This window comes from Nicotiana tomentosiformis, chromosome 3 (genome assembly GCF_000390325.3).
Source record: "Nicotiana tomentosiformis chromosome 3, ASM39032v3, whole genome shotgun sequence".
Classification (NCBI taxonomy): domain Eukaryota; kingdom Viridiplantae; phylum Streptophyta; class Magnoliopsida; order Solanales; family Solanaceae; genus Nicotiana; species Nicotiana tomentosiformis.
The window spans coordinates 6,348,613-6,420,701 of NC_090814.1; the positions used below are offsets into that span (position 1 = coordinate 6,348,613).

At 37.8% G+C, this 72,089-nt stretch overlaps 2 protein-coding genes across 2 annotated transcripts; one reads left to right on the plus strand and one right to left on the minus strand.

Moving 5' to 3' along the window:
• Positions 1–8,696: 8,696 nt before the first annotated feature.
• LOC104090183 (transcription termination factor MTERF4, chloroplastic-like) lies at positions 8,697–11,172 on the minus strand. The gene is made up of 2 exons (XM_009595239.4): positions 10,698–11,172; positions 8,697–10,179 (listed from the first exon to the last, which is right to left on the minus strand). The coding sequence occupies exons 1-2, from the start codon at positions 10,710–10,712 to the stop codon at positions 9,016–9,018; spliced, it is 1,179 nt and encodes a 392-aa protein (XP_009593534.1). The 5' UTR covers positions 10,713–11,172; the 3' UTR covers positions 8,697–9,015.
• Positions 11,173–22,254: 11,082 nt separating this feature from the next.
• On the plus strand, positions 22,255–31,854 carry LOC104090182 (protein NRT1/ PTR FAMILY 5.10-like). The gene is made up of 4 exons (XM_009595238.4): positions 22,255–22,522; positions 22,626–22,843; positions 30,120–30,664; positions 30,979–31,854. The coding sequence occupies exons 1-4, from the start codon at positions 22,384–22,386 to the stop codon at positions 31,793–31,795; spliced, it is 1,719 nt and encodes a 572-aa protein (XP_009593533.1). The 5' UTR covers positions 22,255–22,383; the 3' UTR covers positions 31,796–31,854.
• The last annotated feature ends 40,235 nt before the right edge of the window (positions 31,855–72,089 follow it).

The window sequence follows — 72,089 nt, forward strand, 5'->3', positions numbered from 1 at the left end:
TCTGTTTCATATGTAAATACCATTTCAGCTACTTCTTCATCTCTTAAATGTGATTACAATTCTTGTACCACTACTTGTAATCATGTTTCTTCTATCAATAAAGCTGATCTTTTCTGGCGTCAAAGACTAGGGCAAATGCCATTTAATAGAATGAAATCTATTTCAGTTCTTGCTGAAAAATTGTCTTCAAAACAATTTTTTATTTGTCCTGTTTGTCTTTTAGCTAGACAACAAAGACTTCCATTCCCAGATAGCACTATCAAGTCTACTCATTCTTTTCAACTTGTACATATTAATCTATGGGGTCCTTATCATACAAGAACATATAATGGTTTTAGGTATTTCTTGACAATTGTTGATGACTTTTTAAGGGTGACCTGGACACACTTACTTTCCTGTAAAAGTAATACTTTTTCTGTTATCAAAGCTTTTGTTTCCATGGTCCAGAATCATTTTAATTCTAAAGTTCAAACAATTAGGTCTGACAATGCTTTTGAGTTAGGCTCCAGTACTCAAATTTCTTCCTATTTTGCTGATTATGGTATTCTTCATCAAACCACAATCCCCCTCACTCCTCAACAAAATGGGGTTGTTGAGAGGAAACACAAACACCTCTTAGAAACATCAAGAGCACTTTTATTCCAATCTAAACTACCTGTCTAATATTGGGGTGATTGTGTGCTTACTGTCACCTACCTAATCAACAGGTTTCCCTCTAGTGTTTTACACAATTTGTCACATTTTGAGAAACTTCATGGTCATCCTTCTACATATTCTCACCTAAGAACTTTTGGTTGTCTTTGTTATGCTACTCTGCCAAAGGTGGGTAGGGGTAAATTTTAACCTAGAGCATCTCCATGTGTATTTCTAGGTTATCCTTTAGGAAAAAAAGGGTATAAGTTGCTCAATCTTACATCTCATTCCATTCTATTCTCTAGAGATGTCATTTTTCATGAGCATATCTTCCCTTATCATTCTTCTGCGCCTCCTACTTTTCTTATTTCTCCTGATTCTTTCACAGATGTTTTACATACCCCCTCAACTTTTGCTCCTTCCCTTGTTCAAGTTCCTCACTCTATCTCACTTGTGGCTCCTTCTCCTCATATTCATCATTCCTCCTCTTCTCCTCCTTCTCCTACCCTTTCTGCTGCTCCTTCTTCTGTGCCCTTAGGAAATCTACTAGAGAATCTAACACACCTGCATATCTTCAAGACTATGTCTTCCACTCAACCATTCCTACTTTTTCTGTGAATTCCAAGGTTACCTCTACTGAGATTCACATGCATGAACCTCAGTTTTATCATCAAGCAGCAACTTACCCTGCCTGGTAGGATGCTATGATTAAAGAATTTCAAGCCTTGGAGGCAAATCAAACTTGGGACATTGTCCTTTTGCCTCCAGGAAAGAAGGCCATACCATGCAAATGGGTATATAAAATCAAATAGAGTTCTAATGGTTCAATTGAGAGATACAAGGCAAGATTAATGATTAGGGGTGATTCTCAGAAAGAGGGCATAGACTATTTTGAAACTTTCAGTCCAGTTATCAAGATCACAACTGTCAAGTGCCTTCTTACCTTGGCAGAGAAACATGGTTGGGCAGTCCACCAGTTTGATGTCAACAATGCTTTTCTACATGGAGATCTTCATGAAGAGGTGTACATGAAAATCCATTTGGGTTTGACTGTTGATCCCTCTTCTTCTGATCCTAATTTGGCCTGCAAGTTGAAGAAATCCCTATATGGTCTAAAGCATGCTTCCATACAATAGTTTGCAAAGCTCTCACAGTCTCTCCTTTCCAGGGGTTACTCTCCTAGCAAAAAATGACTCTTCTTTGTTCACCAAAATCACTGCCTCCTCCACTATTCTTTTAGTGGTATATGTAGATGATATCCTTTTAGCTGGAGACAATGATCAAGAGATGGCAGACCTGAAAGCCTTTTTAGATCAGCAGTTCAGAATCAAAGATCTTGGTTCTGTTCATTATTTCCTTGGTCTTGAGGTTTCTCTAGTATAAGGTGGTTATGTAGTCCATCAACACAAATATACAACTGACCTTCTATCTGGATTTCACTGTCTGGATGCTAAACATGTTATCACCCCTCTTGATTCCCAGACCAAGCTTCATATTGACTCTAGTGATCCTTTTTCTCATCCTTCTACTTACACAAGGTTGATTGGCAAACTGAACTTTTTGCAGCACACCAGGCATGACATCTCCTTTTCTGTTCAACATTTGAGTCAGTTCCTGGTGTCTCCTAAAGTTCCTCATATGTTGGATGTACTACATGTTCTCAGATGTCTTGCAAATGACCCTGCTCAGGGTATCTTACTCAGCAGCTCTTCTGATTTTACCCTAAAGGCTTATTCTGATTCAGATTGGGCTGCCTGCCCTATCTCCAGGAGATCTGTTACTGACTATTTTGTTCTTCTTGGTGCCTCTCATGTTTCTTGGAAATCCAAGAAGCAGCCTACTGTCTCCTTAAGCTCTGCTGAAGCTGAATATAGAGCCTTGAAACAGGTGGTTGATGAGGTCTCTTGGTTGCGTAGGCTTCTTGCTGATATGGGTTTGTCTATTACCTCTCATATTTCTATTTTTTGTGATAGTCAAGCTTGCTGTGCATATTGCCAGAAATCAAGTTTTCCATGAGCGTACTAAACACATTGAAGTGGATTGCCATTATGTTAGAGATGTTCTTTCTTCTGGGGTGATATCTCTTCAGCATGTCCACACTTCTGCTAAACTGGCTGATATGCTTACCAAGGCCTTAACAGGTGTTCCTCATCACAGACTTCTCTGCAATCTTGGTGTTCACTCACCCTCCAGCTTGAAGAGGGGTGATAGACCCTTAATGCTAAGCCCAGAACCTGGCTGAGCTTCTACAGTTTGGGCATATTCCTTACTGGGCTAGTTTTCATTTTATCATACAGGGACCCGGCCCTTGTCCGGTTAAATTGCAATTTTAGCCACTATTACTTGTACATATAAATAGAGTTAGTTGCTCTATTCTTAATACACATATCAGATTTTATTTACTCTCTCTAATGTCTTCTCTCTCACCGACTTAGGCGATTAGGGTTTACACTTAGATTCAATCCCAAATTTGTCGATCATTTTCATGGCTTAACAGAGCTTGATTATCACGATTTTATTTATAATCCAGAACTCAACCTCAACCTTGAAATCCTGGTTCTCTACATTAATTAGACTTTTCCCTAGTTGATTCTGTTAACTGTCTGCTATGCTCCTGCAATTTCACCATGGGCAGATACCTCTTATATATGCAATACATTAACTCGAGAATATACCACTATATATCCAAGGGATCGAATCCAGTAAAAAATATATCGCTGCAGAAGGTTTTGGGTTAAGCTCAGAAGGTCATTACAAGGTGGTCAGAGTATTCCAATAGAGGGTGTTTGTTCCCTGTGTAGGCTCATATCATCACAAGGATGAGGCTCAAGTTCACACTTTAGGAGGGTCAAGTTCATGGAAAAACAGCAGTGAGGCCATACGTACTTTCTGCATTGTCTACTCGTATCGTATCAAATTTGAATGGCTGCTTTCATTGGCTGGTTTTGAATGGCGAGAAATGTATTAGGCTAGAAATGGTGGAATATAATTCCTGCAAGTATATGGTAGGCTCTTTGAAGATAGAGGAATGTAAGATGCTTTGAAGACAAAGCTCTCTACACAATATCAAGATTAAGTGACACTTGTTTTCCATTTTCACGTACAAAGGAAAATGTAAATGAAGCTAAATCAGTAATAAAGTCTCACAGAGTCCCTATAAGGACAGGAATGGGACTAATTCTTTTGCTATGTATATGATTCTTAGATAACACTCCGTTTATTCTTGACAAGAGGCAATGGCCTACAACTCCTTTCAAAATTGTCAACAATAGGTACATGCCACGTGTAGTTAGTGACAAGGTTCTGTTGGCCAATGCAGCAAAGTTGGAGACAATGTGATCCCTTTGGATGTCTAATTGTTCACTGTGTAGCAGTTTTTACTGTCTTAGTGACTTGTTCTGATGAAATGGTTCTGTCATGTCTTCACAAGTGCATGTCATGTCTTTGTAACATGATGCAAATGTAATTACATTAGTTGAACTTTGCTATTTATATATATGCTCTTGTCAAGAAGGTCTTCTGATGTTTACAATTGTTTGCTGTCTACTGATGAATTTGCTTTGAAAATTGAAACCACTTACATAGAACTCATTACATTACACTGGTTACAGTCTCAAGTCATTTTCAGAAATTAGTTGACAATTTCAACGTGATGGTTTTACAAGTCTGAGCCAAGAATTATATTGATCCCAAAAACATGGCGAAATAGCCATATAGGTAGTTTGCATCAACGTCTGAACTGATATCTTAGAAGGGAAAACTCAGTCCCAATAGTTATTCAATTAAATTAAAGTACAAAAATGACTGATGGATGTATCATAACATATATACCATCAGATAATCTCGCTGAAATCCTTTAAAGATTACATATAAAACCAGTCATTAGATGCTGCACCTTGCGAGATCACCAGTAAGCCTCATTGCCAATCCGAATCAGGAACTTTGGTGGGAAAATGGCAGCAATGAGCAACCAGAGGTATATGTGTGTGTAGGCCCTGGGGTAGTATGCGGAGAATTTGATGTGACAAGATTTGTATCAGAGAGATCTAACAACAACAGAATGACAAGGGCCATGTATCAGAATGCATGGAAAATCTGGAGTTAATTGATACACCACTCACAAGGAAAGCACCCCTTTGTTGAAGGGCAATTATCGTCATATTTCCTGAAGATTGGACAGATTCCTTTCCACAACAAACTGGGTTGAAGAGTTTAGGTACATCAAGTTGTCTGCACTTCCCAGAATTGCCTCGAGTTATAATCCTAAATTACTCCAATGTGGGGAAAGGGGGTATTTATAGAGGTTGAAGGTTTTAAAGAGAAGATAAAAGATTGGTGGGACTCCTTTATGGTAGCATGTAGGCCTGATTTTACTCTTACAAAGAAACTGAAATTTTGAAAGCAAAATTGGTCAAGTGAGAATACCAACAACTTTGGCAGTCTAGAGATAAAATCAGACTTATGAATCAAATGTCTGTGTTGGATAAAAATACATGAACAAAGGCTAGATACTAAGGAGGAATTGATCCTAAAAGCTAGTGTATTTGGGAATTGAACATGTTGCTAAATATCAGGAGATATTTCTAGGGTTCTTCGGTTCAACATAAATGAATGTCCAAAAATCAGTGAAGAGGAAGACAACTGGTTACAAGGTCCTTTTGGAGGAGAGGAAGTAGCAGAGACCATCAAAATCAGTGCAAATGATAAAGCCCGGGCTCTGATAGTTACACTATGAGTTTCTATCAAACATGCTGGCCAATCATTAAGGGAGACATTATGAACGCAGTGGAGTACTCTTACGGACAAGGTAATTTTGAAAAGAGAATAAATGCCACTTACATTGCTCTTATCTCAAAAAAAGAATGGAGCCTTGGCAATGAAGGATTCTGTACCTATCAGTTCTGTAGAGGAGCATATACAAAATCATCTCTAAGCTCTTGACCGACAGATCTAAGAGGGTGCATGCACAAGTTAATTGACAAACACCAGATGGCATTCATCAAGGGGAGGCAGATCATGGATGCTGCCATAATAGAAAATGAGTCAATGGATACCAGAATAAAAAGCAAGACACCTAAAATACTTTGCAAGTTGGATATTGAAAAGACGTATGATCATGTGAATAGAGATTTCCTAATCAATGTTTTAAAAGATATGGGATTCAGTAGGAAATGGCTAAAATGGTTATTCTTCTGTATCACCATGGTCACATTTTCAATTTTGATTAATCATTCTCTTGTGGGCTTTCCTTCACAGATGGGCCTTAGGCTAGATGACCATCTATCTCCTTTTCTGTTAGTATTGGTTATGGAAGGATTTAGCAGAATGCTAAGGATAGCCAGTCATAGTTGATGGATAAGGGGCTTTAAACTGGCTAGCATCGGGTTCAATACTATGGAGATTTGCACTTTTTATATCTCGATGATCCACTAGTTTTGTTTTTATGCTAGTGTGGTGCAAATAAGGCATTCAAGGTTGATATTAACTGAATTTGAAGAATTGAAGGGTATTATGTTCTCTGTGAATCAAATGCCCAATGTCTGAATACTTGCTCGCATACTGGAAGGTCAAGTCGGTAGCTTACCAACTAGATAAGGCTCACTTTAGGTGAAAAGAACAAGTCATAAAAAACTTAGCAAGAGGTGATAGAAAGATGTGAAAAAAGATTTGCAAAATAGAACAGTCAATACCTCTCCCTGGGTGGAAGGATGGTCCTGATTAATACTGTAGACTCAATGCCAACTTATATGATAACTATTCCCGTTACCAGCTAGTGCGAAGAAAAGATTAGGTGCCCTAAGGAGAAACTTTCTCTAGCAAAGCAACAATGATAGATCTTCTCACTCAGTCAAATGGAGCTCTATATCTATTGGCCAAGGAGGAGGATCGGCTATCAGGAATCTGAGGCAGCATAATAGTAGCCTTCTGATGAAAAGGCTATGGAGATACAATTCAGAACAAGAACTATTGAGAGAAGTTATCACTTGAAATATGGCCAAGAAAAGCCCCGGTGTTCGAAATAGTCATCTTCTCCATATGGAGCAGTAGTATGGAGGAATATCGAAAATCTATGGCCCTCTTTTAGATCAAATATTGATACCGAAGTGGGTAATGGTAGGAGGGTGTCCTTTTGGAATAACAGTTGTATAGGCATGGGTCCCTTGAAAGAACAGTTTGCTGACATAATCAACCTTGTACAACAGCCATAAACTACTTTGAGCTCCTACAAAGAACATGGCTGGACCTTCAACTTTTGAAGAAGGTTGAATGACTAGGAAATAGGCAAGGGTGCAAAATTTTGAAAGCACTAGAGCATTTCTAAGGTTTTAACAACTACGAAGATAAAGTAAAGCTCACTGTAAAGGACACTTTACAGTGATGCCCTGCTATGCTATGCCTCTCTTACCTCAGATGAACAACAAGCAGTCTCTTGACCTGAAAACAGAGATGAAAGGTGGACATCACATAGAACATTGCATGTTTCTCTAGACTACTAGCCAAAGAATCTGGTCGACACATGAGAATTGTAGAAAAGAAGCTTCCAGTTTTGTTCCAAATGTAACTTATGTGAAGGAAAACCAGAGACACTAAATCATCTCTTCCTTCATTGCCCTATTATGGATAATTGGGGACAGTTGTTTATGAATATGGTGGGCGTTAAATGGGTGATTCCTAGGAGCACCATTGAACTACTCAAAGGGGTGGGGTGGGGGGGGGGGGGGAGCAAAGGAGATAAAAGAAATGGTGGAATATCATTTTTTTTAACAACCATGGTGTCACGGCCAGCTTGCGGGCACCTCGACAAATTCCATGAGGTACCTCCCACCAGCACAGGTACCAAGTAACTCTATCCACGTGGCTTGGACAACTGGAAAGAAATCACCGAGTATATTTTCCTCCGCTGGAATTTGAACATGAGACCACATGGTTCTTAACCAACTTCGTTGACTACTAGGCCACACCCTTGGGTTCCAAAATTGTATTAGGCTAGAAATGGTGGAATACCATTCCTGCAAGTATATAGTAGACTGTTTGGAGATAGAGGAATGTAAGATGCTTTGAAGACAAAGTCAACTCTCTACAGAATATCAAGATTAAGTGCAGACTTGTTTTTCACTTTTATGTAAAAAGGAAATTGTAAATGAAGCTGAACCATTGATAGAATGTAAGATGCTTTGAAGACAAAGTCAGCTCTCTACAGAATATCAAGATTAAATGCAGACTTGTTTTTCACTTTTATGTAAAAAGGAAATTGTAAATGAAGCTGAACCATTGATAGAATCTCATAGAGACCCTACAAGGACAGGAATGGGACTAAATGTTTTTGCTATGTAATGCCTGTACTTATTGCATAACCTTTGTGCTACAGCAGTAAAATAGTTATCTTTTCAACAACAACAACAAAAATTAGAGACACTGCGTAGGGTTTGTGGGACAGAGGGCCTAGCGTGCTACACAACCATGAGTGACTCGAGAGTGTACAAAGATGAGTCAAATATCTCCAATTAGGAAAAAGTGGATATCATATAGTTGATGTGTCAGCTAAGCTAGAACACTTAAAACATATATGCTGATTCCATGAAGTACTTGAGAGGATACTTTAGGTTCTCTTTTACTTGTACACCAATGAACCACCCCAATCTCCTAGGACAAGTACATTACTAATAGTCAACCAACGCCAAATTTCATACATATGAGACATGACCATGGCAAAAACAAATGAAATAAAGCTTACACTGAACTAAAATTGGTTTTCTGAAGCAACTTTCACAGAATTAATCCTAAATTAACTTGTATCTGATTCTTAGATAACACTCCGTTTATTCTTGACAACAGGCAATGGCCTACAACTCCTTTCAAAATTGTCAACAATAGGTACATGCCACATGTAGAGCATCATGCCTACTGTTGACCAAGCTTGAAAGAAGGTGCTTTTCAGAGTATAATGAAGATTGTAGACCCATTAACCTAGACAAGGCAACAATGGATAGTCCTTAAGTCAAGATTAGGTTGAGGAGCAATACTGTCCTATCACAAAGAGATATTAGATTAAGAAACTTCAGTTACAACGACAACAAATTACGGTCTTCATTGAGATACGCATTCAAACAATCAATGTCATATATATCAAGTCTGGTTTCTTTACTGCTTTCTTTCCCATTAAACAAGAAACATCAGTTGATTTGAAAATGAGACCAGCCTAAATTTCTAGTTTTCATAGCTCAGTAACTTTTTTGATAAATATATCATCAACAATGAAAGGTAAACTAGCAACATGCTTGAAAAGAGCACCAAAATGAAAGAACAAAACTATCAAGAAGTGAATAAATCTCTTAAATAAACACTGCTCTGCAGCCACTGTCTCACTGTAAAGACCTCTCTTTAGCTTGTATTTTTGATGTATAAATCATACAACTCAGGCATCTTCTCCTTGAAAGGAAGAACATATTTCTTTCGAAATCGTGATTCAGGAGATGACACGGCAGTGTAAAGACTTAGTTTCCCTTTTATCAGCTGGTTTTCTTGAAGAAACTTCAAAATTTCATTCCTTGGCTTGACCCTCTTCTCCATACTGTACTTTAAAAGTGGTGCATGAGAAGCCAGATAACTAGGTTCATACCCCAGTTCATTCATGAAAAACTTCAATGTAATATTTATCTTAGCCTCTGATGAAGTCAAACAGTAAGGAAGCTTTCGCACCATTGCGGATATATCAGAATCAGACCATCCAAAACTCCGGAAAATATCTAATTTCCTTTCTAATTTCGATTCATCAAGCGACACAAGTGCTTCAATGGCATGAAGAAACATCCGTGACTCCCGAGGTACGTTAAAATTCTTTTCTGCTTGATTTACTACTCTCTCAAGCCACTCAGGGTTATTAAGCAGATACCTAGGACGCCGATGAAAAACCGTCTCAATATCCACCCGTGAAAACCCAAGATTTTGCAACAATAATATATTGGGTGGTATTACTTTAGGGAGATTATTGGAAAGCAGCCTAGGCTCTTTCTTAACAACCCTAGCTACAGCATCATAACTGCCCAAATACTCCCGAAGATAATCAAGACTGGGTTTAATAGTAGTATGTAAACCTCTTGTCAAGAAATCGCTTTTATTGATAAAAGTAACAAGGTCAGACCCAGATAAGCCAAGTTCTTGTAAAACCTTAATTTTGGGTTTAAGGTTTTTATCAATATGAGAAAACAACACTTCAGGGGAAGAAGAAACAAGGGTTTTTATCTGGGCTTTGTTCATACCCACTTTGCGAAAGAGATCAAGTAACAAATGTGGCTCATAATTCCGGAGTCTCGAACGAGTTACCTTGGAGCTTGTAGAAATGGCTTCTTTGTTGGAGAAGCCAAGTGAGTTCACCAGAAAGTCCACCAATGTATTAGCACGGGAAGTTGCTGCAGCTGTGGAGTAAAAGAGCTGAAATCTGATGGAAAAGAGATGTTTCGTTGCGCCATTGCTACCCAGTCCAAACATCAGTGCAAGCGCAGGCGGTAGCAGGGGTATACTCCTAATACATTTTCGAACGTTTCCCTTTGTAAAGGTAGGTCAATTTTAGTACCTTAATAAGAATTCCTAAATGGGAAGTCTAAAATTTAATGTCATGGTAAATGCTCAAAAAATCCTTGTTTGTTTAATTAAGATTAAAATGTGTGAATGTGCATACACATGAATTTTTTAATATATTTTCTCTAAAATTCAACATTGTATAGTTACCATTGTTTTTTTCTAAACATTTGAAGTATATAAGTAGTAACTTATATTTAATTAAAAATATAATATTCGAATAACTTGGTAACTAATTATTATATTTATAGAATATTTAAGAAAATTTGATTTTACATGGTGTTATAAAAAAAAATTCAGAGCACACTCTGATTTGCCATCGTCTGAATCAGAGTTTATCTCCGTTGCATCTAAAAGTTCTCCAGTGACTATAGAAAGAATCTCGAATTGTTCAATCTCTTTAGGCATGAAATAATCTTGTCCAATAAGAGAAACTAATTGAGCTTCATCCTTTGAAAATTGAGAATGCATATCAGGTTCATTACCTTGGGGATTTTCATCAAGCACCTCGTCTACGACAATTGCATACTTGTCTCTATCAACTAGACGAGCTTTGGGTTCATGAATTTCGGGGATTTGAGTAATGCAGACACATAGGTCGATGGTCGAACCAATGTAGGGAAATTGACGTAATCAACAAAAGCTTGTGCAGTATCTGTCATTCTCGACGAAATAGTGAAGGTCCGTTTTTGAAAATGCAGAAAAATTTCTCCTTGAAATGGTTCCAATCATAGAATTGGAACCAATTGAACCACGCGAGGGCATCGCCTTCAAGATAGAAGGAAGGAAGAGGCAGCCAGTCCTTCTTGGAGAAGTCAAGGTATGTGAAGTACAACTCAGCCAGAAAAATCCATCTCTCCGAGTTGCCGTCGCCACTGAATCTAGGTAGAAACATGTCGTTGTTGAAGTCCGATAGATAAAAGCACCAATGTAACAATACTGAAAGTCCTCACTATATTAATAACGACTGGAACACTGATTACAACTTTGAGATAACAATTGCAACTCTCAAACTACTGAAGTAACAAGTAACTAAGGATAGAGATAAGAAGGGGATGAGAAGCTAGACTCAGAATTGGGGATGAGAGGATTCTGACATTTTTTTCAACAATATTCGCATAAACCCAAATCACAGACCATTGCCCCTTATAATATAGAAGCATTCTTACGCCTATTACTCAACCTGGATCCCAAATTAACCTGGCCCTATTGTTTGTACTTGGCCCAATAGTTCTTTTTAATCCAATAACTACTTGTGTGAGATTGTGCTGGTGTTGGTTCATAACATACTCTTTCCCGAAGTACTTGCTCTTTTATCAAAGTTAATTAGTGATATACTATATTGTTTAATAGAGAATATACCATAATATGTTTAATAGGTACCTGTGCTTTTGGAGATAGCATGTGTCCAATAGAATTAGTTGAGATGCGCGCAAAGACACCGCTATCATAACAAAAAAAAAGTAGTCATTAGAATGGGTATTGTAGTGTCTTTGTCCAACTTTGAATGGATTGTCTAGAAGTCCATAACAATGACTTACTCTTCTACTTTTATTTCCACTCGTTGAAGCAATAAACCCCAAAATACTATTATCACAAACGTAGAATAAATTGAATCCTATGCTTTCTTTTCTAATTTCTAGTTGTGTCCATTGAGTAGTTATACAAACACTCACTTTGCACAAGATTTACTGCAAATTTTATTTTCTCCCTAAAAGCGTCCCTTTTTGATGGTCTAGATTAGGTAACACAGATAGGAAAGACGGGATGGGGAAGGATGGGGTAACAGGTTACTGGAACAACATATAGTAATAAGAAAGGTAAACGGAAAAGGAATGATTTGCAATAGAAAATTCCAAATTTATGAAAAGCCTGGTTGTTTAGAAGCATTTCTCTTAGCTGTTCTCCCAAAAAAGGTTCCAATTTTAGGGCCCGCGAAGTTAACTTAAGCGGAGTATCTTATCAGTTGGTTAACTATCTAAATTTTCACCTTTTTGGTGAGCGTTTGATTTTCCGCCTTGTAATTATCCCCTCCCTTTAAATAAATATATAAAAAAGATGGTTAACTTGTGCATTTTGCTTGTATTCCTTGTCTATGAAACTTGTGCAGTCAGACTGAACCCCTGTTTAATTTGGAGGACATGTGCTTGTGTTCTGTGTTAATGGACGAGGTAGTTATCCGTGTACTGTGCAATGATAGTTAATTTGTCAAAGAGCACACACAGTTTACAACATTTCATAAAATTTATCATTATGCTGAGAATTTTATCCTTGGATTTGACTCCACTTAAAAGGCGATATAGTCTTGGTTTTGAGCCATTAATTAACTATAGCAGCAAGTAGCGTAGCTATTTCTTATTTTATTTGTAACAGGTAGAGAGGGCAGAGAAAAGGAATGTAGAATAGCAGCATAAACTTTTGGGAGTGCTCTTAATATAAGTTAATAGTTTTCAAAACACAATAATTGTTCCTCCTGATATGATGCACACTAACTAATGTTTTTCCTATTTGACTGGGAGCGAGAAATGATCCATAGTTCCTAACAACAATACTTCTGAGTGGAAGAAGCTCTAAAATGACATTTATTGATCTACTAGTTGCTTCACAAACCTGATGGTTCTGAGGATAATGATAATGTTTGTAGCTTCAATGAGGTTGAAGAGGCTAAGTCAATTCTTAGATTGAGAGAAAAAGCCCAAAACCATGCATTATCTTTAGCTTTAGACTCAAAGTCATACATATTCTTTCACATGAAGCACTAATAGTCCATTTACTTTAACAAAGTAGTGCACTTTTAGTCATAACACTGAGAAAAAAACCCAAAACCATACATTATCTTTGGCTTTAGACTCAAAGTCATACATATTCTTCCACATGGAGCACTAATAGTCCATTTACTTTAACAAAGTGGTGCATTTTTAGTCATAACACTAAACATATTTTTATTTTTAACAAAAATCTAAGATCTGACAAAATATATGTTCCATTTATTTTTTTGTTTACCGAAAAAAAAAAAGATGGCAGATTTATCTAGATAGTAAATAACAAATATACATAAAATTTACTTACTATTTAAATATTTACTATTTACTTACTATACGTAAAATGTACATTTACTAAGAAATGTTAAACACCGTTAATTTTTATTTGCAATGATTGTTATCTAGATAACCTCAAATGTTATCTAGATTTCTTTATTATATACATAAAATTTATTTTTATTTTATGTATATTTACTATACGTTGACTCCATTAAAATAAAAAAATCAAATAAATATTTATTTATTTTATGTCAACATATAGTAAATTTTATGTATATAATAAAAAAATCTAGATAACATTTGAGGTTATCTAGATAACAATCATGGCAAATAAAAATTAACGGTGTTTAACATTTCTTAGTAAATGTATATTTTACGTATAGTAAATAAATAATAAATAGATAAATAGTAAGTAAATTTTATTTATATTTATTATTTACTATCTAGATAAATCTGTCATCTTTCTTTCTTTCGGTAAACAAGAAAATAAATTGAACATATATTTTGTCAGATCTTAGATTTCTGTTAAAAATTAAAATATATTTAGTGTTATGACTAAAAGTGCACCACTTTGTTAAAGTAAATGGACTATTAGTGCTCCATGTGGAAGAATATGTATGACTTTGAGTCTAGAGCCAAAGATAATGTATGGTTTTGGACTTTTTCTCAGTGTTATGACTAAAAGTGCACCACTTTGTTAAAGTAAATGGACTATTAGTGCTTCATGTGAAAGAATATGTATGACTTTGAGTCTAAAGCCAAAGATAATGTATGGTTTTAGGCTTTTTCTCCTTAGATTGATCCCAATTTGAAGTACATGTTTGGTGTATGCCATTGTGTCTTTGCAGACATCTTTGTTTGTACGCCCCTTACCGTTCTCGCTCAGTCGGTCTATTGGTTCAAACTTTAAGATATCACCTGCTTCTTTGCAACATTTTATTGCCATCTCTATAGTTCCTTATTCCTATATATGACTATTTTGGTTCCTCTAGCAAGAGTTGTGACTAGGAAACCTTCGGGCATCACAATGCTTCAAAGAATTGGAATGGGAATTTGCGTGTCTATATTGTTGGGAAGCGTATCGAACTAAATGAAGGATATAATAATTTCAAGAAAAAAATAATAAAAACTTGCAAAACAAGACAAGAAGAGATTTATGTGGTTCAATAATTTTTGCCTACTTCATGGCCACACAGAGAATATTTTATTACTCTGAAGAGAAAAAAGAAATTTGAGGGATGATTTACAATTGAGGAAAGGGATGCCTATTTACAGATAAATATCATAATATGAACACTGTTTCTTTTCTTGCATTCACACATTTTCTTCTTTCCTCACATCGTGGATTTTGCTGTTGTTGACTTTTGATGCAGCATACATTTCCTTCTTTGCCTTTTGCATATTGTTCTCTTTCTTCATTAAGTATTTCTTTAACTTTTTTTTTCTTTCTTTCACTATTTATTTTACATCTAGGTTTGTTCCTTTCAATCTCCCCACAAACTCATATACATCAAAAGAAATATTACATGTCTCTGTGTGGCGCCTTCACATTATTAATTTTTAAGGCCAACTGAGGCAATACATAGATCAACACAAACATGTCTGACGGGTTCTTCGATCCTGGTATCTTCATCAGGGACAGAGTTCTATCTTCTATCAACAATTGGATATGATGATACCTCAGCTGGATGTGTTTTGATCTTGTATAAAACACTAGATTTTTGTTAAAATAAATTTCACTTTGGCTGTCACTGAAGAGTTCACAATCGTCCTGCTTCTTGCCTAACTTTCGGCTTGAATTAGCGAAAGTTAGAAAGTTGAAGGTTTGGAAGGTTGGAAAGTTTTACCGGGCATTGACTTTATTGATATCAGGGTCAGATTCTGATTCTAAAAGTTGGAATAGGTCCGTCATGTCATTTATTACATGTGTGCAAAATTTAAAGTTAATCGGAGTTGTTTTGGTATGAATCGACATTAATTTTGGAATTCAAAAGTTCATACTTTCAATAGGCTTGGGTTGGGTTGCGATTTGTAGAATCGATGTTGTTTGATGTGATTTTTAGACTCGAGTAGGTCCGTTATGTGTTTTGAAACTTGTTGGTATATTCGGACAGGGTCCTGGGGACCCCGGGTGTGATGCAGATTGAATTCGGAACAAATTTGGACTTAGTCCTTTTTGATGAAGTTCCAGCCCTTCTGGTGTCATCGACGCGGGCCCGAGTTGACTTTTTGAGTTAAATTTTTTGCTTCTTTGTAAAGATCATAACTTTATTGTTCGAAATAGTTCCCTATAGTTTATATTTATGGTATGAAGTTGTTTTGGCTAGATTCGAGTCGTTCGGAGTTGGATAATCGAGGAAAAGGCTTACTAGTGGATTGAGTTAGCGTGTTTTGAGGTAAGTGTCTTGCCTAACTTTGTGTGGGAAAATTACCCCTTAGGATTGGTATTGGTTTGCATTAATTGTGATATGTGAAAGCCGTGTACGCAAGGTGACGAGTGTGTACACGGGCTAAATATAGAAATTTATCGGCTTTAGCTATGTAGATTCCTTTCATGCCTTAATTGAGTTATCTTAACATGTTATAATCATTATCATTAGTCTATCTTCACATGTTCTACTTGTCTTATCTCTTACTTGTTAATTGCTTTTACATATTTAGTTAAAGTATTGTTTCCTCTATTCCCTATTCATTATTTAACCGTTGAGTTCTTTACTTAAAGTTGTTATTTTTGGAATATCTTATTGTAGAAATTGGTATTGAGTTATAAAGGTCGTGATTTACGTTGAGGAAAAGTTGAAAAGTTGTAAAGTTGTGAAATACTATTCTTGTTGAGTTATTCACTCCCGGTTATTATTGTGAGACTCTTGTACATATTATGATTGAGCCATGGGATATTTGTTGTGAAAACACTATTGTTGTTGGTGTCTTGGAAAATTGTAATATTGGTCCCTTGAGGTACGATTTGTGATACATTGTGATATTGATACGCATGCGGTGGTATAAGGTTTTGGGGTTGAAACGCATGTGGTGAGATAAGGCGGGCTTGATACGCGTGTTGCTAGTAGAGGAACTACTTGAAGCCACGTGGTGTGATAAGGTGGGCTAAAATGCGGGAAGCTATTTTGGAAAAAATGATTTTCAAAACTAAATGTAAGGCTCCCGCGGTGATATAAGGAAAGATTGTGAATTATTTTATGATTTGAGACTATGAGGTGGTACATCGGTAGTGATTTTTGTTGATACTTTTCTATTACTTCACTTGTGTTCTGTTACTTTGTTCCGCGTCATAGCATTCCTTATTTTCTTCTGTGATGCATTATTTGCCTTAGTTCAGTGTAGCTATTCTCGGTGTATTTCTTTATTGTCTCATTTCTATTGTTATCATTATTACACTGTTATATACCTTTTCAGTTTCTTATTTTTTCAGTAGGGCCTTGATCTGACCTCGTCACTACTCTATCGATGTTAGACTTGGCACTTACTAGGTACCATTGTGGTGTACTCATGCTACGCTTCTGCACAACTTTTGTGCAGGATCCAGGTACCTCATACTAGTCTGGGCACCAGTGAGACGAGCTAGTTTTGGAGACTTCAAGGTATTACTGCCGGCATCCGTAGGCCTCGGAGTCACCCTCTATCTAGTCTATTTCATTTTCTTATCCTTTTATAGACATTAATGTATAAGGATGTTTAGTACCATCTTATAGAGCTTGTGACTTGTATTCGCCGGATTTTCAGAAGTTGTATTCTGTTGAGTTATAGAGTTTCTTTATATGATAGTGGTTGAGTTATTTGAAGGTAGTTTATAAATTTTTATTTATATTCCACATGTATGTTAGGCTTACCTAGTCTTAGAGACTAGGTGCCATCACGATATCCTACAGAGGGAAATTGAGGTCGTGACATGAAGCATATGGTACCTTCGACATATACCGCCTATCTTCATCTGTCTTTGGTGATTGCTCCTTAGACAAACTGAGGTGGCTTCCTAGTGGAGTGTTTCTGGTCTTCGCATCATGAAGACTGAACCTGCTTAGTACCTTGTGTATGTACTTCTCTTGAGACAGATTTAAGGTTCCTTCAGACCTGTCTCTACTAATTCTCATCCCCAGCATTTGCTTAGATGGTCCTAGGTCTTTCATCTCAAACTCCTCCACTAATTGTTGCTTAACCCTGCTAATATCATTTATGCTAGATCCTGCAATTATCATATCATCAACGGACAATAGTAAAATGATATAGGATTCAACAAACTTTTTGACATAACAGCAACGGTCTATTTCAAATCGTGTGAAACCATTGTTATGCATGAATCCATCAAATTTTTTGTAACATTGTCGGGGAGCTTGTTTCAAACCATACAAACTCTTCTTCAACTTACACACAAGGTTTTCTTTACCAAAAACTTGAAAACCTTCAGGTTGCTTTATATAGATATTTTCTTCAAGGTCACCATGCAAGAAAGTAGTTTTAACATCTAGCTGGTCCAAATGTAATTTTTCTGTAGCTACGATACTTAGCACAAACCTGATAGTAGTTAATTTGACTACAGGAGAGAAGATCTCGGTATAGCCAATCCCTTCCTTCTTCTGAAATCCTTTTACTACTAATCGTGCTTTGTATCTCTTCTTACTGTCATGCTCTTCCTTGACCCTGTACACCCACTTATTCTGCAATGCCTTCTTTCCTTTTGGAGCTCTGTAAGTATCCATGTTTTATTCTTTTGAAGAGAATTCATCTCTTCTTTCATGGCTAGATTTCACTTATTAGAGTTTATCATCTGCATTGCTTCAATAAAATGCTATGGTTCTCCAGCATCAGTCAGAAGTAAATAGTGGGGAGAGAGAGAGAGAGAGAGAGAGAGAGAGAGAGAGAGAGAGAGAGAGAGAGAGAGAGAGAGAGAGAGTTAACCTATCTGGAGCATTTGTGACTCTTTTAGATCTCCTTAATGTTGGTTCAGGAATAACTGACCCCGAATTTGATTCAAGTCCTGGCTCCAGATGTGGTTCTCCGTCTGATTCTACCTCTGGTTCTGCTTCTGGTTCTGATTCTGATTCTGGTTCTGATCCAGATTCAGCTTCTGGTTATACATCTTCAATTTCAGAATAAGTTGTAATCTCTCTAGCCACTTCATTTTCTAAGATTTCTTCTAACTCAACTATTTCAGATGTCTATTTGCTGGTGTTGGTTGGTTCTACTCCAAGCTTGTCCTTGTACATCACATTTTCATTGAATGTGACATTCCTGTGTCTTAAGATCTTTCCATTCTGATCATCCCAAAATCGACAACCAAAATTATCATCACCATAGCCAATAAAGAAATATTTCTTGGATTTAGGATCAAGCTTTTCTCTATCATTGGAGTTTATATCCATATAAGCAACACAACTAAAGATTTTAAGATGTGAGAGAGTTACCTCCTTTCGTATTCATACCTCCTTAAGAATTTCAAAATTTAGCGGTACAGAGGGTCCCCTGTTTATGGGGTAAGTCACCATGTGAACAGCCTCAACCCAAAAATACTTCGGCAACCGAAAATATATTCTCATACTTTGGGCTCGTTCATTCAGGGTTTTGTTCATCCTCTCACCAATGCCATTTTGTTCAGGTGTTCTAGGAACCGTCTTGATCATTCTGATCCATTCTCAGAGCATGATGCTTGAAACTCTTGACTATCATATTCTCCTCTATTGTCAAACTTTAGACATTTTAACTTAGGCTTGTCTCATTTTCAACTTCAGCTTTCCATCTTTTAAAGGTAACAAACACATCAGATTTATTTTTTAAAAAATAAACCCATACCTTTCTCGTGGAATCGTCAATGAAGGTGATATAATAGCGTGAGCCTCCCAGAGAAGTTACAGGATCTGGTCCCCATATATTCGTATGCACTAGTTCTAGTTTCTCTTTCTTTAGTGTCCTTCCCGCCTTTGAGAAACTAACTCTTTTTTGTTTCTCGTAAATGCAATCTTCGCACAAACCTAATTAAACATGTTTGAGGTTTGGCAACCTTTCTTTAGATACCAACAACTTCATTCCCTTCTCACTCATATGCCCAAGTCTCTGGTGCCACAATATTGTGTCACGACCATGGTTAACTACTGCTATAGTATCTCTTTGTATTGCGGTTGCATACAATGTTCCTTTCTTGAAGCCTCGTGCCACAACCAAATTTCCTTTGGTTCCACGATCCGTTACTGAATACTGTTGTGTATCCTTCACTATCAATCTGACCCATGGATATTAGATTTTTCTTGAGGCCAGAAATATGTCGGACATTTTGCAATTTCCATAGTATCCCTTGTGAAGTCTTTATATGAACTTCACCTTTTCCGACAATATCCAAAGGTTCGCCGTCTGATAGATAAACCTTTCCGAATCTTTTAGCAATATAAATATGCAATAATTCTTTACATGAGGTAGAGTGAAAGGATGCACCTGAGTCCAGAATTCAAGATTTGACTGGACTGTCTGCGCAACAAATTAGTGCATCACCAACATGTTCAGCAATTACATTTGCTGAATTTTCATCCTTCTTCTTCTTTAGTTCTCTACACTGACTACTGTAGTGACCCTTTTTATTGCAATTCCAAGAAGTAATGTCTTTGCGATTCTTGGATTGCCCTCTTCTCCTTGATATTGATCTGCCACGACCATGACTTTGTCCTCTTTGGCTGCTTCTCCCCCTACTTTCGATATTAAAAGCAGATCCTGGGGAACCATTTGATTCTCTCCGGCGAATATCTTTGCTAATTAGAATCAAGTCTCTAATATCATCCAATTTGAGTTTGGTACTTCCAGATGAATTACTAACTGTAGTTACTGTTGCAGACCAACTCTCCGTTAGAGATGATAGTAGAATCAACGCCCTGACTTCGTCATCAAATGTTATATTAACAGAACTCAATTGAGTTAATATTATATTAAACTCATTGATATATTTTGTAACAGATCCACCTTTTGGCATCTCCAAGTTGAACAATCAACGCATCAAATAGACTTTATTTGAAGCAGATGTCTTCTCGTACATATTTGATAATGCCTTTATCAGGCCTGCAATGGTCTTTTCATTAATGATGTCGAACGCTACATTTCGTGTCAGCGTCAAACGAATCACACCAAGAGCTTGGCGATCTAATATCCCAATCCACTTTGGCCATATTATCTGATTTTACCCTGTCAGAGGTAAGTGTAATTTTTTTTAGTACAAATAATTCTCTATTTGTATTTTTCAGAATCCTAAATCTTTGCCATTGAACTTGTCAATCTTAACCTTTCCTTCTTCCAATGCCATTTTTCATAATTTTTTATGTGAATAGTAACCGCAAAAATACTACTCTATGTAAGAAAAAGGTCTCAATCGTATAAGGTAGACAACAATCACTATTGGTGAACAATACTATCACTATTAATGAATAGTATTTCACTATTGTGAATAGTGTTAGTATTGATGATCAATAATGTCGCACTATTTTTGTAAATAGTACCTATACCAATACCGTATTTTTCTACCAGAATTACACTATCTATGCTCTGATACCAGTTATTGGAAAGCGTGTCGGACTAAATAAAGGATATAATAATTTTAAGAGAAAAATAATAAAAACTCGTAAAACAAGACAAGACAAGATTTACGTGGTTCGGTAATTTTTGTCTATTCCACGGCCACACAGAGAATATTTTATTACTCTGAAGAAATTTGAGGGATGATTTACAATTGAGGAAAGGGATGCCTAATTATAGAAAAATATCAGAATATGAACATTGCTTCTTTTCTTGCATGCGCCGATATTAACTCACACATTTTCTTCTTTCCTCACACTGTGAATTTTGTTGCTGCTAACTTTTGGTGCAACATACATTTCCTTCTTTGCCTTTTGCATATTGTTCTCTTTCTTCATTAAGTATTTTTTTTTCATTTTACAGCTAGGTTTGTTCCTTTCATATAGTTGCCATTGTAACTGCAACCATAGGTGAGCGATATCGTCTACAAACTGCTCTAGAGTATGGGCTGGTCGACAATCATATGGCAACTGTTCCCATGAGCATCTGGTGGTTAGTACCTCAATATCTACTCTATGGTATATCTGTATTCCCATGAGCATCCGGTGTTTCTCGTAGCAATTGCACAAGGAGGCCACAACCCCTCTTTGTTTGGAGGAAGGAAAAATCTATAGGTTAAGGACCATGGTATATAAATTCTGCCCTTGTGGCCCAAAAATGAATGTCTTGATATTTTTTAAGAAAAAGATTAATTTTAGGATAGTTGTAGTCTATATCGAGAAAAAATCTTATGTATGATCAACACAATAGTATATGACAGATCAAAGAATGAGATGGGTAGATCTACCAAATCTTGCGAATATAAGATTTTGAAAACTTGTACTATCCGTTCACTTTTACTTGACACATTTTGACTTTTCACAACCGTTAAGAAATAATAAATGAAGTGCATAATTTACCATGATACCCATATTAATTGATGCATATTTTATTGGATTTGAGAAAATTATTTGAAATGAGTAATAAATACTGTGGGTATAACAGGAATTTTTTTTATCTTCTCTTGATATGCGTAAAGTGATAAGTAAAAATGAAAATCTATTTTTAGTATACATGCAAAGTAAAAGTGAAAGGAGGGAGTAATATAAAAAGTTTTTCATTAAGGTAAAATGAGAAATTTAACTTAATTATTTTCTAAATTTAGAAAGTTGCTTTTCTTTTAATACAGACTAAAAAAGAACTGTTGTCATATAAATTGAAAAGGATAGAGTAACATTTATAACTTGTTGACTACTTAACTATTGCGGCACCAATCATGAATGAGAATGCACTACAAAAACATTGCAAAAAAATAAGAGAAATTAATCTCCTGTGACCATTTATAACTTGAATAGAAGAAACATTTTCTCTTGTGTGTTATTTTAAAAAATTTTATGTGTAAAAATGAACTATTTTTTTTATATTTATAAAAGACATAATAATAAAGAACTACCATAAGAGAAAATTTAATAATTTTTCCACTAAAAAGAGTGGAACAAAAAAGACAAGTTAAAAAAAAATAGCGCTGTTACGTCACCCAACAGTGAAGCAGTAGTTGGAATTCAGCTACTGTCGTGGTCACCTCATGGCCAACGGAGCCAACATCTCCGACGCCGAAACACCATTTCTTGGCGGCGAAGTGGTTGAAGGCTTCATCGACTACAAGGGTCGTCAGGTGACCCGATCCAAATCCGGTGGATGGAATTCCGCATACTTCATCATTGGTAAACTCACTTTATCAAAATTTCCTGCAACTTAACCATCTCTGTCTTTTAAAGCAGCAAATAATTCTTTAACATTTTTAAAACAACAAATAACTATTGTTAGGTGTGGAAGTGGCGGAGAGATTTGCATATTACGGGATAAGTTCGAATTTGATAAACTACTTGACGGGCCCAATTGGCCAGTCAACGGCGACGGCGGCGGCCAATGTGAACGCCTGGTCTGGAACGGCGTTCCTTTTGCCGCTACTGGGTGCGTTTATCGCAGATTCCTTCTTGGGTCGGTACCGTACAATTATCATCGCCTCTGTGCTCTATGTCCTGGTTGGTACTCCTTACTCTGCTTTTTTGCTTTGACATGGTTGTACTCTGTGTTTGATTTGTAATACTTTATTTTGTGGCGCTGGTTTGCTGATTTATTATTACTAGACTAGATAGGATGTTTATGGCAGAGGACTTATTTTGAATGGATCCTGTATTACTTTTAATGCGAAGCCAATCTACAAAATCTAAATTCCCTCCCTCTCATTTTATAGGACACTATTTCATTTTTCTTCCGTCACCAAAAAGTTGACACCTTTTATATTTGAAAGAATAAGTGCCATTTAATTATAACAAATGTAAAACAAAAAAATAACTACTCCATTTGGTCCACTTTAATTGATTTTTTGGCCTTTTTTTATGGTCCACAATATTTGATTTTTTTCAGGTATCGAGAAAGAATTAACCTTTTTTATTCCCCAAAGTTGCCCTTGGAGTAAAGAACCTTGAAGTATTTGTTATATTTTCAATGAACAAATTAAGGTTAATACGGTCAATTTCATTATTAATTAATGCTAAAAGGTGTATTCCTTAATATGTGTGAAAACAACTAAAAATCAATTTAAGTGGACCGGAGGGAGTAGTTACCAGTGTCGGCCTGAGGGTAAGGCAAATAAAGCAAGGGCTTACGCCTCAAAATTTTGGGCCTTATTTTTCACTAGTAGTAGATTTATGATTATTATTTTTGGAAATAATGAGAATTTTAAAGTAAAATAAATAAATCTTCGAAATGGATGTGACAATTCTAAGCGTGTGAAAATAGTTTTGATTTTCTATTTGGTGATAACAATTTGAGATGACTAGGTGATAAGAATCTTGAAAATATTGCCTTAATCTCAAAAAATTCTTAAAACATAATAGTCACTCAATAATGATGGTTTAAATTTATTTGCCAACTTAAATGTGTTAAGCAAAATAGTACAAGTAGAAGAAAATACTCTAATCACTGTATTCAACCAGATAAAAAACTTAATTCTTTTCCAAATGCCTATATTGCTTATATAGTAATGTTAATAGTTCCTGTAAAAACTGTAAATGCGGAATGACGTTTTTCAAAATTAAAGTTGATAAAATCTTACCTAAGATCAATAGTATATCGAGGGAGATTAAATTGATTAATTATATATACTATCAATGAAAAAAATTGTTAGAAGAAATCGATTACAAAAGAATTACTTATAACTTTGCATCTCAAAAAGTTAGGAAGATAGACTTCAAATAAAAACATGTATGAAATTTTAAAAAAAAGTTTAAGGCCTTTTATTAAGGTTTCACTTTAAGCCACCAACTTTGTTGAGCCGGCCTTGATTGTTACATTTGATGGTGTTCTATGTTTATAAAAGCTTGTGCAATCAGGCTGGACTCCCGTTGCACTTGATGTTTAATTTGGAGGCATATAGTAATTCTTGCAAGTATGTGTGCTCACTTGTCTACCGTGTCTATGAATGATGTATTTTCCCAAGCGCTATCCACTGATGGTTAACTAGTCAAAGGGCACACACGTTTATAACATTTTATAACATGTCATTATGCTGTGGATTTCATTCTCGAATTTATCTACACTTAAAACGATATAAGTCTCGAGTTTAGTCATTCAGTACTGCAGCTTGTAGCATAGTTGTTGACTTATTGCTCATATTATTCATAATGAGTAGAGAAACAAGAGAAAAAATTGACTACTTTTTGGCTCAAGAAGCGCAAAGTAGAATAGCATGCAGCAATAGCAACATACACTTTTAGAGTTCTCTTACCTTCTAACATGATGCACACTAACAAACACATTGGCTAACGTGCGCTTCTGGACCGAAAATGGGGAGAGGCAGACCTAAGAGGAACTCGAACAGGGTTTCGATTTCAGAGCCGAGGGGTGACGGATGGTTATCAGGGAAAGCTTCTACCAGTTCTCCGAAAGGAGTAGTGATTGCTGGATCCGGCACGAAATCACCACCAGCACCAACGATGAAGGTGATGACACCGACCAGCGAGGCGTCTGGGTCGGGGAAGGGAAAATTGGTTCCGATTGAGTCCATCTCCAGCCCCGATAGTGGAATGTCAACAGGGAATACCAGTCCAGCTAGGAGGAACAATGAAGAAGAAGTGACAGTAAGTAATGGTAAGGACAAGCAAACTGAATCACAGGGGGAATTTGAGCATAATCAACCGGCTATGGGTTCACAGACTTGGGCTGGAGTTGTTGCGGGTAACAAACTGGCCTCGAAGGGTATGAATTTACAATTCATAGCCCCGATGATTCACAAGGGTGAAAAAATTGTTCAATTGGATCCAGAAGACACAGAAGAAGGGAACATGAAATGGAAAACACCGATAATAGTGTACGTTATTGGAGTTTCCCCATCGATTGGAGCTATGGAAAGGTTTCTTAATACTCACTGGAGGTTTGTAGATAAACCACAGATATTTTACCACAATGACGATTACTTCGTGATCAAATTCAGCAATATGGATGAACGAAATGAGGTATTCTATTCTGGCCCCCACACGATTAATAGTAGATCTGTGATAATGAAACCATGGGCTCCGGATTTCAACTTGTATGAGGAAGTATTGAGCACTGTTCCATTGTGGATCATGCTACCAAATTTGCCTTTGAACTGCTGGACAATGAAATGTTTAAGCAAAGTTGGCAGTGCACTAGGAAACCCCCTCTATGCAGATGATTGCACAACATTGTCCGCTAGAATCTCATATGCTAGGTTGCTTGTCAAGATTGATGTTACCAGACCTTTGCCTAGGAGTGTCAAAGTGCAGGACCTTAGTGGAAGAGTATTTGAACAGGTAATGAATATGAATGGGAGCCCGAGTATTGCACAATATGCCTTCAAGTTGGCCATAATTGTAACCATGTACCAGCTCAAAAACGACCAATTCAACCAGCTCCAAGAAGGACTACAAGGCCTAAGCAAATCTGGAGGAGCAGCGAAAATACATGTGCATTAAATATTCCCAAAGGAATTATTGTCCAACCTACAACCAAAGAGGTCGAACTTAAAACAGGTGAAGGCAACAACAAAGTACTAACAAATGAGTATCAGAAGGAAGATGGATGACAAGTAGTAAGAGGCAAATCAGCAACTAAGAATCCCAGGGAGGAGAGTTGCTTAGATACAACCAATGGGTTTAAACCTCTAAGCGAGCAAATGAGCAGTAATGCAGAGCCAGTGCTTACAGAGCAAATCCATAGTTATGCTTGTATGTAAGCAAGATGTGGTAACAAAGGGAACGAGGCGGCCAAAATCTCTCAACCTAACCAAGCATGAATATAGTTACTTGGAATGTGAGAGGCCTTAATAAGGCATATAAGCAGAAGGAGTTAAAAGTAGTTATAAAGGAAAATAAAATAGGGCTATTAGCCATACTGGAGCATAGAGTAGTAGAAAAGTTGGAAACCAAAATAATCCAGAAGATAGCTCAAGGTTGGAGATGGATTTCCAATGCTAGCTCTAATAATAAAGGGCGAACATGGATAATCTGGGATCCAAGACGTATAGATTTTGTTCTGCTCACTAAAGAGATACAGTATATACATGGGGTGACTAAGATATATGATCTGAACCTGAGTTTCCACTTCACAGCTGTTTATGGTCTTCACTCAATTCAGGATAGGAAAAGCATGTGGATAAGTCTACGAAGCATAACACAAATACAACAGGGTCCATGGATCATTATGGGGGACTTCAACACTCTCTTACATCAAGAAGACAGAATGCATGGTTCACCTGTACAAGAATATGAGACAAGAGACTTCAGGGAATTCTTAATGAATACAGGATTCTGTGAGGTTAAAACATTTGGAAGGGAGTATACATGGAAAAATAGCCACACATATAGCAAAATCGATAGAGCCATTGCAAATGCAGATTGGATATCAAATGACCACACAAGTAGTTCATATTTTGGAGCCTCACTTTTCTGATCACTCACCGTTGAGTATCAGTTTCACCGAATCACCTAGAAGAGGAGGAAAGCCTTTTAAATTCTTCAATTGCATAGCTGAACATACACAATTCCGACAGGCAGTTGAGGAGGGATGGAGCATACATACGAATAGGAAGAACATGGGAGCAGTATGGGACAAACTAATGGGGGTTAAACAGAATCTGAAAAGACTCAATACTGAGCAGTTCATTGGTGTAGATAAGAAGATTAAGGAGGTCAGACTACATCTACAAGAGGTGCAAGAGAAGTTAAGTGCCGACTACCTGAACACCATGCTAATGGAGGAAGAAAGGGAATTAAAATGTCAATTGGAGAAATGGGGTGGTATCGAGGAAAGCATATACAAGCAAAAGTCTAGAATTCAGTGGCTAAAAGAAGGTGATTCTAATACTGCCTACTTCTTTGCCTCCATGAAGCAAAAGTATTCACAGAATCACATCAGGAATCTTAAAAATGATCAGGGGGAGAGACTCCATACTGAAGCTGAGATAATAAAGGAAATAACTGGATATTATGAGAAATTACTTGGCACATCAACATATACCCTGCCTGCCATTGATCCTTCTGTACTTAAGGAAGGACCACTGCTAACTATGGAACAACAAAGAGGGTTGATTCAGCCAATATCAAGGGTTGAAGTGTACCAAGCTTTGATGGATATTGATGATAGAAAAGCACCAGGATGTGATGGCTTGAATGCTGTTTTTTTCAAAAAAGCATGGCCTGTGATTGGGGAGGAGATTACAGAAGCTATCCTTCAGTTCTTCAACACCGCCAACATGCTCAAAACTATTAACTGCACTTTAGTGACACTCATACATAAAGTACCGAATCCTGAATCTATAAAGGAATTCAGACCCATATCATGTTGCACCATCCTTTACAAGATCATTTCAAAAGTACTAACCAAGAGACTACAAGGGGTGATGGATACTTTGGTTGATAAATGTCAATCTGCATTTGTCCCTGGTAGGCTGACAACATTGTCCTAAGCCATGAGTTGATTAAAGGCTACGGAAGAAAAGGGTTATCACCAAGATGTGTGATGAAATTGGACATGCAAAAAGCCTATGACTCGCTTGAGTGGGTATTTCTGGAGCAAGTTATGGTAGGTTTGGGTTTCCCTGATGTATTTGTGAAGTGGATTATGGGTTGTGTTACCACTGTAACATATTCCATTTTACTTAACGGAAGACCTACGCAACCATTTGTGGCCAGGAGAGGACTAAGGCAAGGGGACCCTCTATCCCCCTTCCTGTTTGTAATAGCAATGGAGTTTCTGACAAGAAAATTGAAGACCCTGAGGCTGATACCAGATTTTAACTACCATCCCAGATGTGAGAAATTGCAGATTGTACAGCTAGGTTTTGCTGACGACCTACTTTTGTTTTGCAGGGGTGATATAAGATCTGTGCAGTTATTATATGAATGTTTTCTCCGGTTCTCCCACTGCTCAGGACTTGTAGTGAATAAACACAAAAGTTCAATCTTCTGTGGAGGAGTACCTGAGGATATTCAACAAGCTATTCTGAACATATTGGGAATTTCTAAAGGTGCACTACCAGTAAAGTACTTAGGTGTACCACTGAGTTCCAAAAGACTATCAGTCTCACAATGCCAACCTTTAGTGGACAGATTAGTGGGAAAAGTTGCAACATGGGCAGCAAAGTTCTTGTCCTATGCAGGGAGACTTCTGCTTATTAAAAGTATCCCGTTCTCAATGCAAACCTTCTGGTGCCAGACATTTATTGTGCCTAAAAAGATACTTAATGTGATTGAATCTATATGTAGAAGGTATCTTTGGACGGGAGACAATGAGATGACAAAGAAGGCATCACTATCATGGGATAATGTGTGCTATCCTAAGTCAGCGGGAGGGTTCAATGTCATTGATATATGCCTATGGAATAAAGCTGCAATATGCAAGCATTTCTGGAACCTGTGCCAAAAGAAGGATAGACTTTGGATACAATGGGTTCATAGCTACTATGTGAAGGGTAAACATATTTGGGGGTGTGACCCTCCACAAGCGTCCTGGATGGTTAAAAAGGTGATAAGGCAAAAGATACCTTGGAGAAAGCAGGATACTTATATGAAGACATCTTGAAGACCAGTCACCTCTCAATCAAGAAGATATACAACAAACTTAGAGGAGATTATCCAAAGGTGAGTTGGAGGAGACTAATATGCAACAATTCAGGATATCCTAAATGGATATTCACACTACAATTGGCAGCACTGGGGAGGCTATATACTAGAGATAGATTAGCAAAGTGGGGTGCGACGACTGAGCTAATTTGTCCAGTGTGACAATGACGATGAATCCATTGAGCACCTATTTTTTAAGTGCAACTTCTCTGCTACCCTATGGGGAAAAATGCTCACATGGATGAAAATAAACAGAGGACCAATGGGAAGGAATCAAGAACTGGCATGGACAGTTACAAATGCAAATGGAAAGGATACTAAAGCTGGAATCTACAGATTAACAATGACAGGATGTGTGTACTACTTATAGCAAGAGCGGAACATAAGAATCTTCCAAAAGAAGTCGAGAAGTGTTGAAGTTCTAAGAAGATTAATAACACAAGATGTTCACTGCAGGGGATAGTGGGATCGAAAACTTGCGGGGCAATTGAGAAGGATGAATTTCTTTCCTTAGTTAAATTCTGTCTATTTTTGTAACTAAGGGGATAGGGAGGAAGAGAAGATGAATGTAAAAAGTTGGGGATGTCCAACTTTATGGGTTTTGTTTTGCTTGTACATATATTTTCCCTTGGTAAATAAAATTACTTAATTACAAGGAAAAAAAAAAAACAAACACATTGGCTATTTGGCTTCGACTGTGAAAAGACCGACACTTCCAAACAGCAATACTTCTTGGTGGAAGGATCTCTAAAATTGCATTTATTGGCCTACTAGTGACTACTTGAAGTCTTGAACCACTCAACATGTTAGAGTTTCTTCGGTGAGTGGGCTGAGGCCTATCCATTTTCTCCCTTACTGTCCTTGCCAAGTAGCACTACGCCTTCCTCACTTTCCCAGTTTCAAGCTCGTTCTTCAACCGTGATAAGAGTGATGAAAGAAATGATCATACTACGATACCACTTGAATGAGTGAAGGAAGCATTTAGTAAAAGGTATAGAGAAAGCTTTAGCTTTGGTATGATATTGTATGATCATGGACTCGTGTTGACTAAAAATTCCTGACATGTATGTGGAATCTGCTATTATCCATTTGCAAAAGAATTTTATTTGGGAGTGCTTTTCACTGGAAATGGTAACAGTATATTGATTTGGGTCCTGGTACTCATTAACTGCAGGGACTTTGCTTCTTGACTGTTTTAGCTGTTTTTCCTTTCAACTCTTCTGATTGCCAAAATCCGGATACTATCAAGGCATGTTCACCCCCTGAGTTCCAAGCTGTATTGTTCTTCTTTGCTCTGTATCTGGTAGCATTTGCACAGGGAGGTCACAAGCCTTGTGTACAAGCTTTTGGAGCAGACCAGTTTGATACACAAGACCCAGAAGAATGTAAAGCCAAAAGTTCGTTTTTTAATTGGTGGAACTTTGGATTATCTGCAGGTGCCCTGGTGGCAATATTAATTTTGAGTTACATCCAAGACAATCTTAGCTGGGCTCTTGGATTTGGAATTCCCTGTATTGTAATGGTTCTTGCACTTACTGTTTTCTTATTTGGTACATTCACTTACCGTATCCGTCAAAATTGTGATGAAAAGAAGGCATTTGTCAGAATAGGTGGGGTGTTTATAAATGCAGCTAGGAACTGGCGAAGAACTACATCAGCAGTGTCCATGCAACTACAAGTGCATGGTATTATACCACATGAAGGTTCTCAACAACTAAAGTAAGTTGATCTCCTGTTGTCGTCTTGTTTGAACAAATTAAAGCTCTTGATTTTACATTCATCGCTCATTTTGGAAATTAAGTAGACAATAACTTTCAGACTTGTCACACACATTAGGATGGTTGATTATTTTGATGTGGCTACTCTAGTAGGTTTGACATGATTACTACTCTATTGAGTTTGGTATTGACAGTGAAGTCCAGTGCTGTAGTTGATACCATACTGAAGTATTTGCATACTCTTTCCTTTCAACTGAAAGATTTTTATCTACTGCAAGAGACATCTTCAAATTGACGCATTTTTATTCATCACAGGTTCCTTCACAAAGCATTGCTTACACCGGAGGGTTCCAAGGACAACAATAGTGTTTGTAGCTTCAATGAGGTTGAAGAGGCTAAATCAGTTGTTAGATTGATCCCAATTTGGAGTACATGTTTGGTGTATGCCATTGTGTCTTCACAGACATCTACTTTGTTCACCAAACAAGGTGTTACGATGGACAGATCTATTGGTTCAAACTTTAAAATCCCAGCTGCTTCTTTGCAGTGTTTTCTTGGCATCTCTACAGTTTTCCTCATTCCTATATATGACTGTATTTTGATTCCGCTAGCAAGATCTATAACTAGGAAACCTTCGGGCATCACAATGCTTCAAAGGATTGGAACAGGAATTTTCGTATCTATACTTGCCATAGTAACTGCAGCAATTGTTGAAAAGATTCGTCTACAAACTGCTCTGGAGTATGGGCTGCTTGATAATCCAAAAGCAACTATTCCCATGAGCATCTGGTGGTTAATACCTCAGTATCTACTCTATGGAATATCTGAGATATTCACCTTGGTTGGTCTGCAGGAGTTCTTCTATGATCAGGTGCCGGTAGAGCTGAGAAGTGTTGGTCTTGCTCTGTATCTCAGCTTAGCTGGTGTAGGAAACTTCTTGAGCAGTTTTCTCATCTCTTTTATTGCGAAAGCCACTGCCAAAAACGGTCAGGATAGTTGGTTTTCAGACAACTTGAACCGAGCACATCTTGATTACTTTTATTGGCTTCTTTCTGGACTTAGTGTTTTGTCTTTCACTTTATACTTGTACTTTGCTAGGTCTTATATCTACAAAAATGGAAGTGCTATATGAAAGATGTACTGTGGGATAACTTTGTTCATGGAGAATTTAAAGTGAAAATGTTGTACTGACTTGGTCGTGTTTTCGGTAGTCGGCCTAATGATTGTTTAGCACAGTGCACTGCATCTAGGAATTACACTAGGAGGTTACAACCCTTGTTTCTTTGAAGGAGTGATAAGAGTCCAATTTCTCTTTTTTCTTTTCAAAACCGAGAATACCCTGTGAGTTAGCTGGCCTAGCTCTAATGTGCTTACAGGTTCGGAACTCGGACGGTTATGGGCTTGTCTCTCTATCTTGCTCCCACTTAAATACCAAGTTTCAATCATTTAAAGGGTTTGAACTCGTGATATATGTCTAACCTTCATTTTAAGCACTACGTCCTTATCTTTTTTTTCCTTTAGTGGGGCTGGTTGTTAGGGTGGGGTGGGGTGGGGGGTGGGGGTGTTTGGTGCTCAAACGAGGAAGCGAAAAGTGTGAAGGGAAGAATCACTAGCGGGAGATAGTAGATATTCAATGGAATAGAGTTGAAGTTTAAAGTATAGAATTACAAAGCCAATAAGTTGCAAAGGCCTTCATTAAGTGCAAAGGCAAGAATGAACTATTATTTATACAAAATATGAAACTGACAAGCAAATACCAAAACTAACTACAACGTGTGTATATGAATACTATTTACAATAATATCTTGTCACCTTCCCTCAATCTGAAGGGGAGGAACGAACATGAAGATTGTTAAGAAACTCCTTGAATTTTTTAGCAGAGACAGCTTTGGTGAAGACATCCGCAAGCTGTTGTGAGGTTGGAACATGAGAAAAAGTAAGGTCACCCTGGCTAATCTTCTCACGAATAAAATGATAGTCCAAAGCGATATGTTTTGATCTGGAGTGAAACACTGGATTATGTGTAAGCTGTATGGCGCCAATATTATCACATTTTGCAAGAATAGGAGTACGAAGATAAATACCCAAGTCACGTAAGATGAATTGTATCCATGTAGCATCAGCAGTAGTAACAGCCAAAGCACGATATTCAGCTTCTGTGCTTGAACGTGAAACAGTTGGTTGTTTCTTTGTAGACAAAGAGATCAAATTGTTCCCAAGAAAGATACAAAATCCAGATGTTGATCGACGAGTTGATGTGCAGCCCGCCCAGTCCGAATCTGAAAAATATTGTTAAAGAGATGGAAGACTGTTTGTAGAGCAGCAAACCATGAGCATGAGTTCCTTTAAGATAACGGAAAATCCGCTTAACAACTTGAAGATGAACTAGTCGAGGTTGGTGCAAAAATTGTGAAGCCATATTCACATCAAATTGTATATCAGATCGTGTAAAGGATAAATATTTAAGGCTTCCAACCATCTGGTGATATAGAGAAGGATCATCAAGGAGTGGTGTAGTTATAGAGTGCCAATCAAGTTTGCTGTAAAGAGGAGTCTGTACAGGCTTAACTTCATCCAAATTGAACCGATGTAAAAGGTCCGATATATACTTCCTTTTCAACAAAAGAACCCCATCACGATTGTGAACTATCTCCACGCCTAGAAAATATCGAAGCGGACCGAGATCTTTCATTGCAAATTCAGATTTCATGGACGCTATAAATTCAGAAACAAGCAGCTTGGAGGATTCAAAAATAGCAACGTCATCAACATAAATTAGGAGAATCAAGATAGCACTCTCTCTGCGAAAGATGAACATACTGTGATCTGAGGCAGACTGCTCAAAACCAAGGTCCAAAAGATATGTTGCAAGCCGAGTAAACCACGCCCTAGGAGATTGTCTCAACCCATAAAGGGCACGCCTTAGCTTGCATACATAGTGTGGATAATCTGGATGTTCGAAGTCTCTGAGTTGCCGCATATAAACAACTTCATTTAGTTCACCATGAAAAAAGGTATTAGAGACATCCAACTGATGCATACACCAATGATTAAGAAGAGCCAAAGATAGCACTAGACGGACAATGCTTAATTTGATCACAGGGGCAAAGGTATCTGTATAATCTAAACTGAGTTGTTGAGAGAAGCCTTGCGCAACCAAACGAGCTTTGAAGCGGTCGATAGAACCATTAGCGCCGCACTTAATCCGATAAACCCATTTATTTCCTACAATATTCACATTGGGAGGTAGTGGAACTAATGTCCATGTATGGTTTTGTAGGAGAGCATTAAACTCTTCGCTCATTGCATTAAGCCACCTAGGATCATTTGCTGCTTGTGTGAAGGATGTTGGTTCAGAAGGTGGACTAGAAGGAGAGACAGTAAGTGAAGGGAGAACACGTGGTTTTAGAGACCCTGCCATAGAACGAGTAACCATGACATGGGCACGAGTATCTGGTTGTTTGGAGGCTAACGATTGAGATGCATTTAAATTAGAAGGAAATAAGGACGGAACTGTCACACCCAAAATTCCACCACAGGCGTGGTGATGGCACTTAGTCTCTAAGACTAGGTAAGCCGATTACAATTACAATTCAAGTCATTTTGTTTATTCTTAAATAGATAATTTAATACAAGTGTCGAAACTAACAACGAAAATGATTATAACAACCTCCCAAGACTGGTAATACAGAGTCACAAACTCTAGCTAAATACATGCAATGATCTCAAGGATCGAATATAAAATACTGTTCGAATAAGAGTTGACAGTACAATAAAATGGAAAGACTCCAAGGGACTGCGACGACCAAACAACTCTACCTTGAATCCTTGCGATCACACTCTAACTCTGTCCGAATCCGATATCTCTAGTACTTGGCTATGCACAAAAATGTGCAGAAGTGTAGTATGAGTAAACAACAGTCGATACCCAGTAAGTATCAAGACTAACCTCGGTGGAGTAGTGACGAGGTACAGTCAAGACACTCACTAGTCAAACAACCTGTGCAATATAGCAGTATATAATAGTACTGGAAAACAACTAGCAATAATAGCAACAAAAATCAACCAGTGATATAAACAACAAGGCAACAAGAACACCATAATTATTGCTCAATCGAATAAGGAACAAAAGTACAACCAATTAATCAAGTCCTTCAAATATAAATCTTTCACATATAATTCTTTCGAATAAATACCTTTAGAATATACTTCTTTTAAATAAATATCTTTCGAATATAGTTCTTTCAAATAAATATCTTTCGAATATACTTCTTTTAAATAAATATCTTTTGAATATAATTCTTTCAAATAAATATCTTTCGAATATACTTCTTTCAAATAAATATCTTTTGAATATAATTCTTTCAAATAAATATCTTTCGAATATAATTCTTTCGAATAAATATCTTTCGAATATAAATTATTTTAAATAAATATCTTTCGAATATAATTTCTTTCAAAATAAATATCTTTCGAATATACTTTTTTCGAATAAATATCTTTCGAATATAAATTCTTTCAAATAAAAGTCACTCTGTGACACCTCATTTCATAATCATAAAATACGGGTCTCAGCCCACTTTCATATTTTCGTAACACGAGTCTTAGCCCACTTTCATATTTCCACGGCACCTCGTGCCCATATTTCTATCAAAACCGCACAGACAACTCACGTGCCTATAATAAAAATCATTATATTTCCCCGGCACCTCGTGCCCATATTTCTATTAAAACCGTACGGACAACTCACGTGCCAATAATAAAAATTATTATATTTTTCCGGCACCTCGTGCCCGCATTTCATATCACATCTGCACGGACAGTTCACATGTCAATAACATAATCATTATATTTTCCTGGCACCTCGTGCCCACATTTCATATCACGTCTGCACGGACAGTTCATGTGCCAATAACATAATCTGCCCGACAATAGCCACATGCTCACAATTTCAATACGGATCAGACTATTATCAAGTTTACCGAAACAACAAGACCAGTTGCTCAAGATATAAAAATAAACACAAGGAGAATCACAACATTACACAAAAATCATCAACACAATAATACCACATCATCACATAAAAATCATCAACATAATAACCCCACATCATCACATATCATCCCTGACAATAGCCACCCTTATCTCTCCTATAGCCACCCGTATCACTCCATATATTAGCCACCCTTATCCCTCCGCTCTGACAATATCAATAGCCACTCTTATTGCTCTTATAGCTACCCTTATCGCTCATATATCCACCCTTCTCTCTCTCCTATAATAGCCTCCTTATCTCTCCATATAATAGCCTCCCTTATCTCTCCTCCCAGACAATACCCCAACACAGATAACAACAACAAAATGCCACCCTTATGTCCGCATACTATCAACAGTAGGATGCCACCCTTATGTCCTCATAATAATAACTCAAATCACACAACAATTTACACGAAATATTATCACAACAACACAACACAATCAATTCATATCACAAATTGCCCATAGGCCACAACCATTTCCAAAGGTACAACGAAATCAAATAATTTCATAGCAAATAGCCCATGGCTCCACACAACGTATATAAAAAGTCTCAAAACAACATCAAGGATGGAAAAGTAACTCACCATAGGACAACACCTTCTTTAATCTAAATTTTAGATAAATATATTAATGCCTCTTTTTGAACTTATTTAATTAATTATTTGCATATGAATAATCAATAATGAAATTATCTCTAGGAAATGTCAACTCAACAAAAATACGGGATTCACATAAAAATCAAAGTGGAAATCACACTAAATTATCATATAAAAATAAATTCTACAAACAAGAAATGAAGCACGATAAATAAAGGATTCAATAAGTGTCAACAATTTCCAATTGAATACATAAAAATGTCTAAGCCTTTAAACCAATAAAATTTGTATATATAAGCCCGAGTACGTACTTGTCACCTTGCATACACGGCTTTCACATTTTATAAAATGGCACATAGGACTCAATGCCTAAAGGGTAATTTTCCCACTCAAGGTTAGACAAGATACTTACCTTTTTGAAGTTAGGCTGATATTCCAGAATAGCCTTCTTGCGTGAAATGACCTCCGAACGGCTCAAATCTAGCCAAATTAATTACATAACTTCATTAAAATTCATCGAAAATAATTCTGGATAATAAAACGTCGACTTAAATTTTTATTCTAAAAAGTCAACCCAAAAGTCAACGCGAGGCCCGTCTCTCGGAACCCGACAGAATTTTCACAAAATCCGAACATTATTCCGATACGAGTTCTACCATACCAATTTTATCAAATTTCGATAACGAATCGACCTCCAAATTCTCAATTTAAGGTATAGAAAATTTCTACCATTTTCAACCAAATTCACTAATTTCATGATAAAAACAACAATAGATTCATGTATTTTAACCAAAATCGAGTTAGGAATTCTTACCCCAATATTTTCCTTGAAAAACTCTCGAAAAATCGCCTCACCCGAGCTTTCTTCAACCAAAAATGGAAGAATGAGATGACGTCTCATTTTTTGACTTTATTCTGTTGCCCATGGGTTTGTTCTTCGAGTTCGCGACCCTCCCCTCGCGTTTGCGATGAACAAATTCCTCAACAACTATTTTCAAACTCTTCCCAGATAGCCTCTATTATAATGGTCATAACCTTTTGTACAAAACTCCAAATGACAAATGGTTTGACTTTCTGAAAACTAGACATCAAGGGCTACAACTTTTGTTTTTGGATCATTGCCAAATTCCCTATATATTTCAAGATATAAACTTCCAATATCAGACGATGTACAACATGAATTCCTTCTTCGCGAATGCGAGAGTCTCTTCGCAAACGCGAAGAACAAAATCCCAGAAGCCAAATCATTCTTCGCGAACACAAGAGGCTCCTCGCGAACGTGAAGAACAAAATCAGACATCAGAAAACCAGCATCCAAAGTAGCCCAAAATGATCCGATAACACCCGAAACACACCCGAAACACACCCGAGGCTCCTGAGACCTCAACCAAATATACCAACAAGTCCTAAAACACGATACGAACTTAGTCGAGGCCTCAAATCACATCAAACAATACCGAAACTACGAATTGCACCTCGATTCAAACTTATGAGTTTATGAAATTTTCAAATTTATATAACTTGTGCCGAAACATATCAAATCAATCCGGAATGACCCCAAATTTTGCACACGAGTCATAAATGACATAACAAAACTATTCAAATTTTTGGAATCGAAACCCGAGCCCGATATCAACCAAGTCAACTAGCTTTCAGACTTATGAATATTTCAAAACTTTAACTTTTTGATTTTTTGCCGAAATACTTCAAATTATTCTACGGACTTCAAAATCCAAATCCGGACATACGCCTAAGTCCGAAATTACCATACGAAGCTATTGGAATTATCAAAATTCTATTCCGGAGTCGTTTTCTTAAAAGTCAAACTCCGATCAATTCTTTTCGTTTAAGCTTCAAAAATAAGAATTGTTCTTTCAATTTAATCCCGAATCATCCAAAAACCAAACTTGACCACACACGCAAGTCATAATATACATCACAAAGCTGTTCGGGACCTTAAGTCACTGAACGAGATGCTAATTCACAAAACGACAAGTCGGGTCGTTACAAGAACATTTTGAGAGGGAATAGGTGCAAGTACATCTGGACAAGAGAGATCCGTAGAGCAAGGTTGGTTTGAAGTTGATTGCATAGAGCTAGAAGTAGGCATTACTGGATCTGGTGTGGAGGGAGTTGTAGAAATAGGTTGCTGATTTTGTGGAGATAAGGAAAGAGATGAGCCAACTGATCATTATTTGAACGTGAGTAAGAAAGAGTCCTAGGAGAAGTTATAGACATGTTTTGAGGAGTTAAAGAGATAGATGAGGAAGAAGTCTTATCTGATGTGGAAACAAAATCAAAATTGGAGAAAATAGTTGGTGAAGCACACGTTTTATGCAAATTAATTAGAGAAAAACTAGGAGAAGGTGGTGTGGATTTTTGTGAGGAAGGAAAATTAAGATTTGAAAGTGTATTAGACTGTGCTGGAAACATAGAAGCACAGGGAAACGAGGATTCTATAAAATGTACATGATGTGAAATAATTATCCGATTAGTAGATGGATTCAAACATTTGAACCCTTTGTGTTGAGGAGACACTCCAAGAAATAAGCATGGTAGTGAACGGGGCTGAAACTTGTGAGCAAAAGAATTTGCAACATAAGGATAGCATAAACACCCAAATACCTTAATTAAATTGTAATATGGTGGTTTACCAAATAACTTTTAATAAGGAGAAATAAAATTAAGACCGGGAAGAGGAGTGATATTAATTAAATGAACCCCAAAGAGAGAGGCACCCGCCCAAAAAGAAAATGGCATTGAAGCTTGAAAAAGAAGACATCGTATCATACTATTAACATGTCGATGCTTTCTTTCCGCACGGCCATTTTGAGGGGAGGTATATGGACAAGAGAATCGATGAATAATTCCATGCTCACTACCAAAGGAACGAAAATGAGAATTGTTGTATTCCTTACCGCCATCAGATTGAAAATAAGCAACAGAAGAATGAAAAACATTTGAGACCATTTTATAGAACTCTTTGAATTTATCAAAAGCCTCTGACTTGTTTCGCATTAGATAAATCCAAAAGTAGTTTATGTACTCATCAAGAAATAAAATATAATAATGGAAACCGAAATTGTAACTAAATGGAGCTTGCCACACATCTGAATGAATTAAAAGAAAAAGAGCATTTGCAACATTATGAGAAGAAGAAAATTGTAACTGAGCCTGTTTGCCAAGGTGACAAATATTACAACCATAATTTTTAAAAGTTGAATTACAACGAATAAAACCCCTACGAACTAAATTAACAAGAGAGCGTTGTCCTGGATGCCCTAAACGCTGGTGCCAAAGGGAGGAAGGCGAGACAACAACTGAAAAAGCAACAGGAGAGGAGGGACTAGAGATAGTGCGAAGAGGATAAAGAGAGCCATTGTTCTCAGAGTGGAGTAACACTTGCTTGGTCTTCTTGTCCTTAACAAAAAAATCAGAGTTAGTAAACTCAGTGAGACAATTATTATCGGCACACCAATGGTGAACAAACATTAGATTCTTCTTAAGAGAAGGAACATATAAAATATTTTTTAATTGAAGAGGCTTCGAAGATGTAATAATAGGCGAAGATCCAGTAGATAAAATGGGAAGAATATTACCATTTCCAACCATCACTTGTGACGAACCGGTGTTAGTAGAGGGAGAGGATAAAAGAGATTGATCGTTCGTCATATGTGCAGAAGCACCAGAATCAGGATACCATACAAATGGTTAGACCTCCTCCAAATTCATAGCAGCAAATGACTTTGGTAGTAAGTTAGGAGCATAAGAATGATTAAAATGATTCCTACATTCTAGAGCAGTGTGATTAAAGTGAAAACAAATTTGGCACTGTTTAGTAGATGTGAAAGGGGGTTGTCCAAGAACTCCATCACCTGGATAGGCATGACGAAACTTTTGTCGAAAATCAGCCCATTGATTTGAGAAATTAGAGTGATGAGAGTATTGACTTTGGCCTATGCCTTTGTTCAACTTACCACGACCACGTCCATTGTATGATCTTTTTGGATATGGATTAGCATGAGATAAAGTGGAAGAATGAGGTTGAGAAACTGATTGTGCCGGAGAGGAAGCATCTAAGGCAGTGTGAGAAGTGGAGTCGTCATTGTTTGCTGCATTGATATGTGCTTCTTCAGTGAGAAGTAATGGACGCAGTGCTAGAAAAGAGGGAAGTGTTCCTGTGGCATTCAATCCAGAGACGAAGGTACGATAGGAAGGTGGAAGTCCTTGCAATGCTTCGAAAACTGGTTTGCCAACTGCTCTAAGTGAACAAGCAAGAGAGTGTAGTTGTTGGAGATAATCCTCCATGGAAAGCGAGCCTTTCTTAAAATTCTGAAATTTTGATTTCAGATGAATTGATGAAGATGAAACTTGATCAAGTTATAGGGAAACAAGAACATCCCATGCCTCTTTGGATGTTTCGCAAGCGTAGTTAAGAAGGGAATCAAGAACTGGAGGTGAGAGGGTGGTGTTTGCAACAAATTATTTGTGATACAAAAATAAATTGCAACCACAATATAAATATAAAGAAACATAATTTTATTGATAAATTGATGCGGGTACAATTCTGTTTGTTCCCTTGATTCTTCTCTCTAGATCGTTCTCCGTGATTCGAGGGCTTAACCAATGTATTTCTTGAATGTAGGATGATGCGAACTTCCTTGGGATGTATTTGATCTCCTTGAAAAGGAAGAATCACTTCGGCGGCTTTGAGAAAGACAATATTTGATGTCTTTTGATCTCTTTGTGAATATTCCATGAATTTCTATGGAATCTCGAGATGCCCCTTCAAGGGAATATGTATCCCTTTATATGGCATGAGTTAGGGTTTATGGTAGAGTAGCCTCCAAGCAACCCTAATAGACTCCTAAGATTTCAAGAGTCTTGCAATATCTTGAATATAAGATTTAGCTTGATCCGTCAAAATTTCGATGTCATAAATTCATGGAATATACACAAAGAGATCAAAGACATCAAATATTATCTTTTTCAAAGTAGTCGAAGTGATCAACGGATGTTCTTCCTTTTCATGGAGATCAAATACTTCCTAAGGAAGTTCGCACCATCCTACGTTCGAGAAATACGCTGGTTAAACCCTCGAATTACGGAGAACGATCTAGAGAGAAGAATCAAGGGAATAAACAGAATTGTATCCGCATCATTTTATCAATAAAATTATATTTTTTCATATTTATATTGTGGTTGCAATTTATTTTGTATCACAAATAATTTGTTGCAAACAAATTGGCACGCCTAGTGGGACCAAATCTGCCCTTCATCTCTTCTCTCACGGTGAAAAGAATATGGTGTCTTCTTTGCTGGTACTTCAAGCCTCGTCTACGACGATCTTGTAAATCTATGCCCCGACAAGCCTTGAAGTAGGGGGCATTTGTAGACATCAAAATTTATCGGATCAAATCCATATGAAATTTGGGCAAAATCCTAAATTTAAGATGCTACAAGTAGAGTCCATCGAGGTTTTCTTTGAGGCTACTCTATCTGAAACCCTAACTTGGAGGCTACTCTACCTGAAACCCTAGCTTGGAGGGTACTCTACCCAAAACCATAGCTACACCTATAAAAAGGGACCACATATTCCCTTTGAAAGCATTTCGAAATTTAATAAATTCATGGAATATTCACAAAGAGATCAAAGACATCAAATATTGTCTTTTTCAAAGCCGCTGAAGTGATCAACGGATGTTCTTCCTTTTCATGGAGATCAATTACATCCTAAGGAAGTTCGAATCATCCTATGTTCGAGAAATATGATGGTTAAGCCCTCGAATTACGGAGAATGATCTAGGGAGAAAAATCAAAGGAACAAACAGAATTGTACTCACAATTGATTAGTAATTCCATCCGATTTGTTATCCTTAATTCGAGGGCTTAAGCGGCGTATTTCTCGAATGTAGGATGATGCAGACCTCCTGGGGATGTATTTGATCTCCAGCTTCTTGAACTATTTGATTGTCAAGTTGCGATGAGAGGTAGAGATTGTCCCACTGGGTATGCCAATTTGTTTGCAACAAATTATTTGTGATACAAAAATTAATTACAACCACAATACAAATATGAAGAAACATAATTTTATTGATAAAATGATGCGGGTACAATTCTGTTTGTTCCCTTGATTCTTTTCTCTAGATCGTTCTCCGTGATTCGAGGGCTTAATCGTATTTATCGAACGTATGATGATGCGAACTTCCCTGGGGATGTATTTGATCTCCATAAAAAGGATGAATCACTTCGGCGGCTTTGAGAAAGACAATATTTTATGTCTTTTGCTCTCTTTGTGAATATTCCATAAATTTCTATGGAATTTCGAGATGCCTCTTTAAGGAAATATGTATCCCTTTATATGGCGTGAGTTAGGGTTTAGGGTAGAGTAGCCTCCAAGCAACCCTAATAGACTCCTAAGATTTCAAGAGTCTTGTAATATCTTGAATTTAAAATTTAGCTTGATCCGTCAAAATTTTGATGTCTACAGGTGGCATTGATCCAACTGAGAGTTATAGTATCACATTGAATCCATAAGCGATATTCATCATGTGTTGATGGTGGACATGGAATAGAGCCATCAACCAAAGGAAGAAGGTTGTGACTTTTTAGAACAGTAAGAAAAACCTTTTTTCATGTAAGGTAATTAAGATATGTTAATTCAATGGGTATAAAACCTTTAATATTTGAAATAGTTGGAGGAGGATTCGGAAGACCCAAGGAGGACTGAGAGGAACTGATTTGATTTGCAGAAGAAGTTAGAGTGGAAGAAGAAATTTGGGAAGTCATTGGTGCTCTGATACCAAGTTGGAGTTTTAGAGTATAGAATTACAAAGCCAATAAGTTGCAAAGGCCTTCATTAAGTGCAAAGGCCAGAATGAACTATTATTTATACAAAATACAAAATATGAAACTGACGAGCAAATACCAAAACTAACTACATCGTGTGTATGTGAATACTATTTATAATAATATCCTTATCAGTCAAATATGTACATACCGTTTTTATTTCTTATTTGGTTGACTATATTTACTCGGTGTTTGTCTTTATTTCCAGCAGGAAATGTCCAATTGTAAACATCAACATAACTATTTACGCCAATAAGATACAAGGTACCTTATTTTATTTTTCAAAGGGATATACATTTGGTAAGTGAAATTGTTTTTTTTTTAAAACATGGGGTAGCAAAAATATTAAAATTATTGATTGAAAATGTCTCTCAATTATTTTGTTAACCAAGAGGGATTTAAATAGCCAATTTTAAAATAGAATCTGCAGAAAATCTGGAGAACAAATATTCAAATTCAAAAACCTAAGCTATCTCAACTAAGTTATCCTATTAAATTTAAATTTAAACAAAGACTCCTTCTTCGACTAAACTACTTATTATTCTGGTAAACAAATATCAGCAGTAACAAATGCAAAATTCAAAAGAAATAAAGCAATCATGTTGCTTGTATATATGTAGAGTCTGCAGAGATGTATCATATCGGTACATGCAGGAGTCTTAGACGGATTGATAGGGCATATTACATAACAAGGAGGATTAAGGAAGTGGTTTCGATTTTAACAACTATGGCGTTTTTGTAACCGGACAAACCTTCACTCTTTCCCTCATCCCTTTTGGTTTGGGGACGACAAGTACTTCATCTCGAGTAGGACTCCGGGGTGAGGTAAGGAGTAGTATAAGAGTGGTTCGATGGGGTCATTGATAAGCCTCTCCTTATTCATTTTATAGGATGAGGTTGTGGACCAACAATCTAGCGCACACTACTTAGACGGGTTCTAGAAAGACATATAGGAAGGAATGGATTTGGAATGAAAAAATTGAATATGAAAAAAAAGACAAAGAAAAGAGAGATAGCATATTCTATTTCTTTTGGATCTGAGCAGAATCTTCTCTTTTTCAACTCCCCTAGATTCGGATTTGACTTTTGAACCTTTCAACAATTAACCAATTTAACCTTTCGAATATGTATTATGTATTTAAATTCATTTGAACATAGGGAAAAAGAGAGGAGATAGAATCTGATTCTTTTAGATATTTTATCTAAGAAACTCTACCCATCTAGAACATAGATGGGGTGTATCTCGCCAAAATAGATTAAGCTATTGTTCTAATCTAGACTCTAAAAGAATATGCATGTTGTGAGCACCTAATTTTTGCCCTAATATAAAATTACTCCTAAAAAATCGAAAAAATAGCTTTAAATTATTTTTCTATATTTTTACTTAGTTTGCTTTGTACGTATTCATGTTTGATGCATTTTTAAGTTTCATTTTAAATCCTAAAGAAAATACAAAAATATTTTTAATTTTTACATTTTTTAGATTTTAATTGCATAATTAATTGCATTTGTAAAACACTAAAATACCAAAAAATATATTAGTCTACATGCATTTGTTAGCTAATTGAATTAGTTAATTGTAGAAAAATAGGTCATTAGGTTAATTTTGCAAATTAGTTGGAATTAGAAGTGTTAAATAAATTGATTAGTCTTGCAAAATACAAAGAAAGAAAAGAGAAGGCTATGAGGTCTCATTACAGCTTTGGGCCAGGTGCTTCAAGTGGCCCATTTTCCTTCCATTCGCCCAAGTCCGCTATCCGCCGGCCCAATATCCCCCTTCATCTCTAAAACAGACCCCCCTCCCCCAAAAGAGGGACTCCTCTTCTACACTCAAAAAACCTGAGCCGTCCCCTTAATCTCATCCCTCACCTCGCGATTCATAGACCTCACTCCCACATTCTCCTCTCCTCTCATACACAGAAACTCACAATCAAAAATAGCTGAAAATTTTTGGTTTCAAACTTTGGATTTCAGATCTGGAAAAATACAAAAAAAGAAAAAAGGAAACAGATTAGAAAGGGAAATTATGAAGTTCTTATTTCTGTCAAACTTCAGTTCATCTACTTGTTAGTTTTGGGGTTCTTGAGTTTAAGCTGTTGAAGGTTGATTTTGCCGTGGACTGCTTCCGTTGCTGTTGCTGTCTTGTTGATCTTCATTTGGCCCTTTTGTCTAGCCTTTACCAATTCCTAAGCGATTAGGTACACATCTCCAACTTGTACTTCTTCCTTGATTTGCAATGAAATTTTGGCTGTCTTCTCCTAAATTCTCTTGTCGTGAATGATTGAATCTGTTGTCAATTTTGGTTTTAATATAAGTGGAACGTGTGTGAACTTATTTGAAGTGCTAGATCTAGCTAATACTTAAATATGCTATAGATTCAAGTGACATGGCAGAATGGTTAGGAAAATCATTTATGTGCTTTATGTGAATGATTCGTGGCTTAAGATGATTATTAGCATGAATTGAGGTATACTGTTTTCACATGTTTAGCCTAGACTCAATCGAGACTTTTGTGTTTAGCATAATGATCGAGTATATGATTTGGGATGTTATTATTTAAGAACTGATTTTAACATTGAGTAATTAATCTGTGCTTGTCCAAAGATTTTGTAAGCTATGAAGTGTGACTAGACTTGTTTGAGTAGGAATTTGTGGATTTAGCTTTTCCCAGTATGGGCCTATTAATTGGCCTAACGAGGCTGCATGCCCAATTTGGGGCCTAATGGTTTCCACACTATATTATCATTTGGGCTCAATTGTAAGCCCACAAACGTTTACAACAGACCTGGTTAAGGTTTAAATGTGAGTCTTTCCTCATGCATAACTCACGATTTTGTGAAAACCAACTACCAACCATATTATTAATAAGGTAAATTCATCGAAGGCATTTGAACTCAAGACCTTCACATAATCCCAAAATATAGGAAGAAATAATCATAAATGCGCTAGTTGCTTTAGGCGCGATTAATAAATCATCGTAGCTATGGGTACAGTTCCCGTGGCATAGTTACGATACGTAATCTCCAAGTTGAGTGTGCGTTTCACGTGACTCGACCATAAATTCAAATAATAATAAAAATTAACATGTTGTAAATTGCGGGAGCGTTTCACGTGGCGCGATTCGCAATATGTACAAAAAACAAACGAGCGCGTGACATCGCGACTTGTTCAAACAAATTCCATAAACATTAAAAGCGGTTAAAAAGTTAAAAATGTACAATAGGTTTCAAATATGTATTAAATTAGATAATTATGCCAATTATTAATAGTTGAACGACCGTGCTAAAATCACGGAACTCGGGAGTGCCTCACACCTTCTCCCGGGTTAACAGAATTTTTTACCCGGTCTTCTGTGTTCGCGGACCATAAATAGAGTCAATTTCCTCGATTTGGGATTTTAAAATAAACCGGTGACTTGAAACACCATAAATATTTCAAGTGGCGACTCTGATTAAATAAATAATCCCATTTCGATTAATGTCACTTTAATTGGAAAAACTCCCTTATCCCTATTCCCCTCGAAAAAAAAAAGGTGTGACAGCTCTGGCGACTCTGCTGGGGATAAGAACCCAGAATCTCTGGTTCAGGGTTCAGAATTCGAGCTTAGAATAGCTGTTATGATTGGCTTTCATGATTGTCTAATTTTTACGTGTTTGAGCCTAATGTGCTAAATGTCACTTTTTTTTTTACCTCTTTGATATTGTGTGAATTGTATATAAACTGCTACGAAACCCTTCTTCTCTCTGAGTCTTCTAAATCTTCTGGGAAGCGTGCGCTTCGCGTGGCTTCTTTTCTGTTAGAGTCATATCCTAATTTTAGAATGAGGTTCGGACAAGTTGCAAAGCCGGTGAAACTTCTGTATTCCCGGTACGCTGTCCCCCCTCCCCCGGCTCGAGTTGTCCGCTCGGGTAAGCCAGGTCTAGAACAATACACCCAGGATTTAAACTTAGAATAACATAGCCTCATGTCGGATCCCTAGTAGGAACGTTTGTTTGCATCACGTGCATTTGACTTTGGGACTCAACACATGGGTTGGGTCCGTCCTGGACAGGTGTACCCAAATTAAAAGACCATCCTGATGCATTACGTGCTACTTGTGTATTCACTTGCTTCGGGTTGTATGTTGACCGACTTCTAAAATAGGGAAAGAAAATCAAGAAGAAAAAAACAACAAGAGTGAGGTAGGTATTTGAAACATTTCGAAACTCTGCCGAAATTTTGAAAAAAAAGGAAAGAAAATAAGCCAATATTTTCAAAATTCATATTTTCCCTGTTCCGTCAAAACTGGCAGAACTACGCGGGTCTGATTCTCACCGGATATGAGATACGTAGGCAAACCTCATCGGTTCCGGCCCACAATTTTTAAAAAAATCCAAAAATTTTTCTTTACCTCCTCTTTAGAAAGTCTTTATTTTAGACCACAATTTTCAAAAAATTCAAAAATATTTTCATTTACTTCCTTCTTTAGAAAGTCTTTCTTTTAGACCCCAATTATAAAAAAAATACAAAAATATTTTGTTTTTAATTTCTTCTCAAAATCTAAAAATATTTTCATTCTTCTTTCGAAAATTGAAAAGAAAATTCAAGATTCAAGTTTTTTTTTAAGAAGTCTTTCTTTTAAATTTAAAATAAAAGTTCAAAAATTCAAAATATTTCCTTTCTTCTTTAGAAGTTTTTCTTGTGCATTCCAAAAAAAAAAAGTCAAAATTCAAAAAAAATATTTTCTTTCTTCTTAGAAGTCTTTCTTTCTTTGTAAGTGTTTCATTCGGAAATTAAAAAAAAATTCCAAAATTCAAAAAGAGTTAGTTTATTTACTTTATTTCTGATCTTCCCGAACTATGCACGATCTGATTCATGTTCCCACATGATACGTAGGCAACCCACATCAGGTTCGATCGACCAAAAAAAAATGAAAAATGAAATAAAAATGAAAAAATAAAATAAAATAAAAAATGATGATGATAATAAGGACTGACTGAGTCCATTCTTACGTGTCTCTTATTTTGAATCATAGAAGAAAGTTTGAGGTGGTCGGTTTGTGGCAAGCTGGCAACACAAAATCCAAAGAAAAAATGTCATTGACAACTGACATTGAAGCTGTTACGAGTGGTCAAGAGACTCGGGGTCAAAGGGTTCAACAAGAGTCTATTGTGGTTGAGAAAAATAGAATACCGAAACAGCAAATGAGTGAAATGTGTCAAGCATCGGCCAATGGTCAAGGACCACCCATTTCTCATGTTTTCCCAAAATTCACACCCATCTCGACTATTACCACTCCTGTCTCATTGTCTGATCGATCTTATCCATTTGGGTTCAGTCTTTATTCCAACTGTACGACTACAACTGGAACTTCTATTGCGCGCTCCCAAAGTGTGCCATTGACAACCAATCAGACAATCATTGCTGTTATGCCTGTTTTCACAATCCCACAGCCAACAGTGGAACAAAAGAAAAGTCATGAGTCACAATTTGCTACCCATCATGAACAATACCATTCTCCTGAGTATCACTCGTACCTATTTGATCTTCCTTCAAAGATTGAGAAGCCTACCCGAAAGATGGCACAAGAAGAAATGACCCAAAGAGTGAAAAACTTAGAACAAAATTTGAAAAACATACAAGGGTCGGCAGGTCAGAAGAGTATTGCCTTCAAGGATTTATGTATGTTCCCCGGTGTTCGTTTGCCACTTGGTTTCAAGACTCCCAAATTTGAAAAGTATGATAGACACGGAGACCCCATAGCCCACCTGAAAAGGTATTGCAATCAACTAAGAGGTGTGGAGGGAAAATAAGAACTAGTAATGGCTTATTTCGGGGAAAGCCTGACAGGGGTAGCCTCTAAATGGTTTATGGATCAAGAAACCTCTCACTGGCATGTCTGGGATGACATGGCCCAGGCCTTTGTCAAACAGTTCCAATACAACATCGATATCGCCCAGACCGTAATTCCCTTTCAAACCTGAAGAAGAAACCAACTGAAAGTTTCAGGGAATATGCCATTAAATGGAGAGAGCAAGCGGCTAGAGTTAAGCCACCCATGGATGACCACGAGCTAATCACTGTCTTCCTTCAGGATCAAGAGGCAGATTATTTTCAAAACATGATATCCTCAGTGGGCAAATCCTTCTCGGAAGCAATCAAAATTGGGGAAATGGTTGAGAATAGCCTTAAGACAGGCAAAATTATAAGTCTAGCAGTTCTCAAAGCTGCAACTCAGGCTATCCAGATTGAATCTAATAATTTTAGTGACATGAATGAGAAGGATGAAGAAACCATGATGACAATAAGGTCGAGGAGAGGTCCTAGGAGAACATCTCGAGGGAATGAGTAGCCTCATCAGGTTTCCGATGATTCACCTGAGCACTACTATCCACCTCAGAACCCACAATACTCTATTGCTCCACTTCAGTATGTTGTCCAGCCACCAAGACACCCAGAAGACGAGCACCAGCACCGCAAAATCTCCACCATCCTTCACAAATTTTTCAAGTGCCCTATAACCACATCCAAGCAGGGGTATAGAGGGGAACAAATGTTGAAAGATAATTTTATACCAATAGGAGAGTCCTATGCAAGTGTGTTTGAGAAATTAAAGCATTATGACATGATTGCACCTATTCCTCCAAATCATGTGGACCCACGTGCAAGAAGTTTTGACCCTTCTAAAAGGAGTGAATACCATTCCAATGCCCAGGGGCAACAATGTTGAAAGTTGTCGGGATTTGAAAAGAGAAATAAAAAGGATAATCCAGGAAAAACTGATTGTGATCCAAGATAATGACACCCAGAATATCACGCAGAATCCTTTACATGCACATGATGATGCACACTTTTTGGGGATGATGTGTGGTGACATGGAGTATGAGAATCCTCTCGGGAACTTGCCAACTGAAATTGGAGAAGGCCATGGTGATTCTGATGAGCAAATTTGTGGCTAAATGTCAAGCTTAGCAATTGAAAAGTCATTCCCTCCTCACTAGGAAGGAATCTTGGTAGCTTGTTTTGATGTTTTTTCTATTATCTGGGTTATTCCTGGGTGTGATCCAGATTTTATTTATTTTATTGAGCCAAACCCTTCTATCCCTTTATTTTGTTTGTGTGAGTCTTGTCTGTCCGTTTTGTTGCTATTTTCATTAGCCGGTTATTTTAGGGTTGTAACTCGGATTTTAGGTTGTTTGTCTTGTTGTTTACTCAATGAAATACAGTTTGTCCTTTTGTGTCAATCCATGCTTAGTTCTTTCCCGCTAGTTTTAATGATATGACATGCATGCAGAATTTTTGGCCAGATCTTAGAAAACTAATTTAAGCTTGAATTGGATAAATGAGAAAAAGGAACTTTTGAGGACGAATAAAGAGTTGAAACACTTTGGAATTAAGCTCGAATAAAATGACCCATAGAGGTTAATGCACTTTACCTTCAAATCATTGTGAAGGTCGGGTTTGAGGAAGAATCAATTGAAGTTTATTGAAAAGTTTGACATTAATAGATGAAAAGTGTCTTCCGACCACGACACACCAAGAAAACAAACATGTTCATCAATATTGTGTCACGAAAGGAAACCATGATTGGCACTCTAGAGGCTAGGAGGCCCTTGTTCTGCTACCCAAACAAGTTGAGTGTGCGTTTCACGTGACTCGACCATCACTTCAAATAATAATAAAAATTAACATGTTGTAAATCGCGGGTGCGTTTCACGTGGCGCGATTCGCAATATGTACAAAAAAATAAACGAGCGCGCGACATCGCGACTTGTTCAAACAAATTTCATAAACATTAAAAGCGGTTAAAAAGTTAAAAATGCACAATAGGTTTCAAATATGTATTAAATCAGATAATTAGGCCAATTATTAATAGTTGAGCGACCGTGCTAAAATCACGAAACTCGGGAGTGCCTCACACCTTCTCCCGGGTTAACAGAATTTCTTACCCGGTCTTCTATGTTCGCGGACCATAAATAGAGTCAATTTTCTCGATTTGGGATTTTAAAATAAACCGGTGACTTGGAACACCATAAATATTCCAAGTGGCGACTCTGATTAAATAAATAATTCTATTTCGATTAATGTCACTTTAATTGAAAAAACTCCCTTATCCCCATTCCCCTCGAAAAAAAGGAGGTGTGACACATGTTGATTCATATCAATTAATTAAAAATTAATTTGAGGAAAGAGAGACCCATGCAAATTAATCGTGTGCCAGGAACAAGATTTGAAATGGTCACACGAGGATTTCAGTCCTCCGCTCTACCAACTGATCTATCCTGTCTATTCCTGATGTAGTATCCTTGTTTTATTAGAGAAATGGGGTGTATGTCAATTAAAGGGCAAAACTAGATTAATCTTTTTTATCAAAGCCGGAAAATTACTTTGATCTTCAAAAAGTAAGTTTCAGTATGACTAATAATAATGATTGGGAATCATTCAATTAGGGATTCCTTACTCAAAGATGTTCATTTATATGTGTATTATATGTATCACAAGACTTAGTGATAAGAGAAAGCCATTTACGCTCAAATCCATTTCTAAAAGAATAAAGTGAATGAGAAAGATAAGGAATTTGAACCGCTAAAGAAAGGGGGTCGGATAAATAGTTGGGTAGTGAGATAGCGTTTTTGGGGATAGAGAGGGACTTGAACTCTCAGGATTTTTAAAGTCGACGGATTTTCCTCTCACTATAAATTTTATTGTTGCCAGTATTAACATGTGGAACGACACTCTATCTTTATGCTCGTCCGATTAATTAGTCCTTCAAAAGATCTATCAGATGACTGTGCTATGGTTGGCTTTCTATAACTGCTCGATGTAAAACGTCATCGTTCCACAGGGTTGGGATTCTGTGTCCGAGACAAATATTCATGTATCACACCTTAACAAACAACTAAATTGCAAAACCATTGATGGCCGAGAGAGTACTATGCTAGATTAGTGTCACACCTTACCAAACAATTTAGATGCTCTAAAGTAAAGTCACTCACGTATGTTCTCCTTCTCATGTTTTCCACTTCCAAGATACCTTAAAGCTGCTGTTTTGACGAAAAGAACAATCTTTTCATTAATTATAAGGAGAAACAAGCTAATGAATGGTGCTGGAAGATAGTTGAATTAGAACTTTTAAATAAAGATTCAGACAAATGTAAGTTGATTATTCAGCTAAACATGAGGGTAAGATCAATGAGTTTAATAATGACAAAGGTGAAAGCTGAGACAACTAAAAGTGCACTCCTTATCTAATGGCGAGGCGTAGGATTTTTTTTATCAAACAAAGATAGCATAAAAATAGTGGAGTATATAAAATAGAAAAAAATAGAATGAATTGAGCAAAGCTGAAGAGCGAGAGCATTATCAAGCAGTTTTATGAGCAAAACAATGCTTTCTTTGTTCCAATTAATATAACATGTTTCCAATTTTGGATTCCTTCAAAACACTACCACAATTCTATTTACAATTTTTTTTTGGTTCATTCAAAACTTTAAACTTTTACCGTCACTTAATTATACAAAGAGTTTTTAGACATATATTAATAATATTCACTAATTACTTCATATGTTTGTTAAATTAGTGACTAAGATTCATTAGCCTGTTTACGTTCCTTTAGCTTGATTATTAACTACGATCAAGTGTATTTGTTACATTCAAGTTTCACTAAAGAATAGGTCGCCTTTTTTCACTCTATTCTCATTGAACATTCGATCCCATTATAATTAATCGATAGTCGTACAACTTTTATCTGCCTTCTGGAATTAAAAGATAGGGTCAGGTAGGGACATGGATAGTGTATTTGGGTTAAAAAGTCACAAACACCAAATACTTAGAATTAGCTTATAGTAGTATAAAGAAAGATAGAGTTCGAATTAAGTAGAATGATGAGTTTCTAAATGGTTGTTTGGTGCCTTATATATATATATATATATATATATATATATATATATATATATATATATATATATATATATGTATGTATTTAATTAGTATTTTTAATAAGGCTATTATGAATATATTCACTACTAGAAATTCGGAAAAATCCGTCCACAAAAACCGACCAAAGTAGGTCGGTAATGGCCAATAACCGTCCAAAATACGATCATTAACGTGTGGTCGGTATTTTGAATATATATATATATATATATATATATATATATATATATATATATATATATATATATATATGTATTTAATTAGTATTTTTAATAAGGCTATTATGAATATATTCACTACTAGAAATTCGGGAAAATCCGTCCACAAAAACCGACAAAAGTAGGTCGGTAATGGCCAATAACCGTCCAAAACGCGACCATTAACGTGTGGTCGGTATTTTGAAGGTCGGAAGGGCATACCGACCAAAGTCGGTCGGAAATTACTGACCAGCATTGGTCGGTATGCTCTACACGACCATCTAACAATTTAATTGACTTACCGACCAACATTGGTCGGAATGTTATTTTAATAATTTAATTTTACCGACCAAACTTGATCGGAGTATTAAATTTATTAATTTTGCTTACTGACCAATTTTGGTCGGTATTGGAATTTTTTTATTTATTTTATAAATAATTAAAATTTAAAAATACCGACCAACGTTGGTCGGTAAACTGGACAGGGCATGCAACTACCGACCAACTTTGGTCGGTAATGTTGAATTTCTGAAAAATAAATGTGCAGTAACCGACCAACATTGGTCGGTAATTTATAATTTTAATTTTTTTTATTAGATACCGACAAAGGTTGGTCGGTTTTCTAGGATTAATTTTGGCAGAAAATGCCTGTTTTGGTAGCTACACCACCTGCCAAATAAAAATAGCATACCAATACCCCCAATTAACATCTAATAACTACCAATTCACCACAGTTGGAGGAGGATTCGGAGACCCAAGGAGGACTGAGAGGAACTGATTTGATTTGCAGAAGAAGTTTGCGTGGAAGAAGAAGTTTGGGAAGCTATTTATGCTCTAATACGAAGTTGAAGTTTTAGAGTATAGAATTACAAAACCAATAAGTTGCAAAGGCATTCATTAAGTGCAAAGGCCAGAATGAACTATTATTTATACAAAATATAAAATATGAAACTGACGAGCAAATACCAAAACTAACTACTTCGTATGTATATGAATACTATTTACAATAATATCCTTATCAGTCAAATATGTACACTTATTAAAAAGGCGGAAACGGAGAAAATTTGTTTGTTAATAGTATATTAACTTTGCCCTTATGAACAAAAAATAAGTGTTTGATAGATCGGTAAGAAAAAAAAGATTAATTTTAGTATAGTTTTAACCTATCTGTGTTTAAACAAATCTTATGCGTACTCTTCACGGAGTAACCCTTGTAAAGTTGTAATACAGTAGTTGAAAATTCCATATGGTATGTATATACAGATTAACCCAATATTGTTATGTAAACATTTCTTTTGGGGACAAAAATCACGAAATTTCTCCAAGACAATATTTAAAGTATGAGATTTCTTAAGGGATTGAAGTAATCTCTTGTTGCAAACTATGAATCCACTCTGCACATGTAATTGAAAATTGAAATTCATTAAGCAATTAAGCATCTTTGGCCAAATATTGCTATAACAATTTAGTTGGGTAAAATATAAAATTGACCGATCGGCCGAAATTAATTGCATTCGCTAGCCAAAAAGTGTATAAAATATCTATATTATATGTATATAATACACATATATTTAAAAAAAATACATTTCGTTTGCTATTATTTTTAGAAGTGGCTAAAAATATATATTCTCAGTTTATTAGTTGGCCCTATTTGTCTGCCAGCATATTAAATTGAGACATTTACCGAAACATACCAAAAAATAAAAATGTTTACGGGCCACTTAGCCATAGGATACCATTTAGTACTATTTTTGTCCAATAAAAGGTTAACAATCATATACAATATTCAAAAGACCTAAAAAAAAAAATTCAATGGGAATAAATTAAATTAATTAACTAACACTTGTTGCCCATATAATTCCCAACGTAGATTGAGAAACTTCCCATAAGTATTCATGGGAAAGAAAATTACCATATTGTTGCATTGGGCGAAAGAAAATAATATTAACCAATGAAACCTACTTGTTGCACACTTAATTTCCTAAATGGAGACGGAGAAACTTCCCATATATATTTGTAAAAAAGAAAGTTAATTACCATATTATTGCTTTTGGGCGGAAGAAACATAATTAACTAACGGAAACTTCTTGTTGTGATTGTAAAAGAAAACTTTTCCATAATTAATTTCCACGATCAAAAAGTTTCCATAAGTTGTTACTTTGGGTTAAAGAAACAATTAACGAATGTAAGCCCTACTTGCTGCCTAAGAAACAATTTCCTAAATGGAGGTACAAATATCTATATATTCAGTGTAATACTCTCAGACCTCATTCGCTCTCTACCCAGTTTAATTTTCTTTCATTGTCATTTAAAGGTAAAATATTCAGAACAAAGTTACGACAGCTTGGTGAAGAGGGTTTCCGTTTCCGTCCCACCGATTCAAAAGGACTTATGTTCTTGTAGAGATTCGTCGCTGGACAAGAGATGCATGATTCTGGATTTATTACCACTAACGTAGATGTCTATGGCAAACAAGAACCCTGGGAAATATATGAACATGGAGTACCCTGTGGTGATAATGATGACAACAGTAGTTATCGCTACTTTATCACAAAGTTGAAGAAGAAAAGCAACGCGAGGTATCATCGTTCTGTCGGAAACAAGGGCACTTGGAAAGAGGACAACAAGGGCAAACCAGTTCACTACATAAATACATCTTCAGTAGTTAATATTGGATCCAAGACAAATTTGTCTTACAAGAATAAAGTGTTTTACCCTGAAGATCAGAAAGATGGACATTGGCTCATGAAGGAGTACGAGCTTTCTAAGGTTATTCTTCACAAGTTCGACTAAGACTGTAGAGATTATGTTCTCTGCGCCATCAAGAAGTTGAAGCACGTTAACAGTTCATCCGAAGTTTCCACAATCACGACGTTGAATAATGATTCCGATGGAACTGATGAGGTAACGAGTTCTGTTGATGACTTGTTGGCTACTAATAAGTGCAAGGGTTATAATATGTGCAAGAATTTGGAACACTCTGAAACGATGGCTTTTCAAGAATCAATGGTGATGAATAATAGTGTTGTTGAACCATTGCAAGTAGATGTGCCTGATGACTTGTATCAATGGGATGGAAAGGAATTGGAAGAATTAAATAAGATATTAGATGGTGTACCCAAGGTTGATGTACCGTTAGCAGCAGTAGAACCAGAGGCGACTTATACTTGTGGGCAACATTCTGTTGAAGCCACGGCCAGATATGAGCCTTCGATGCCAGATATTAGCAGCAATTCAGCGCATATTGAATATTCAGAAGTGGCTGGTTATCAGCCAATTTTGCAATATGGTGACAATTTCAACAGCGAACCCTGTGATGTCACTTTTTGAATCACATGATTTTGCAAGTCTACTGTCAAGGGCATACTTTGTGAATCACAAAATATGCGCTTTTCTCATAGAACCCAGGGTTCGCTTGACAGTTTCAACAACGAACCCTGTGATGATTATCAGCTCAATTTTGCAATTTGGTGATAATTTCTCTTCTATAAAGAAAAGAAATATGGGGAATGAGGACAAAGTATAGTCACAATCATCATCAAAGCAGTAAGTGACAATGGTGGTGCTTTTCTTCAACATAATAATAAACCCATTACTATGGCTCAATCCTTTACGTTTGGTATATAAGAGCCAAATCAGGTACCTAAGTCGGCAAATTTAATGTGTTTGTCAGCAAAACATATTTTCGAGAACTGGTGACCTGATCGGTGGCTGGCCACAACTGTCGATCCCTTGTGGAAGCTTCACTTTCCACACTTCTCTTTCTCTTTCTTATCATTTTGGGGAAGACCAAAATATCAATTCTTACCATCCCATCCACCAATAACTATGCTTTGGATTCTCATATTTTTTTCCTCCTTTCATATTCTTAACATCGGATCTCCCAAAATGAAAAAGAAAAAAAAAACAAATTAGTATTTCCTCATTTTTAAAAAGATTGTCTTAGTTTGATCTGACACAAATCTTAATAAAAAAGAGAAGACTTTTGAGATATATGATCTTAAATAAGGTATAATATTTGTGTGGCTGTAAGACTTTTGAAACTTATAATCGAAAACCTATCATATCATTTGTGTGACTATAAATGCTTTTTATTAAGGAAATATTAAAAGGTATCAATTTTTTTAAAACGGACTAATAAAAAAAATAGTGTCAATCTTTTTGAAACAGCGAGAGTAGATTGGATAATGGGACAGTCTATTGAAATAGAGGGAGTACATGCAAATCAATGAAATAACAGTAAAAAGTTTCAGAAGAAGGAATTGTACATGCAAATCCATGAAATAACAGTAATCCCATGGGAGATTCAAACCACAGGGAAAATGAATGGAATGTTTCGGACAGATTTAACAAAGGAATAACATGGAAAGAGGAAACACCAAAATTCAGAAATCATATCCCCAAACACGTCAAAGTATTTTCAATTCACAAGATATACTCCCTCTGTTTAATTAGTAGCATTCAATCAGAAGTTGTAAAGAAAGAAGGGGAAAATGAGAGGCAGCACACAGACATTCATAGACATTCTTTTGGCAATCATCTTGCCTCCTCTTGGTGTTTTCCTCAAGTTTGGCTGCGAGGTACACACTCCCTTCTTTCTCCTCTTGTTAACTTAATATACTAGTTCTCTTTTTTTTTTTTTTTTACTTTGGAAATTCAGTATTCAAATTCACTAGTCCATTTAATACAAATCCAAAAGCCCACTGAATAAAACTCTTTCTTCTGGTTAACTTACTACTACTGTAGACACAAATTTCTGTGTATTGCCTGTAAAAACATGGCATCATTCCCCTTCTCTACCAGCCATTGTAGATGCTTAGAAAGAAAACAAGGGACTACCTTTTTCTCCTTTTTTCTTTTGTCTTTTTTTGTAACGATCCGGCCGGTCGTTTTGAGTATTACAACCCCGTTCCTGCATTTACTGCTCAATTTATGCTTTACAGTTGTTATGTGACTTGCCGGGGTGGTTGGTTCGGGTCCGGTGAGGTTTTGGAATGAATTGGAACACCTAGTTTCAAGGTTTAAAGTTTAAGTTAAAATAGTGACCGGATATCGACTTATATGTAAACGACCCCAGAATAAAGTTTTGATGATTTCAATAGCTCCGTATGGTGATTTTGGATATAAGAACGTGTCCGAAAAATTATTTGAAAGCCCGTAGCTAAATTAGGATTGAAATGGCTAAAATAAAAATTTAAGTTTGGAAGTTTGACCGGGGAGTTGACTTTTTGATATCGGAGTCGGAATCTAGTTCTGAAAATTTTTATAGCCCTGTTATGTCATTTATGACTTGTGTGCCAAATTTGAGGTCAATCGGAATTGAATTGATAGGTTTCAGCATCGAATGTAGAAGTTGGAATTCGTTAGTTTTCGTTAAACTTGAATTGGGGTGTGATTTGTGATTTTAGTGTTGTTCGATGTGATTTGAGGTTTCGACTAAGTTCGTATGATGTTTTAGGACTTATTGGTATATTTGGTTGAGGCTCCGGGGGCCTCGGGTGAGTTTTGGATGGCTAATAGACTAAATTTTGGACTTTGAAGAAATTTGGAAATTCTTGCCTTCTGATGCAATCGCACCTGTGGAATTTGGCTCACAGGTATGAGCTCGCAGAAGCGAGCCTGGCATTACAGAAGCGGGAAGTTCGCAGGAGCGGACAGAATCTCGCAGAAGCGAGTCCGCAGCAGCGACACCAAGGTCGCAGATGCGGAGGCAAGGGAGGCTGGGCAAAACCGCACAAGCGGACGCTTCTTCGCAGAAGCGCACCTGCGAGACCACAAAAGCGGCTAAGTGAGTCGCAGGTGCAGAACCCCTGGACAATATACATTTCGAAGGGGCGATTTTCTGAGAATTCATGGAAAACTTGAGGTAAATCACTTGTGATCTTTTCTACTCCATAATATTGAATTATCATCGAATAATCCGACTAGATCTCATATTTTTAAGGTGTAAATCGGGAATTTGGGCTTAGGGATTTGGAAATAAGATTTGATGATTTGGAGGTCGAGTTGATGTCGGAATTTGGTAAAATTTATATGGTTAGACTTGTGGTTGAATGGGCATTCATATTTTGTAACTTTTGTCGGGTTTCGGGACATGGGCCCCACATGCAATTTTTGAGTTAAATTTCGGATTTTGTTGGAAAATTAGTATTTTCATATGGAATTAATTCCAATAATTTGTATTGACTGAATCGAATTAATTATGACTAGATTTGAGGCTTTCAGAGACCAATTCGTGAGGCAAAGACATAGCAGAGTAAGAAATTACACGTTTTGAGGTAAGTAACGCTTCTAAACTTGGTTCTGAGGGTATGAATCCCCGAATTTGGTGTTATATAAATTATTTGAAGGTGACATACATACTATGTGACGAGCGTGTAGGCGTGCACCATAGAAATTGTGACTTAAATAAATTCTGTGGAGTTGTAAAAATTGAAGAATCATGTTATTATCCGCATATCCTGTACGTATTAAAGATCATGATTAGGCTATGTGAGGATATTTTGGGCCCACAGGGTCATGTTGCTATTAAATTTAATTATTTTAAAAATGTATATTTCATACTCAGTCATGTTCATCCATTGTAAGGATATTTATGGGATCGGGGTTGCCCACCTGCAGCAGGCAATATCAGCTTTATATATATTATTATTATATGGAACGGGGCTGCCCGCCTGTAGCAGGCCTTATAGGCTTTATCATTATATGGATCGGGGCTGCCCGCCTACAGCAGGCCATATCGGCTTTATATCACGCTTAGACTGAAGGAGCCTCTCCGGAGTCTGTACACTCCCCCAGTGAGCGTAGATGATTATATATTCGGGATGGACTTCCCAGGGCATGGACTTGCCTTACTTATTTATATTGTGATGAATTTTCCTGGACATGGATCTTGTCCGTATCATTTACATTTGGGGATAAATTACCCTAGGGCTGGATTGACCTTATACGGTACTGAGTGACTGATTGTCAGTCGTTGTGTATATATATACGGGATGGAATATCCCTGGGCTGGATTGGCCATAAACAGTACCGAGTGATCGAATGATTAGTGACCAGTAGTACATGAGGTCTTTCCACCGAGATGTCCCAATCCTCATATCATGCAGTATTGATCTATTTTGCTTGTACTGAGTTTAACTGTTGAACTTGAAAGCATGCCTACATTTCTATACCATCATTTATGTATTGGACTGTACCTACGGAGCTCGTCACTACTTTCAGCCCAGAGATTAGTCTTGTTACTTATTGAGTTGGTTGTAATCATACTACAATCTGCACCTTGTGTGCAGATCCAGGTGCTTCCGGACACGACGATTGTTAGACCTCAGTGTGTTACTAGTTGGAGACTATCAAGGTAGCTGCTCGGCATCCGCTGACCTTGTCTCTCTTTTCTTCAGTTATTATGTTGTTCTATACTTTCAGACAGTGTTCTATCAGTCAGAATTTGTATTCATATTAGATATGCATGTACTCAATGACACTAGGTTTTGGGAGTATATTTATATACGTATTTGTGAGATTTTTCCACTAGATTTAAATATTTTGTTTTCAAACTTAAGAGAAATTGTAGTTCATTGAGGTTGTCAGATTGCATAGTATTGATATAGGCGCCATCACGACATGTGAGATTTTGGGTCATGACAAGTTGGTATCAAAGCCTAGGTTACATAAGTTTCACGAGTCATGAGCAGGTTTAGTAGAGTCTTGCGGATCGGTAGGGAGATGTCTGTACTTATCTTTGAGAGGCTGTCGAACCCTTAGGAAAATTTCACTTTCTTTGCACTAGCCTTGCTCAGGTGGTTTCAGCTCAAGCCGCACCTGCCACTTCTCAGGCCGAGGGAGATACTCATACCCCTGTTGCCCGTACTCCAGAGCAGGTAGTGCAGGGACTTCAGATACCGGGGGCACTACCAGCCCAGCCAGTTGCAGCTGTTCAGGCCCCGGTAGTCCTCGTTATGGCAGATGATGAGCATAGGAGACTTGAGAGATTTGGAAGGCTTCGACCTCCATCATTTAGTGGTGCTGAGTCAGAGGATGCTCATGGATTTCTAGATAAGTGCCTGTGGATGCTTCGGACAGCGGGTATTCTGAAGACCAGTGGGGTCTCGTTCACTACTTTTCAGTTTTCTAGGGCTGCCTTCAGATGGTGGGAGGCTTATGAGAGGTGCAGGCCGGTCGGTGCAGTACCACTTACATGGCATGAGTTCCTCGTTCTCTTTTTGGAGAAGTTTGTGTTGTAGTATCACAAAGAGGAGCTGCGTAGACAGTTTGAGCAGTTACGTCAGGAAGGCATGTCTGTGACCCAGTACGAGATGAGGTTTTCTGAGTTGGCTCGTCATTCAGTTTGGTTGGTTCCCACTAATAAGGAGAGGATAAGAAGGTTCATTGATGGCCTCACATACCAGTTGTGGTTGCTTATGACTAGGAAGAGGGTATCTGGTGACACTTTTGACTAGGTGGTTGACATTGCTCGGGAGATAGAGGTGGTCCGTACCCAGGAACGTGGTGAGAGAGAGGTCAAGAGGCCTCGAGGTTCTGGCAGTTCTGGTGGGGTACCTTCTAGAGAGCAGTCCTATCACAGTAGGGGTCGTCCTTATAGGCTCACTCAGATGGCTCATTTAGCTCATCGTGGTGCATTACCTAGCCATGGTTCATACAGTGCTCGACAGAGTCAGTCTTGTCTTGGTGCACTTCTAGTTCAGAGTTCATCTCGTGCACCATCAGTTCAGGGTTTATCTGTACCAGGTTCTTCTGGTAGTTATTCTGGTTCTCGAGGTCTGCCTCAAAACTCGCCACCATTTTTCGAGAGGGATTGCTATGAGTGTGAAGAGTTGGGTCATGTGTGGAAATATTGTGCCCGCCTTACGTGAGGTCCAGTTCAGCAGAGGAGTCGGGATATTACTTTTGTACCAGTTGCTCTACCATCCGCCCAGCCAGCTCGGGGTGGGGCTCAGTCAGCTAGGGGTCGCCCAAGGCCGATCATGTGGCGGTCAGGTCCGATTCTATGTTTTTTATTGCCAGGCCAGATGTTGTTGCTTCAGATGCAGTGATCACAGGTATTGTCTCAGTGTGCCACGGGGAAGCTTCTATATTATTTGACCCTGGTTCCACATATTCGTATATTTCATCATATTTTGTTCATTATCTGGATATGCCCCTTGAGTCCTTAGTTTTCCATGTTTGTGTATCTATGTCGGTGGGCAATACTATTATTGTGGACCGTGTATATCAGTTGTGTGTGATAACTATTGGGGGACTGGAGACCAGAGTTGATCTCTTATTGCTCAGTATGGTTGATATGTAATCCTAGGTATGGATTGGTTGTCTCCATGTCATGCTATTCTGGACTGTCACATAAAAACAGTGACGTTGGCGATACCGAGATTGCCAAATGTCGAGTAGAAAGATTCTCTAAATTATGTTCCGAGCAGGATAATTTCTTATTTGAAGGCCCAACGTATGGTTGGTAAGGGGTGTTTGTCATATTTGTCCTTGGTGAGAGATGTTGAGGCAAATACTCCTACTATTGATTCGGTACCGGTAGTGCGGGATTTTCCAGATGTATTTCCTGCAGACCTGCCGGGTATACCACCCGACAAGGATATTGATTTTGGTATCGACTTGGTGCCGGGCACTCAGCCCATTTCTATTCCTCCGTATCATATGGCACCAGCTGAATTGAAAGAGCAACTTTAGGAACTCCTTGATGAGGGATTTATTAGGCCTAGTGTGTCACCTTGGGTGCAACAGTTCTATTTGTGAAAAGGAAAAATTGTACTATACGAATATGCATCGACTATAGGCAATTGAACAAAGTTACAATCAAGAATAAATATCCTTTGTCGCGTATTGATGATTTATTTGACCAGCTTTAGGGAGTGAGTGTATTCTCAAAAATTGATTTGAGGTCTGGGTATCACCAGTTAAAAATTCGCGATTTGGATATTCTAAAGACGACATTCAGGACTCGTTATGGTCACTATGAATTTATCGTGATGTCTTTGGGGCTGACCAATGCCCCAACAGCATTTATGCACTTAATGAATAGTGTAGTCCAGCCATATCTTAACTCATTTGTCGTAGTATTTATTGATTATATCCTGGTGTACTCATGTAGCCAGGAGGAGCATGCATAACACTTGAGTATTGTACTACATAGGCTGAGAGAGGAGAAACTTTATGCCAAATTCTCTAAGTGTGAGTTCTGGCTTAGCTCGGTGGCATTCTTGGGACACATAGTGTCCAGTGAAGGAATTAAGGTGGATCCGAAGAAAATAGAGGCAGCTCAGAGTTGGCACAGGCCATCTTCAGCTACTGAGATTCGAAGTTTTCTTAGCTTGGCTGGCTATTATCGTCGCTTTATGGGAGGATTCTCATCTATTGCATCGCCCTTGACTAAATTGACCCAGAAAGGTGCTCCATTAAGGTGGTCGGATGAGTGTGAAGAGAGCTTCTAGAAGCTCAAGACTGCCTTGACCACAACTCCAGTTCTAGTTTTGCCGTCAGCTTCAAGCTCATATACAGTGTATTGTGATGCTTCTCGGATTGGTATTGGATATGTTTTAATGCAGGAGGATAAAGTGATTGCTTATGCTTCGCGCCAGTTGAAGCCACATGAAAAGAACTACCTTGTCCATGATTTAGAATTGGCAGCCATTGTTCATGCATTGAAAATTTGGAGGCACTATCTCTATGGTGTGTTTTGTGAGGTATTTACAGATCATCGGAGTCTTCAACACTTATTCAAATAGAAGGATCTAAATTTGAGGCAGCAGAGATGGTTGGAGCTACTAAAAGACTATGATATCACTATTTTGTATCATCTTGGGAAGGCCAATGTGGTGGCCGATGCCTTTAGTAGAAAGGCGGTGAGTATGGGTAGCCTTGCATTCATTTATGTTGGTAAAAGGCCTTTTGCAGTTTATGTTCAGAACTTGGCTAATCAGTTTGTGAGGTTAGATGTTTCAGACCCCAGTCGAGTTCTAGCCTGTGTGATTTCACGGTCTTCCTTATATGACAACATCAGAGAGCGACAGTATGATGATCCCCATTTGCTTGTCCTGAAGGACATAGTTCAGCACGGAGATGCCAAAGATGTTACTATTGGAGATGATGGGATGTTGAGGATGCAGGGTCGGATTTCTGTGCCAAATGTAGATGGGCAGCGTGAATTGATTCTTGAAGAAGCCCGTAGTTCACGGTATTCCATTCATCCGGGTAACGCAAAGATGTATCAGGACTTGAGACAGCACTATTGGTGGAGAAAAATGAAGAAAGATATAGTCGGGTTTGTAGCTCGGTATTTAAATTGTCAACAGGTGAAGTACGAGCATCAGAGACCGGGAGGATTGCTTCAGAGACTTGAAATTCTAGCATGGACTTCGTAGTTGGGCTCCCACAGACTTTGAGGAAGTTTGATGTTGTTTGGGTGATTGTAGATCGGTTGACCAAGTCCGCCCATTTTATTCCAGTCGGTACTAATTATTCTTCGAAGCGATTGGCTGAGATTTATATCCGCGAGATTGTTCACCTTCACGGTGTGCCAGTGTCCATCATTTCGGATTGGGGCATACAATTTACATCACAGTTTTGGAGAGTAGTGCAGAGAGAGTTAGGCACACAGGTTCAGTTCAGTACAACATTTCACCCTCAGACGGACGGGAAGTCCGAGCGCACTATTCAGATATTGGAAGATATGCTACATCCTTGTGTTATAGATTTTGGGGGTTCTTGGGATCAGTTTCAGCCACTAACGGAGTTTGTTTATAATAACAGCTACCAATCGAGCATTCAGATGGCTCCGTATGAGGCTTTATATAGGAGACGGTGTCGGTCTCCGGTGGGTTGGTTTGAGCCGGGTGAGTCTAGGCTATTGGGTACTGATTTGGTGCAGGATGCTTTGGAAAAGGTTAAATTGATTCAGGAACGACTTCGCACGACGCAGTCTAGACAGAAGAGTCATGCTGACCGGAAGGTCCGCGATGTTGCTTACATCTTAGTAGAGAAGGTACTACTCCGAGTTTCGCCTATAAAGTGTGTTATGAGGTTCGGGAAGAAGGGCAAGTTGAGCCCTAGGTATATTAGACCTTTTGAAATACTTAAGAAGATTGGAGAGGTGGTTTATGAACTTGCATTGCCGCTTAATCTATCGGGTGTTCATCCAGTGATTCATGAATCTATGCTCCGGAAGTATGTCGGAGATCCGTCTCATGTTTTAGACTTTAGCACAGTGCAGTTAGATGGTAATTTGACTTATGATGTGGAGCCGATGGACATTTTAGACCGGCAAGTTCAAAAGTTGAGATCAAAGAACATAGCTTCAGTGAAAGTACAATGGAGAGGCCAGCCAATCGTAGAAGCTACATGGGAGACTGAGCGGGAGATGCAGAGCAAATATCCACACCTATTTGAGACTCCAGGTATAATTCTAAACCCGTTCGAGGACAAACCTTTGTTTAAGAGGGGGAGAATGTAACGACCTGGCCGATCATTTTGAGTATTACAACCCTGTTCCCCCATTTACTGCTCAATTTATGCTTTACAGTTGTTATGTGACTTGTTGGGGTGGTTGGTTTGGGTCCAGTGAGATTTTGGAATGAATTGGAACACTTAGTTTCAAGGTTTAAAGCATAAGTTAAAATAGTGACCGAATGTCGACTTATGTGTAAACGACCCCAGAATAAAGTTTTGATGATTCCAATAGCCTCGTATGGTGATTTCAAACTAAGGAACGTGTCCTAAAAATTATTTGGAAGCCCATAGCTAAATTAGGCTTGAAATGGCTAAAATAAAAATTTAAGTTTGAAAGTTTCACCGGGGAGTTGACTTTTTGATATCGGAGTTGGAATCCAGTTCTGAAAATTTTTATAGCTCCGTTATGTCATTTATGACTTGTGTGCAAAATTTGAGGTCCATCGGAATTGATAGATTTCGACATCGAATGTAGAAGTTGGAATTCGTTAGTTTTCGTTAAGCTTGAATTGGGGTGTGATTTGTGATTTTAGCGTTGTTCGATGTGATTTGAGGTTTTAACTAAATTCGTATGATATTTTAGGACTTGTTGGTGTATCTGGTTGTGGCCCCGGGGGCCTCGGGTGAGTTTTGGATGGCTAACAGACTAAATTTTGGACTTGGAAGAAATATGGAAATTTCTGCCTTTTGATGCAATCGCACATGCAGAATTTGGCTCGCAGGTGTGAGCCTGGAATCGGAGAAGCGGGAAGTTTGTAGAAGCGGACATAATCTCGCAGAAGTGAGTCCGCAGAAGCGACACCAAGGTAGCAGATGCGGAGGCAAAAGAGGCTGGGCAAATCCGCAGAAGCGGATGCTTCTTCGCAGAAGTGAGTTCGCAAAAACGGGGGGAGTTGCAGAAGCGGTTGGAGTCTCACACCCGCGAGACCGCAGAAGCGTCTAAGTGAGTTGCAGGTGCAGAACCCCTGGACAGTATACATTTCGAAGGGGTTCCGAATTTTGCCATTTTGGACCTTCCAGCACAGTTTTTGGGGCCATTTTCAAAGAGAATTCAAGGGAATCTTGAGGTAAGTCACTTGTGATCATTTCTACTCCATAATATTGAATTATCATTGAATAATCCAACTAGATCACGTGTTTTTGAGGTGTATTTTTATCGAGGCCAAACCTACACCACTATAGAGTAGCGAGGATGGTCGATGCAGTTTTACCCAACGAGGTCGGGATCGATTTCCACAGGGAGTTAATTTGGTTTGGAGTTGGTACCTAACTAATCTATATGTGCGTGTTGTTCCTAATTGCACTTTCAAATATTTTTGCGATTGATTCTATTCTAATTTTATACTATTGTATGCTGAGTGTAAGCTAAGTACAATATTTTTGGTGAAAGTTTTCAAGCGTTAAAAGGCACTAGGGAAGTGACTTCCGCCTAGGTGAGTATATAATGGGTATCAAGAATCTAGGACAAGCTTGTTATGATTGGGGTCGTGATATAACCATCACACATAAGTGCTCACTCTATACCTCTCGGTAGTTTGAGTGACTTTGCCCGATTTGGCTTTCTCAAGCCCAAATGGGTGTTCATACAATACAAGTGAAATTGGCTTAAGTCGGGTATTACTATCTCTAGGTTTAACCCTTTAATTGGGGCTATCAATCTCTTGAGTTCACCCCAATTCCTTGTAATCCTAATTTTCCTAGACTTAGTCCATCTATCTCAAGAAGAGCCTAAGTCATAAAGGCATAATCAGTGTTTGCAACCACTAATTCTACAATTTTAGCATGAATTAGGCTAAATATCACTAATCCATAAATAATTAAGCCCTAAAATTCAAGACCCATTAAATACCCACACTAAAATTGGGTCACAACCCTAACTATGGGGTCTAGCTACTCATAATAACAACAGAAATCAAAGATAAAGATGAAATATGAGCCACAATATTAAAGTACAAGATGAAAATCTAAAGTTTAAAGGTAAATCTACTCTAAAATTGCCCAAAAAGGGAAAAACCAGCCGTTCACGTGCTCTGCTGAAAAACTTCACCTCAGATTGATAAAAGGATCTATTTATACTAGGCTGAAATTTTTGGACAAAAATGCCCCTGCGGAGGATTCGCAGACGCGTAATTCTGACCGCGTCCGCACTTGAGCTTTCGCGGCCGCGTAATTTTGAGCGCGGTCTGCGTTTCTTCAATACTGGGCTTGGATTGGGCTTAGTTTCGCGGACCACACAATTTCAACCGCGTCCGCGTGTGCTTCCATCGCGGCCGTGTAATTTAGATGCAGACCGCGTTCTTCGTTTGAGCCCAAATTGTAGAATCTCTAAACCTCGAACCACGCTCTCAGCGAAAATCCCCTCGCGGCCGCGCCTTTCCAACACGGTCAGTGGTGATTTTAGAACTCAAAGCAGCTTCTCTGAATCTACTTTTGCGGACCGCGTAATAGTGGCCGCCTCAACGGTGGTCCTTACGCGGCCGCGCTTTTCTACCGCTCTCAGCGCTCTAGTCTCAGCTTTGGATTTGTGCAGGTTTGACTCCTTCATGAGTTGAATATGGCTTCTTTGCCTCATTTTGACCAAACTCTGCAAGCAAGCACATTAAGTTAGTTTTTGGGAATACCTTTACGCATTTTTGACCCAAAAACCTAAGCAAAAAAATAGCAAATAATAGGCTAAAACCCCTAGTTATCAACTCCCCCAAACTTAAGCTTTTGCTTGTACTCAATCAAACAAGGTAATTCCAACCTCCACAAGAAAAAGAAATGAAAATTCCAGTTGTCCTAAGGTGACTTCATCAAGCATCAATTGGGACTAACAATTACCCTCAACACAAATGCATTATCAACAATATCATGCTATGACTTTTTGAGTTCCATAGTTCTAATGTGACACAAAAGCATCAAGAGTTGACTCAATTTATCAAGGAAGCTCGCTCTCTCACGTAGGTCATTATGGATCCCAGACTCCTCCTCCTCTACTCTCCATGAGCTAATCTCACCTTATAGAATGTGACACTCAAAACAGGGATTATAAAGAAATGCGCTCATCACTCTCAAAAGAATGTCACAAGTCCGTCTCTAAGTACCATAAGCTTGCCCCTCATGTAAATCACCGCTAATGTAAGCTCACTCAACTTGAAATCCTATAGGGCTTTAGCGGGATGTAATGAAGGCTTTTATTTTTTGGATCAAGGTAGGATATAATGAACTATGATGGTATCATTTTTCCTTAAGCACTCCATTTTCTCATTTCGGTTCATACTTTCTTGACTCTTTGAGTCATTTTCTTCTTCCTCAGGGGAACTAGAGAGACACATTGTCACTCTTTCTTATTCATGACAATCATTTTTCTCCTTTTCTCATCATTCCATGCCTTTCAACATTGTTTTCTTTGAATCCCTTCAACCTTTTCTTTCTTTTTTGACATACTTCTTTTTAACTCTTCATCCTTTTCTTTGCCTTTCCTTTTCATCAATTCTTTTTGTTCTTTGTACCTTTCATTACTTTGAAATTCCTCGTCTCTCCCCCAAACTTATGTTTTTGCTAATTGCTCATCATGAATGCTAAGGAAAGATTGGGTACCAAGAGAGGGTCATTATAAAACGGATGAAGGCTTGTAATGTGACTATTGAATGAAAAAGGCTTAGACTCAAAGGGGTTGACTAGGGATATCATATTGGTAGGCTACGGAAGCTTTCACAGTTCAAATGGGGCCAATGAGAGCCTACAATCACTTCTCAAGTCGAGCTACACTTAGAATTTCTCCTAGACAAATATTCAGGATAAGTTCTAGACTTATTGGCACGGGACTTGGACTTGTAATTCAATACCTCACCTCTCTCTCAAGCTAATAGATTGTTAAAGAGAACAGAGTCAAGGGCCCACAACAATCTTAGCTAAGATTGAATATCACAGATGGCTCAAAGAAACCACTTGATGATAGTTTTAGTCAACTCAAGAGTCTAAAGTTCACAACTAGAGCTAATCTCGTCAACAAACTTGTCTCTAACCATGAGGTCGAAGGTAAATGTGTTAGTGCCAAGTGAAGCCTACTTGAGACACTTTTATTCATTACTACTATATATCAAAACAGAAAGGAAAACAGACTCAATCCCTTAAGAAGGTTGTCACGCCATCCATTGTTGGGAAGAGCCACCCGATTCACACAACATCCACCTTTGGAAAGAACCGTGGCATTAAGAAAACCAAAGTCTTATTGATCATGAAGAAATGTAAAAAGAGGCTACAAACTCAAAAAGAAGCTACTAAAGGAAATAAGAAGCTAAACTATTAAGGAAAATTACAAAAGAAGTTATAAAGTAAAATACGGAAAGTAAAATGAATATGTACAATAGCGGAGTGAAACGAATATACACAAAATGGGGATGAATATATACATGGAATGGTAAAGTTATATACATACCAAAAGTGAAAACTAATGAAAATAAAAATAACGATAAGTAAAAATAAAGAAAAATAGTATCATAATTATTACATGCCAGTTATCAAAATCATTAAATCAAAATAAGACCACCCCCAAATAGAAGTTAGCATTGTCCTCAATGCTAAAAGTAAAAATAAGATTAGGGGAGGGATAGAGAGTAAAGACAACTCCCTATGTGGTCTCTGTCTGCATGGGATCGGGTACTATGGTAGGGTCCTCAGATTGTGTAGGCTCATCAGTTCCATCAGGATCCTCTAACTGAATCTCCAGGTCCTCTGACTGGGGCACCACAAATCCTCTCACCGGCTCTCTTCAGCCTCCTGCTCTGATGCCTGTGCTGTCTGTGCTGCAAGGGCAGTCTCCTCCATAAGCAGGTCCAGTGGAATATCTCCGGTAGAAGTGAACTTCTCTACCTCCTTCTTCAGCAGCTCCACTGACTCTTTTGAAGCTTGAGTCTTCTTCATCTTTTTGACCTGCTTGCCCAGCTCCTTGATCACCTTCCCATAAGTATCTAATGTCCCCAGGATTTTCTTTTGGTTGTCCAGGAGCTTCTTCTGGTTGTCCAGGAGCTTCTTCTGGTTGTCTAGAAGCTCCTTCAATGAATCCTCCACTGATGGAGGTACCTGAAGCTGTGCTGGGGCTGCCTGTGCTGCGACTGCACTGGATAAGACAGACAGCTTTGATGTAGCTGCCTGCAACCAGTTGTTGACGCTGGATAGCATCTGAGAGACCCGCAGTGAAGTCTGAGGATATGCTGAAGAGGAGGGCACAGATAATGGGGCTGTGACAGATGGCCCGGATAAGGGAGGTGACATAGCAGCCGAAGAACCCTCCGCTGTGGAAGGCTCGGAACCAGTGGCCACTACCCTTGGCTCTTCAGACTGGCTAGTGGAGGTAGTGGCTTTGCCTTTGGACTTCGAGTTGTCTGCTCCCTGAAGGCTGTACTAAGAGAAGGGCCTTTCTGGCTTCACCTTCGTGTCAAAGTGGCTGCCCTCAATCCCCTGGTCCTCTAGGTACATAGTGATGAAATTGGGGTAAGGTTAGGAACTTTCTTCCTTCTCGGTTGCCTTAGATATGTTCTAGGCCATGAGGTTCCCCACATTTATTGGGTACCCCGCCATGATGGACGCTATGAGGATTGCCAGGGAGAGTGGAATGTCACTGTCATGCTGGCACGGATCAAGGCGGTTGCAGATGAAGGTGCACCACCCTTGGGCTTCAAAGATAAAGGTGTTTCTGGCAATTGAGACTCCTGGTGTAAGCCAAGCCGGTGTTGTCCCAGGGATGGCTATCACCTCTGCAAGCCATGGACGGGCTGCCTCATCTAATGCCACCTTTTCCAAGTACATGGATTCGTCCACATCATCGAACCTGTCATATGTGTTCAGTGTCTTTCCATTAAATATGATCTTCCGATTTCGTAATTTAGTCACATAGGTGCCCTTTTTTATGTGGGCGACATTGGTGTATAATTCCTTGACTAGGTACTCATTTGCTTCTAGCAACTTTCTAGTGAAGAATTTCCACCCCACTCTTTTATCAAATTGTCTCTTCACGTTCGGGTTGTGGGGGAGAAGGTCTCTTTCTATGAAATGTCGCTCAAGGGTGAGCGACCTTTGTGGCCACAATTCCCGGAATTTGTGGTAGGCCTTCTCACTCAGGAACCTATCTTGCACACTGCCGGCTTCCTTGATCTAATCAAACCTCCAACCCGGGTATCACCACCTCTCCCATCATCCGGGACATCCTCTTCATCATCAATATTAATTGGAGCTGCTGTTGAGGCCGGAGTTGCAGCAGGTAGGGCAAGTGGTGTGGAAGTCTCACTACCTCCTCCTGAGCCATCAGACGACCAAGACAAGGAGGTAGATTCATTGACGAGGCGGTAGGGCTGTGATTGAGCCTCTTGTT

Coding starts and splice junctions, on each gene's coding strand:
- LOC104090182 (XM_009595238.4), top strand. CDS start 22,384: ATGGCCAACGGAGCCAACATCTCCGACGCCGAAACACCATTTCTTGGC. Junction 22,844..30,119: donor CCTCTGTGCTCTATGTCCTG/GTTGGTACTCCT, acceptor CATTAACTGCAG/GGACTTTGCTTCTTGACTGT. Junction 30,665..30,978: donor GAAGGTTCTCAACAACTAAA/GTAAGTTGATCT, acceptor TATTCATCACAG/GTTCCTTCACAAAGCATTGC.